Source organism: Myodes glareolus, chromosome 14, assembly GCF_982192425.1.
Source record: "Myodes glareolus chromosome 14, mMyoGla1.1, whole genome shotgun sequence".
Taxonomy (NCBI): Eukaryota; Metazoa; Chordata; class Mammalia; order Rodentia; family Cricetidae; genus Myodes; species Myodes glareolus.
Genome location: NC_142039.1, coordinates 23746247 through 23818335, shown reverse-complemented (window position 1 = coordinate 23818335; position 72089 = coordinate 23746247). Strand labels below are relative to the sequence as shown.

The 72089-nt window shown below is 38.9% G+C and overlaps 2 protein-coding genes across 3 annotated transcripts; both read right to left on the bottom strand.

Annotated features, from left to right (window-relative positions):
- Positions 1-13269: 13269 nt before the first annotated feature.
- On the bottom strand, positions 13270-27311 carry LOC125417279 (aldo-keto reductase family 1 member C18). Of its 2 annotated transcripts, XM_048460696.3 has the most exons (9): positions 27144-27310; positions 24358-24525; positions 23432-23548; positions 22304-22381; positions 21207-21329; positions 16312-16421; positions 15921-16086; positions 15105-15187; positions 13270-13515 (listed from the first exon to the last, which is right to left on the bottom strand). In XM_048460696.3, the coding sequence occupies exons 1-9, from the start codon at positions 27225-27227 to the stop codon at positions 13473-13475; spliced, it is 972 nt and encodes a 323-aa protein (XP_048316653.3). In that variant the 5' UTR covers positions 27228-27310; the 3' UTR covers positions 13270-13472. The 2 variants fall into 2 exon arrangements, with proteins under 2 accessions (XP_048316653.3, XP_085555287.2); XM_085699161.2 differs by lacking the exon at positions 21207-21329 and having other exon boundaries at positions 27144-27311.
- A 13786-nt stretch (positions 27312-41097) lies between these two features.
- LOC125417281 (aldo-keto reductase family 1 member C15-like) lies at positions 41098-56686 on the bottom strand. Its single transcript, XM_048460699.3, has 9 exons — positions 56530-56686; positions 54136-54303; positions 51196-51312; positions 50242-50319; positions 49117-49239; positions 47333-47442; positions 45443-45608; positions 43413-43495; positions 41098-41409 (listed from the first exon to the last, which is right to left on the bottom strand). The coding sequence occupies exons 1-9, from the start codon at positions 56614-56616 to the stop codon at positions 41367-41369; spliced, it is 975 nt and encodes a 324-aa protein (XP_048316656.3). The 5' UTR covers positions 56617-56686; the 3' UTR covers positions 41098-41366.
- Between the last annotated feature and the right edge of the window lie 15403 nt (positions 56687-72089).

The following is a 72089-nucleotide window of genomic DNA, read 5'->3' as shown; positions in this document are numbered from 1 at the left end:
ATTTTTGGGGTCCCCATAAATGAGAAGCATTTTATGCAATGAGTTATTACATGCTTAGTGGCTTCCCCAGTTTGTGCAGTGGCCATTAAGAATCCTGAATATATATCGATTGTCACATGCACAAATCTTAATTTGCCAAAGGTTGCAATATTAGTAACATCCATTTGCCATAAATTATTAGGAAGTAGTTCTTGGGGATTTATTCTTAGTTGGGGTAAAGGTAAATATTATGGGTGTACATCAGTCACATTGCTTAACTATTTGATGAGCAGCTTCTTTTGTTAATCTAAATTGTTTTCTTAAACTTATTCCATTAACAACATATACGGCTCTTCCATTGGAAGAACCATCTGTAAAAATTAACATAGCATCCTTTAAGGGATCTTTTGCTACAACTTGAGGAAATATAAAGGAATATAGTTGAGTGAAGTGCAACAATGAATCTGCTGGGAAAAGATTATTAATCTGGCCTTCAAATTGAGCTAACGCAATTGCCCAAGAATCACTATTTTGAAATAACCAATAAATCTGTTGCTTAGTACAAGGAACATTAATCATAGCCAGTTCTCTGCCAAAATATCTCTTAGATTCCATCCTGCTTTTCTGTGCTATGCAAGTTACTGCTTCAAAATAAGAGTTTAATACCTTAGCTGGTAAAATGGGAAGATACAGCCATAATAGTGGACAGTTTTGTCTTAATACTGTTGTAGAATTAAGTTTTGTAGGTCTTATACATGCTTGCCAAGGCTGATCGTAGATACTATAATGTACTTACTGTTTCTGTACAGCATACTCTACCTAGGTGAGTACCTATCTGGCAGCTTCTGTAAGCCATCTAGCGGAACTTGGATCACTGTTCCCTTTAAGAATTTCACTTAGTGGCTCAAGATCTCTCATAGGATATTTTAAATAAGGTTTTTACCATTGGATATTTTATTAAACGTTTGGAAGCTACCTTTTTGACCTAAGTTGCAAGTCTGTCTAGCTGACAGGCTTAACTACCATTTTGCGTCTTGACTGTCAGGTCAAGCTAGGCTCGGACCTGAAACTGGGCCACATGGTGGGGCACAAGCCATGCTCTTGACTTGGCAGTGTTCCGCTGGGGACTTGGAACAAGGAGGTGCCCGCCTCTCCTTGTCTGTTGCGCCTGGGCACAGGCCTTGCTTTCTATGTTAGCTGTCAGTTTAGCGGCTAATAAGTTTACAGGCTCTCGGGTGTCCGCCATTGTAGTGGCTCTGAGATTGCAGATTAGGGGTATAGCCACGTTGATTTTTACTATGCTTGCCTTTGTATTTTAAATATTGTAATCAAAAAATTAAGAGAATTCCTGAGTCCTCTCCTCATGGGCCAAATAACCTCCAGTCACTTCCATTGACCTGCACTGGGTGCTGACTGTGGGAGGTATAGCCCTTCAAATTTCCCTGTCTCCTGCCTTTTCTGGCTCCACGGCACAGCACAGTCAGACCCAGCTGGCCACTGTGTAAAGTGTGTGAGTAAGTTTCGAAGCTCTAAACCTTCATTTCAGATGACCTTTTTCCAAAGATGGAGACCGTGTCGTGAGTACTGGTCAAAGACTTAGAGTTGTTGAGGACATGGGCAATTATAACACAAAACTTCCAACTGTCCTTCTTGTGACCAGTTTTGTCACATCCCAGAGGCTTTCTGAAGCTGCAGCCTTCAGCAGACACACCCAAGATGTGCATCCAATATTATATCCACTTTTCTGAAGAGATTTCATTCTTAAATTAGAGGAGCCCTAACTTTCACTTGTCCTAGAAGAATTCTTGGATTGCCTTTTAAATTCACTTTCTCCCCTAGTGACCTTAGATGTATTTGTGAGTTTAAATGCCATTATAGACAGAGAAACCCCAAGGCAGTCTCTATAGTCCAGCTTTCCCTTAAACACTCCAGCTAGGGAGCCACGTAACACGCTCCACAGCTCTGTTTTCATCCAAAGGATACTTGAAATGCAGTGTTTTTCAAACCAAGCACCCGTGTGTCTCCCAATCTCTACTGAATTTTTCCAGTCATAGCATTTGTAGATTATATTCCTGTCATTCATTTTTGAGTTTTTAACTTTAATTTTCTCATACTTCAAGTATAAACTCTGAGAAAGTCCTGTTAGGTTCACCTTCAAAATGTGTTCAGAACTTGTACTTAGATTTTAAGACAGTCTTTGGGATTATTGAACTCTATCTCTATTCTGAGGTAAGAAGTTAAGCATCCAAAAGTTTCTTTGACGGAATTCAAGAAGTATTTGTTTGTATTCATGTTGTGTAACTATTCTTGGAGAGAACATTCCATTTATTCCAAATAGAAAGAGCAATAACAGAAGAAAGAATTCTGTCCAAGTTTTTGGTGTTTTGCCAAAAAATAGCCCTCCAAGGGAGTGCCACTATTAGGTGGTATGGCTTTGTTGAAGTAGAACTGGCCTTGTTAGAGGAATTGCCACTGTGGGGATGTACCTTAATGTCTCCTATGTTCAGGCTTCACTCGGTATGATGCTTAATTCACCGCCTGTTGCCTTTGGGTCAAAACATAGATTTCTCTAGCACCATGTCTGCTTGAATACTACCATCCACCAATCTCCCTGTCATGGTGATAATGGACTAAACCTCTGAAAGTTTAAGTCAGCACCTCAATTAAATGTTTTCCTTTAAATGAGTTGCCTCAGTCGTGTGTCTCTTCCCAGCAATAGAAACCCTAACTAAAACAAATTCTATTTTGTTGATCCAATGATGTAATGTTCAGGATCACTTACAGGAACATAGGTAAGGGATTATGTACAGGAGCTTGGCTGACTTGGGCAGCCACATCACTGCACTCTGGCCGTGTGACCTCTCATGAAAGCTGTGTCATTGGATTCCCCTGGGAAGCCTTAGGTAGCTACACCACTGTAGTCTCATCTCTCAGTGTTCCACTTTTCTGGCTACTTTACCCATGTTTTCTCCCATCTGGACATGTATCCTTTGCTGTATTCCAGAAGTTCTGGTACCATGCATTCTCATGTCTCAGGAATGTTTAATGTCCTCCCTGATTTCTCCAATGATATACTATTTGTTGTTGATGTTGTTTTGGAAACAGGATCTCTGCTAACCCCCAAATCACTGTGTACTTGAGGATTCTCTTGTACTCATGATCCTTCTGTTTCCACTCCCCTAGTGTAAGGATTATAGCTGTATAGAGCCACATCCATATTAGTTTTGGAAGAAAATTCAGAATTAACTAAGTTCAGTAAAATTGCCTTGAAGTCTAAAACAGTATAAAAGGAAATAACAAAATCTCAAGGAATCTAAGTAAAGAGCTAAGTTTTGAATTTGTCAGAGTTTTCTGTAGCTGACTAGATACAACACAAACACACACAGTTTGAACCAAAGCATCTACAGTTGGAATGGGGAAATAGCACTTTCATTTCGATAACAATTCAAAATACCTGAGAATAAATTTGACATTGGTTACAGACAGAGAGCTTCCACAGAGAAAAATGATGATATTGGAGCCATAAAATTAAATATGAACAAGTGGAAGAAAATGTATTCTACCTTTGTAATAAGGGAGATGATATATTGAAATATAAATTTATACAAAGTAATATATGCACTCATGCAATATACTTTATATTCTAGTAGTCTTGTCTTTTAGTGGATAAATTTTCATCAAATTTTATGAAACATTAATGATATGTAGTGATATTTTATTTATGTTTTAACACATAAAGCTTGCCTAAAAACCAGAAGGGCAAAGCTAAGCCCCTAGAGGTCAGGCAGTGGTGGCACACATCTTTAATCCCAGAATTTGGGAGCCAGAGGCAGATGGATCTCTGTGAGTTCAAGGCTACCCCTACAAGATCAATGCAGAAACAAATTTAGGGGATGGTGGCTCACATCTTTAATCCCAGTACTAGGGAACCACGCCTTTAATGCTAACACTAGGGGGAATATAAAATGGAAGAGGGGACAGACTCTGGATGTTTAGTCTTTGGTCACCCAGCCTTGGTAGAGGTAAAACTTCCCAAGTGGTTTAGCTGCTTTTCTTTTCTAGTTTTCAGATTGAACCCCAATCTGTCTCTGGGCTTTTATAATTCATGCTAAAATGGTGGACATAAAGTTTACAAAAACATAAGTGAAGCTTGTGTCACTAGAGTTTAGAATTTATTACAAAGCCAATATAATGTGCTGGTGATGAACATTCTCAGTTCAGGTGACTTCTCTGAGTTGAGCTGAATATCTGAAACTGGGGAGTTTGAATTGCCCTTTGAATGTATCTGTTATAACCACATCAAAGCATGTCTTCACTAGGTTAAAGGACCCAAAGTCTCCCTGCAAGTCAGAATGGCTGAAAACATTAGAAGATTTGTTATAAGCACACAGTTCCCTGAGAACAGCACCATTGTAGGAAGCAGGGGCAAGTCATTAGGTGGCGGTAGAAATCAACACTGTGGTTCCCTTCTGGAGGCCACAAGTAACTCAGTTCAGTGAACTTAAGACTGGCTAGCTGTGGGCAAATGTGGCGCACCTGGAAAATTCATGCTCACTCTGCTTCTTGTAGAGCATGCTCTGAAGATGTTTCCAGACATTTCTGGGCAAATCAGGGTTTATGTGAGAAATGTGAGGGACTTGTGAAAGTTAGAACTTTGCTACATAGAAATTAACATCATGGTTAATACAATCCACCCAATGGAGGTCAGTACCATTCTTGGCAGTTAACATGCTTGGAAAGAGAATACAAATCAAGAAGAGCTGACAGTCAAGACCTGTATGGGGAAGATATATGGAATATATAGAGTGAGATCAAATTCAACACATATCCTTCACACTTAAATGAAACATATTACAGGTATATTATAAAGATAGTAACAGTTATGCCTTGCATCAGAGAGCACAGCAAGGCACAACAGTTTGATGGACAGAATCCATGGAACAAGACCATCATCTATGAAAAAGGGTCCAGGTTCTGAATAATGTGACAGTGGAACTGTAGATTGAGGTACAGTGATGGAAAGGCTTTTTAAGTCTTTGGTTAGTTAGGGATGTTACTTGTGTCGTTAATATAGCAGTAGGGGGAGAGTCCTGCAATTTGAAATAATATAGGTGGGGGAGTCCTGCAATTTGAAAACTTTCATTCATTCAGTGGGAAATCAAAGCTAAGTATTTGCTGTGATGGTTTTATCTTGTGACTTCTGATCTTTGTCGTTCAGAAGTCAAGAGTTTGTTCTGGTTGTATCATTTGAGGAATGTAAAACCTTTGTGTTTACTGTCGGCCTTTTGGGGACAAAGAATGCCTTCCATATCAACATTTGGTGGATATGACATTTGACAAATATAAGAACATGCGACATACTTGTTTCTTTGTCAAATCTGTCTGTTTCTGTCATAAACTGGAAAACATTTTGTAAACAGAGGCTGCTCATTCGTTTCCCAGCTGCGCAGACCCAAATAAACACACAGAAACTATATTAATTATACCACTGTTTGGCCTATTAGATCAGACTTTTTATTAACTAACTCTTACATGTTAAATTAACCCATTTCTATTATTCTGTGTATCACCATGAGGCTGTGGCTTACCGGGTAAGGTTCTGGCATCTGTCTTCTTTGGCACCCATATGGTATCTCCTAGAGTCTGCCTACTCTGTCTATATATATCTCTGTTTGGATTTCACTCCTGGCTTTACTCAGCTAAGGCATTGGCCAAAGCAACTTCTTTATTAACCAATGATAATAAAACATATTCACAACATACAGAGTGGAATCCTACATCAGCTCCCCCTTTCTGTCTAAATAAAAAGGAAGGTTTTAACTTTAACATAGAAAAATTACATAGACAAAATAGTAATCAAGCAAGAATTATAGTTACAGTATTTAGTCCATTTACATCTGGCAAATTAAGGAAAATAATATGCTATATTTGTGAATCTAAAGTTTTATATCTAATTTATATTTATCATGAAAGGAAAAATATAACCATTTGTCTCCAACTCCATCAAAGACTACAGAAGGACATAATATTACTTAAGTAAATAGTAAGTGCATTGTAAGCAACTTCCAAAACTCTAGAATTGACAAAGACATTTCACTTCCTGGATAGTCACCCAAAGTTCTTCTGTAACACTGGGGCATCTATCTTCAGCCTACAGGCCCATAATATCTTGCAGACGTCCATGAAACAGGAAATTTGAAAGACTGTTTAGTCTACATTGACAGTTTGTCAGTCACTTTTATCTGTGTCCTGAAGAATGTCTGCAGACACTTTCATAAAGCAGGAATATAAAAGACTGTCTCACCTCTTTTGGCAAGTTCAACAGTGCTTTTACTGTGGGTCCTGCATGTCCAGTTCATATAGCATGCCATCAGGAAGTTCAGACAAGAACAGTTTCTTGCCCAAATGGCTAGTGAACTCCATAAGGTACCTCTTCAATGCCCATCATTCTCTTGAAATAGATTGATACTGCCAGGAGCAGATGTGTCTCATTGTCATGAAAAGTCCTAGGTTCTTAAAATATTAAATGCCATATTCTGTAGCCCTTTGAAAGATTTGAAGAATACCTATCTGTCTGAAATATATCTCTATATATCTAGAAAACATAACTAACATGGCAACAGGTTTGACTATTATAGATGACTATATAATAACCTGTATTTCTTAACTATACATTATATTTTTTGACCCAGACATTAGCATTTTATTACAAGATTGAATAGTTCTTCATAACCACCAAGTCTTTCTCAACTCCCTCTTGAAAAGAGCAGTTGTTCCAGCACCTGCAACTGCATATTTCAAGTTAATATAAGTACCATCTCATATATTGTTATGCTATTAATTTACCCATAGAATGCTGTTTCTGCTGTTGATAGTATATAGTTAAAAAAATCCAGTTCTATAAGTTTGTGAATATGTAAATTACATAGTGAAAATTTTTTCAAAGGTGTTAGAACATCAGATAAGATAATGTCATAAAATATCTTGGCATATACATTATATTTTTAAAATAGCTGCTCAAACACAATACCTTAAACAAGAGCAGAAATACATATATATTGTAACAAAATTGACTTTAAAATTGTATCAGAAGACCAAATTCCATATAAATAAAATATATTCATCTCTATTTCTTATCTAACTTTAAAATAAAATAAACATTTATAAACAATTATTTTGAGAATTTGGACATAACTTTATCCAAACTGCTTCTTGCTGTTCATTGGGCAAGCTATTTTTAAGGTTCATGAAGACCTTGCAGTGGGTCTTGTTCATCAAACCATATTAGCCTGGAAGAAATCTACAGGTTCACAAATTCTATGGAAACAAAATCTGAACCTCTTTTCCAAAGCAACATATCCTTAGACCCAAATTTTGAAGTCAAGATACCTTTATGTTTATTTAACTTAGCAGCCCCCAGAATCAAATGTCTCTCTGAAGTCAAAAAGATCAAGGAAAACATGCAACACTTTGCTGAGTAAGATAACCCAGAATCAAAAAGAGGAATATGGTATGTACTCACTCATTAGTGGATTCTAGCCATAAACAAAGGACATTGAGCCTATAGTTCATGATCCTAGAGAAGCTAAATAAGAAGGTGAACCCAAAGAAAAACATATAGTTATCCCCCTGGATATCGGAAGCAGACAAGATTGCCAGGCAAAAGTTGAGAGCACTGGGGTGGGAGTAAAGGGAGATGGGGAGAGAGAAGGGGAAGATTGGGGAGAGCTTGGGAGAATGGGATGGTTGAGATGGAGGAAGAGTGGATATGGGAATAGGGAAGTAGATATCTTAATTAAAGGAGCCATTTTAGTGTTGGCAAAAGACTTGACTCTAGAAGGGTTCCCAGGTGTTCAAGAAGATGTCCCCAGCTTGTTCCTTGGGCTGCTTAGGAGACGGTGCTTGAACTGGCCTTATCCCATAGCCACACTGATGAATATCTTGCATATCACCATAGAACCTTCATCTGGCGATGGATGGAGATAAAGACAGAGACCCACATTGGAGCACTGGACTGAACTCCCAAGGTCCAAATGAAGAGCAGAAGGAGGGAGAACATGAGCAAGAAAGTCAGGATCGCAAGGGGTGCATCCACCCACAAAAACAGTAGGACTGATCTAATGGGAGATCACCAAGGCCAGCTGGACTGGGACTGATGGAGCATGTGATCAAACCAGACTCTCTGAATGTAGCTGACAATCAGGGCTGACTGAGAAGCCAAGGACAATGGCACTGGGATTTGATTCTACTGCATGGACTGGCTTTGTGAGAGCCTAGTCTGTTTGAATGCTCACCTTCCTAGAGCTGGATGGAAAGGGAAGGACCTTGGACTTCCCACAGGGCAGGGAACCCTGACTGCTTTTAGGACTGGAGAGGGGGAGAGAGGGAAGTGGGGGGAGGGGAAGGGAAATGGGAGGAGGGGAGGAGGTAGAAAATTTTAATAAATAAAAAAATAAATAAATATCAAGGAAAACACAATAATACACATAATTCAGACTCTTTGTATATTCCATCTTTATGTGGCTTATTTTTCTTTACTCCTTTAATCTATGACTGTTTGTACTCTTTTATATTATTTTACTGTCTCTTTAAAGACTTTGCTTTATTTTTTAAAACCATTTGCTTCTTTTTATAACTGTCTATATTATTTTCCCTGTCTCTCCCAGCCTATATACATTTTTAAACACACTGTGACCCATTCAGAGGTTTATTTTTGCTGGAATCTGTCTTTATTGCATATGTGTAAACATTTTCTAAGCAGGACTAACTTTAAAAAAATACTAAGTAGGCATGGCTAGGACCAACTCTGCAGCCCTGCCTGTTGACTCCACCCAGTTCAATCAACGTGGCAATGGTAAGTTTACCACCTCTGCAAGCCACACTCACCATTCCAGCTTCACTATTAAGCAACTAGTAGCACACTGCTCACAAATCCCATTTAAGTGCAGGACCTCCTGTACAAGTCAGAATTCCTGCTGCCATCACAAACCAGAAAGCAGGCTCTTAAAGGAGTTGCACAGTTTTTGCTACTAACTCTGAGTCAGGAAGATTTCTCTTAAATGAACCATGCTGTGGCGCGCTGCTTGACCAGCAAGAAAGAATGACCACGAGTTGAGGATTCTTCTCTGATCACACTTTATTGGAGCCTCTTGGTTGAAGGGAGAGCAGGAAGCGAGAGAGAGGGAGAGCACAGGGAGCAAGAGAGAGGGAGAGCGCAGGGAGCGAGAGAGAACAAAAGTCTAGAACGAAAAGCAGTTGCTTTTCTAGGGTGGAGAGGCTCTGATACTGTCTTGATTGGTGAATACCATTCCGCTGAAGCCCGGGGCTTTGGGCTAGGGAACAAGGCTCAGTTATGCAAATGCAGGCCAAGAGGATTTGTTTACCTCCAAGCTGTAGAACCGCCAGCGCCATAGTGGCGATGTCCTGATGGCTCCTTACAGCTCCCCCTTTTTGTTTTTGTAGAGCAATAAGGCAAAACCTATTTCCCAATCAGGTCTTCACCTCATGATCTGTGGATCGATTGAGGGAAAAGAAATAAGCAAGATACACCCTTCCCATGCAATGGGATAAAATTTTCCCTGGGAGTGCAAGGACTGTATCTATACACACTTGCCTATGCATACTTTCCTCTGTGCAATGGGACTATCTGGTCCCAAGAGGGTGCAAAGGCTATGCATGGCATATTGCCTACAAGCTCTTAAAGGCTGAAAGCCAAATCTGGGGTGAGGATCCACATTCCAAGACAGCCAAGGCCGGTTCTATAATGACCTTGTCCCTCCTCATTTGGGTTTGCAGATGGCACACCAACCACAGACATACCGCACATCCACCTAGGCAGCATGCCAAAAATATCCCTACTCCCACCCATTCCTTAAGAAAGGAAAAGGCAGAATAAAGCCAGTCAGAAAATAGCTCAAAGGTAAGAGGCTGCACATGAGGGCTATTCAAGATGATCATCCACAGTAGGACATTCAGCATCCACTGGGTCATCTTCATCCTTTGTAGCATCCTTCACTTCTCTGGTTAGTCTTGCTGGTACCCAGATTGGATCCTCTCGATTCTGAGGGAAAACACAAATAGCTCCCCTGGATCTGGAAATCACCGCATCCGGTCCATACCATTTGTTAACCAATACATCTTTTCACATGACCAAATCTTGCTCCGCAGAGCTTTCATACAGGGCATGCCTGTTTGCTGCTGTCTTTCCAGCATTGTTTTGAATTAAAAAATTAAGTGTAAAGAGTGCAAGGGAGATTCTTTCCCTGGGGGACGCTGCGTCAGCTATTCCCCCTTTTTGTTTTAGCAGAGTCTCCTTTAGGGTTCTATTTGCTCTCTCTACAATCCCTTGACTTTGCGGGCTGTATGGTAGGCCAGTGGTGTGTACAACTTATAGTTGCTTGCTTCGGGCTAGGGAACAAGGCTCAGTTATGCAAATGCAGGTCAAGAGAATTGTTTACCTCCAACCTGCAGGACCACCAGCATCATAATGGCGATGTCCTGACGGCTCCTTACACCATGCCTCTGCTTGTCTATAGCAAACAGAACCTATCTGAAACATGTGGTTCCAGAGAAGCTGCATTTGGTTCCCATTTTTGTGAATCAAGAAGCCCTCTTTTTATTCTTTTTTTTTTTTAAAGCTTTTTTAGGTCTTATATGGATCCATGCCCCAGTCAGGGGATGGCATTTTGTAATCAGACTGCTTGCTTTTTTGCTGCCTGTCCATACCCAAACAATAACACAGAAACTATATTAATTACAACACTGTCTGACCAATGATTCAGGCATATTTCTAGCTAGCTCTTACATCTTGAATTAACCCATTTCTATTAACCTGTGTATCACCACGAGGCTATGACCTACTAGGAAGTTTCCAGGGGCATCTTTCTCCTTCAGCAACCACATGGCATCTCCTTGACTCCACCTACTCTCTCTACATATCTCTGTTCAGATTTCCCATCTGGATTTACTCAGTGTAGTTGGGGGTAGGCATCATAAAAAGTGTTAGAATTTCTTTCCTGATCATTCCTTGATTTGATTGGCATTTACTAGATGACATTAGAGAAATATTACTAGATGTTTTATCATCTGGTATTGTCTTAGATTCAATTATTTTAATTTCTTTCAATGATTCAAAAGAGGTGGAGTTTCAAGCTTATTAACTATGTCACCACTTGCAAAGATACTAGGACTAGCAAAATGGAGTTACATATTTGCAGGGGTCCCATAAAGATCTATTGGGGTTCCTTTTAAACAAGGTGTTAACGTTGGGACTTGGGATGTCATCTGTTCTCAGTTTAATAATCCATTCTGTAGAAGACAGAATGACTTTTCAAAATGGGAGTGGGAGTAAATGAGTGTATTACATAGAAGTAACATCTTTGTGAACATGGGACATTTAGCGAGCATTTCTTGAAAACTTATAAGGGAAGATGTGATGACTTGTAAATGTCCTTGAAACTTAGAAGTTTGTAGTACCAAAGCTATAGTTAGGAGGGTGATTCATTTATGGGATTATTTGCTTGATTATCATCTAGATATTTAGTATTTACTTAAAGAGATGGTGTGTCTTCAAATTAAACATGCTTCTTGAGAGTGATCAAGCAGGTTAAAATTCTATTGTATAACTTATTTGAAGACACAGACTTATAAAGCTCAGGGGGTGAAATGAGAGTTTATATTATCTACAGTACACAGTACCAATATAGATTTACCAAGCCCTTAATTATTGAGTCCTCATAGGTGTAAGTGAAGACTGCTCATTTGTTCCCACCTGCCCAGACCCAAATACTCACACAGAAGCTATATTAACTACAAGACTGTTTGGCCAATAGCTTATGCATATTTCTACCTAGCCATTATATCTTAAATTAATCCATTTCTATTAATCTGTATATTACCAGTGGGCTGTGACATGCTGGTACTGGCATGTTACTCTTTGCCAGCTACATGGCATCTCCTTGACTATATCTATCTCTCTATACATGTATCTCTTCCTGCCTTGCTATATTCTGCCCTGCCATAGGACAAAGAAGCTTCCTTACTAACCAATGATGATAAAACATATTCATAGCACACATCACATAGGCAAGCCATGTAGACTAGGCAAGAATCCTCTGGTGAGAGTCTGACCATATCATTGGCATCTGATGTGGGATACAGTGGGGAAAATATAGTTGGTTCATCATTTACAATGATGCATCTTGTCATGGAGAGTATCATTTCTCTGAGATGGCCACCAATGTTGAGTTTCATTACAAAAAAAAAACATGTGACTTTGAGTAGAGAATGGCACCAGAGGTGATCACTGTGTGGTTCATTTATCCAGAGCTTGGATGTGTTTATATTCCAGAGTGTCTTAGAAAACATTAACCAGTATAAGAGATCACAGTCATCACTGGATATTTTGACGAGGAGTAAAATCGGTTCAGATTACCAGCAAGGCATGGCAGACTTGTTTATATCTGTGGGACTCTGATTCAGAGAATATAAATTAAATTTCTGATAAAATGTATGCTATGACATTACATAATCCTTTGGTATTGTATGAGTAGAGACTATGTTATCCAAATAGAATGAGCAAATCCACTGGAACCTGCAGGTAGGACCTTTAATAAAGATATGTGTGTATGTATATGTATATATATACTTTATATATCTATATTTGGTATAACATGTTATACCAATAGATCATTAGCATTTATACATAAGAAATTTTAAAATACAGGTCTCCTAAAGTATCTTGGATAAAACAAGGGAATTGCTTGTTTCTACAGAAGGGAACTCTTGTATGCTGTCTTTGTATGAATTGGAATCAGGACACAGCAGAATTTAGTTGGAATTCCATCTCTCATGTACAAATTCCATCCTCTGATACAATGGATCTGTTTATAAACTACGGAACTCAAGACCCTTGAAGACCAACTCCCCTCTTGGCTCCCTCCAAAGCCTTCTACAAAGAATACATTCTCCAGCTTTTTGGAGTTCTAATCTTTGCGTTTCTGAGACTGTCAACTGTTCTTCTCATGTGTATCTTGCCTTCCAGACCACATGTGATGCATTTTCTTGTTGTTTGAAGGTCAGGATAAACACTTATTTATTAATATTTTCTAATTGCTACTTCCCAAAAGGATGAGCACTCTATCTATATCTACTCTAGATATGTCAATAAAAAAGCTGTTATCTCTTAAACACTGCTCATGAATATCCAGATAAAACAGTTTGAGGTCTTAACAAGGCAGGAAGAGGTAAAGCATTCAAGGTATATATATACAATATTCACACAGAAGTAGGTGAGGCTGAAGAAAACTATTTTTATTTATCTGCAGAAAAGAACTAAAATTTAGTACTTTTGCTACCTCACATATACTCATAGCTCAAACTGAGGGTGAGTTTCTAAGCAACATGATTGAAGGTTATATATTCAGCTTTCAGCATATCAGAGTCCAGTATCACACACAAGAGCTTCTAATAGACCCATGGCAACGACCTCCATGTTAATACTCATCACAGAATGGAAAGCTGGGATGAGCCTTGAACCTGCAATGAGAGAGAACAATGAAAGAGAGAACAACGAACAATGTGCCCGATGACAATTTCTAGTTTTCAATTTCTATGGAGATGGCCACTGAGGTGAAAGTTGAAAATTTTTTTTCTAATAATTCAAATGATATGTGTTCTTACTTTTACAAACAGTATTTCATAATAGAACTGAGGAAGAACAAATGAACTGTCCATACACATTTTCCTTGGAACTTAACACATAGAGAACCCAGAGTTAATCGTTCAAATATATACACCGTTTTATAAAGCAAAAAAAAAAAAAAACCAACCATTTCTTTATACTTCAGATTCTCAATGAAGCAGAAACTGATTTTGTCTTATTTTAAATTGGGCAAGTCAAGTTATGTATTTGATAACAATGAATATTTTGGGGGGACAGTGAGATGGCTAAGCAGCTCATCTAGCTTAGGTGACCTAAGTTAGATACTTGGGACCTGCATGGAAAGAGGTCAGGATCAATGGCTGCAAGTTGTCCTCTGACCTTCACATGCAGGGTTTGTGTGAGAACACATGCACACCAAGTTAAAAAGTAATAAACAGTTCAAAAGTACTCTGAAGTGATGAAGTAATTGATAGCAGCTTATTGTCAGTTTTATTCAACCATTAATTATTCACTAGCTGATAATTGTGCAGGTTATGCTTTGTTAGATTCAGAACTAGAAGGAATGTCATTTATAAGACTAAAGTTCCATGTCCAAGGCATTTACTCTAGCAGCATGAAAGTAATAAAATAATTTATCATTTTAATAGGAGCAAAAATCACTGATTGCTTGCCAGTATTTACATCTCTTTAAATAAGAGGTTATAGATTGTAATGATAATGTAAAATAATATAATTATAATAATATAATAAAAAGAGGTTCAGTAAAATATTACTTGATTAATCTCTTTATATTATACATTGTTTTGTAAATTATATAGAGTTATAGGTAGCATGAAAGAAAGTAATGATTGTCTGCTGAGTATACATAGTGTTTTATTTACCACAAGAATCCAGACTTTCTTGAGAAAATGTTTGTCTAAGTCCTGAACACACATACAATGCAGAGGAAATGAGAGGTTTGATATTATTAAAGCCAGTTCCATATGGAGAGGGGTAAGAGCTGCTGACCTGGGGCACAGAGATGATGGAATTGCCTTTGGTCTGATAAGAAATTAAATAGATTTTAGAGATGATACTGTGAAATTGATCATTACAATACCTGAACATGTGACATTGAAATACCCAGAATATCTATCTATAGGTTACACACAGAATCAAAAGACCTGCAGGGACAATATAGACTCAGCAATGATGTGGGCTCTTCCGGCTCATTCCATGACGTTGATACAAGAGGGGCAGGTGCATCAGATCAAGGTGACCCTGCATCTACTTTTCTTTTGCTGTGTCCAAGAGTAAAACTCTGACTGAGTCTAGAAAGATAATTCTAGAAATCTGTGCCTTATCTGACTCTGAGTGTTCTTTGACTTCCTCATGCTGAGGTAACTTCTGACAGACATGCTATTAATATATTCTCCTTAAGGAGAGAACCATCAAAATTACAAAGGCTATGAAAGTTACTTACATATCAGCAGGAAAATACCGTAAATTTCTGTCCAAACCATCTAGAATTTTCATATGATCTGAAGCCAACTGGAAATCAAAAACCTGTTATAGAAGAAGAAATGCTATTTTAAATATATATATTTACAGAGAACAATTGTCAATCTGAAGCAATAGACAATACTTAAAATACCTGAGGAGGTCCCTCCAGTTTTTAAAGTCATCAAGCAAAACTTTGAAATCCAGATTTAAAAATTAAATGGAAATTATATCACCACACATAATATATAAACCTACAGATGAAGATTTCAAAAGAAGCTGGAAAAGAAAGAGCTGACAGGATTCAAAAGAGATGTTATGTATGTGAAAGAGTTAGCAAAGTGCAGAGACAGTTTTGAAAATATACTTCAGTAATTATCATGGATACAGTTGCGTTTCTATATCTTAGCCACAAAAACTTAGGATGAGGGGGAAAGTCATTTTCAATATTACTTAAAGTAAGAATTGCCCAATTATTAATGAATCCTGGTCAAAGGACTCAGAAACTGACTGGAAGATGATTCATTAGATATAATTCCAACCAGTTTTATCATTAAAAAAAAAGATGATCGTTAACTGTTACAGTATTAATACATGGGTTCATAACTGATTGGTGTTACTCTAAAAGAGTGTTATAGAGAAATATACCAACAATTTAAATGCTGAAAAATTTAGGTAAGAGATTACTGCTTAATTTATTAAGCTTTTTGTACACTTGAAAATTCGAAAATTAGATCTGAAAGATGTGGGATGCATGAAGAAGACAGCTTTAGTGCCCAGGTTCTGGCGTCCTCGTCACCTGCATGTTCTCCCTGATATGCTCCTCATTGAAGCTCTTGGCCAGGACCACAATTCCACGCTGCAGCTGGTAGCGAAGGGCAATCAGGGCAGGAGTCCGCTTGTACTTCTTTGCCATGGCACAAAGAACTGGATCTTCCAAGAGAACTGGGGTATCCTCATTAGTACTAGAGGGAAAGACAGTTTCCAGAAATATGTTGCTAGGGTTGAACACAGATGAAAATGGCCACAGGGTCCAGGAATTCTCAAATGTAGTCAATGTACTAGTAGTTAATATTCTCTGGAGACTGTCTGAAATGTAACCCCACCTTGACGGAGAGTAAATTCCAGAAACCTGGCTATTGTAAAATGAAGAGTTGTGACTTAGAGATAACTTCTGCTGTTCTTATTACCAATTTTTATATCTCTGAGTTCCCAGAGCACCATAGGCAACCAGAACAATATCGTTCATCTTGCAGTAATCCAGCAGCTTGTTCTGGTTAAGGTAAGGATGACATTCGACCTGTAAACAGAATAGGAAGGTATAAAATTATATGAAACAACTTATTTATATCAAAGAAATAGTAAAGGGAAGGAAGCTGGATAAAATAATCAATATGAGCATTAAATTTGAATTGGGCGTATCAATGCCATATCATGATCTTTTCAAATAAATTTAATATCTCTCTTGGGAAATTAAAATACAATAATTTTCTTGAGATTCGGTAACCCCATTGTCCAGATCTTGGATGCTAAATACCAATGTTTACTGTGGGAGACATGAAAAACTCTATGAACTCATAGATAGGGTTTTGAATACTGACTCTTGACTAAAGCAAGGATTTGGTCAAAGATTCAGTTGAGATAAAGTCTGAAAGAAAACAGGAAGTTTTGTCAATGATACTGAGTGGATTTCTGCATTAGAAGAAGAATAAATAAATTACAAAGAAGGAAGGAGAGAGGGAGTCACACACAGAAAGAGACAGATAAGAGAGAGACAGAGACAGAAAGGGGGGAGGAGAGAGGACAAAAAAGTGTTGTCCTCTAATGATGGTGGTTATTATATTAACTCCTTTCTTACAGTAGCAACATTTAAAGGAAAGAAATCAAAGTATAGCTTATCTTACAATTTGTAAGGTTTTTTTGGACCATATAACCAAACTCTTTTTTACCATAATATGTCATGTGAGAAAAGTAAATAACAATATCAATATGTATGCTAACATCAAGGGGGTATATGTCACAGGACTCATCCCTAGACAAAGAATGATAGGCAAATAATACTGCTGGGAGGAGGAGAATTAGATTCCCTAGGATGAGTTCCCTTACTGGTTGTCCAGTGAGGAGTGGTCAGCCTTGAAACCATATACACACACAATTAGACACAATTAGCAAAGACAGTCTCAAAAATCTAGATATTAAGTAAGCAAATAATTTAAAAAAATGGGATACAGATCTAAACACTGTTCTCAGAAGAGGAAGCTTAAACAGCTGAGAAACACTTTTTAAAAAGTTCAATATTCTTAGTCATCAAGGAAATGCAAATTAAAACTACTTTGAGATATCACCTTACAACCAGTCAGAATCGCTAAGATCAGCAAACCTCATGCTGGCAAGGACGTACAGAAGAAGAACACTTATCCATTGCTGGTGGGAGTGAAAAAATTGTACAGCCACTATGGAAATGAAAGTGGTGGTTCCCCAGGAAGATGGGAATTGATCTATGTCAAGATCCAGCTCTACCAATCATGGACATAAACCCAAAGAATGCTTCACCCTATCACAGAGACACTTACTTGTTCAACCTTGTTCATTGCTATCCTATTCTATGCATAATAGCAGACATTGGAAAAAAAACATGTTCTTCAACAGAAAAAAAATGGATAAAGAAAATGTGGACCATTTTCTTGACTCAATATTACTCAGCTATCAAAAAAATTAAATCATGATATTTGGAGGCAACTGGAACTAGAAAAAAATCATCCCAAGTGAGGTAAACCAGACCCAGAAAGACAAATATGATATGTATTCATTTATATGTGGATAGTAAGCTGTTAAGTCAATGAAAACCAAATTACAATCCATAGAACCACAGAGGTTAGGTATAGAGTAGGGGAGTAGAGGGTACAGATAGATCTTGTTAGGAAAGGGAAATTGAATATATTGTTATGGAAGGATGGTGGGGGGAGGGACTGAAACAGGAGGAAAAAGTGGGGAGGTACCAGGGAGATAGTGATGAGGGAGTGAACACATGAGGAGCAGCTAAAACTAAGGGCCATTTGCAGGGCAGAAAAGAAACCCAATGTGGTCAAAACTTCCTAAAATGTATACATAAATGAAGTGATCTAAATGAAATCACCAAATAATGGGGAAGATAGAGTCCTAACTAGCCATCTTTTGATGCCAAATGAAGCACTCACTACTGGTATTGGGGTACATCTAATTGAGTTGTTGACCAGAGGGGTCCCACGGGAATTCCCAAAGAGCTCAGGCTGTTGCTAAGACTTTAGCTTGCTTCTGCAAACTGAGGGACAGACCCATTGCTGAAGACAGCACCTACACAACTCACTGAACATGGGGAAGTTGAGCTAGTGCCTACATAGAGCCTTCTGTCCCACATTCTAGAGTCTTTGGTACAGGAAGGTACTCTGCATGCTACCAAAGAAGAAATGTAAACACCAATCCAGGTGTAATCTTTTTGTTCTACAGTGGCATCCTGCCTGCAAGATATACTAGTGCAATGGTGGCACAAAGCTTGTGGTAGTAACAAAGTAAGATGTAATTTATCTTAAGGCCCACTCAGTGAGATCGAACCCTGACATTACTTGGTTGTTACATACCTAAGACAGTCCTGCGACCTAGGGTAAAGGCAGACGCTACTGTCCTACCTAAAGAATATAACAATAAAATGACTCCTAATGACATTCTGCTGTGTTTTTTGATCCGTGCCTTAATCAGCCATCATTAGAGTAACTTTCTTCTGCAGTACATGTGGGTCTCTGGACACTGAAAGACGTTGGGACATCTATCCCTAAAGCGGATGTTCCCATCATATCTCTGGCCCCAGAGTACATGTGGGTCTCTGGACACTGAAAGACGTTGGGACATCTACCCCTAAAGGGGATGTTCCCATCAAATCTCTGGCCCCAGAGTTCAGAGACCTTTATGGAAGAGGAAGTGGAAAGAGCATAAGAGTCAATTGGGATGGAAGACACTAAGAAAAAAATGACCACTAAATCAATAGAATCAATATTTATATGAATTTACAGAGTCTGAGGCGGACTGCACAGGGCCTGCTCAGGTATGAACCAGATGGTGTCCTAGACCAGAAAGAAGTGGATCAAAGTCTCCATCTCTAACACAGAATCAATCTCCAACTAATAACTGTTTGTAAATGAAAATTTAGTTTGCTCCAAAGTGTTCTCACTAGGGAAACAAATTACTCTTAAAGGTAGGCTGCATGCCCAGCAGTATATGGCCAAGAGAAACAAATTCAATCATCATCTTTGGATATTTCCTGTCTCATAATGTCACTTTTAAAAATTTATCTTATCTATCTAATCTAAAATCACATATTTATATGTTTAGATAAATATGTGCCCCCATAGAACCTTTGCATATATATTATGACTCCCAGTTTAATGGTTTGTATGAATTTCTGAGAGAACAAACCAGTGCGCTTCTGCTTCTTGTGCCTTTTCTTGTGCTGATTTTCTTCATTTAGTTTTGTCTGATGTATTAGTCTTTGTTCTATTTTATTTTATTATTATCCCTTAGAAGATTTTTGGTTTCCTAATGAGAGCTAGCATGAGGATGGATCCAAATGGGAGAGGAGGTGGGGAGAAATGCAGAAGGAGGGAAAACTGTAACCAATATATATTATGTGAGAAAAATGTATTTTCAACAAAAGGAAAAAAAATCTTACCTTTAAAAAGAAGAGATCTGACTATGTCTAGCTTTACTAAATGATCACATCTGGCATCACTAGTTGCTAGAACATTTAGGTCTGGCTTAATTGTTTTTAACTCTAGCTGCCTTCACTTAAAGTTGGAAACTCCACTAATTTTTAGCTTCCTTTGATCTAACGCTCTAACTACAATAATGGATGAGAGCACTTAATTTTTTTCAGTTGGTATGTTGCGTAGTACGTAGGAGTTATTTCTATAATTTATTTTCAATGGGTTCTTAAATATGTGTTCAGATATAGACACTTGCATTTGCCTGTATTATAGAATATGGTATAACTAAATCATTTTAGACCAGTGGTTCTCAACTGTGGGCCATGATCCCTTTGGGTTGAATGACCCCTTTACAGGGTCACATATCAGATATCTGGCATGTCAGATACATTACAATTTCTAACAGTAGAACAGTAGCAAATTACAGTTATGAAGTAGCAATGAAAATAATTTTATGGTTGAGAGTCAGCACAACTTAAGGAGTTGCATTAAAGGAATGCAACACTAGAAAGGTTGAGAACAATTGTTTAGACACACTGATATGTTGTATCATTCCAATTGTTCTAAAAGTTTGAATGTGATTTGTTATATAACTGGTGTATAAAACATTATTTCTGTGTTATTTCTTTGAAATTTATGACATTTATATTTGAAAATAATATGTTACTTGTAACCAACACATACATGTCACATTTTTCCAACTGAGAACACATGTCTTCCTTTTTTTTCTAAGACAGGTTTTTTTTTCCTGTGTAGTCCTGGCTGTCCTGAAACTCACTTTGTAGCTCAGGCCTCAACCTCACAGAGATCCATCCGCCCTTGCCTCCCAAGTACTGGAAATAAAAGCATGCATCACCACGGCCAAGCCCACATTTCTTATGTGTAAGTTATAAAAAGTATCTCAGATCACATCATCGGCACACAATTGATGTGGTTAGGCACTGGATCAACTCTTAAGTATTGATACAGTTTCCTCGGTGTGGATTTCAGCTACTACCAGTATTGCCTACTCTCCAATGTTCCTTTATTGACTCAGTCTCTGGCTGATCATTAGTATATCAGGTATAAGTGAATCTTCCTTCTGAAGTGTGCCTAATAACTTCATCTCCAGATGATAGCCTTGACTTCTCTAAACTGTTTTCACATTATGGTCTCCCGGCATCACTGTTTTATTTTCTAAGCAAAGACACAATTATGAGCCCTTCAAGAACCCTGGATGAAGGATCTGCTCTTAGTACCTTTTGTTCTACAAAAGAAAGATGAGCAAATAGGGGGGATACACAGACACCTGTCAACAGGACATGAAGGAAGCAGAGAAAGCCTGAAAGAAAATGGATAAAGGAGCTCACCTGATTGCACACAGGCTTATACTTGAGACCTGGTTTGTTCAAAATCATTTCCAGCAGCCTACGGTTAAAGTTTGACACCCCAATGGACTTGGCTAATCCTGCATCCTTACACTTCTCCATGGCCTGGGAAGAAAATATTGGTGGAGAATAATACACACAATTGAAATCTGATTGAAATATAAAGCAGTGTTGTTAGAAAGAACGGTGCCCAAAAAGGTAAGTGAAGCTGGCCAGTATTTATTGGTAAGAACTGATGATTAATAAAGAAAATGGCAGAAAAGGTGATGACAATAAGGTAAAGTCCTGTGCTCTCCTTAGGCAATCATGATTATCATATAAGGAGGAAAGCAGGTTACAGTTATCCTCCACATTCACTTTGGTTTTACTATGCATTTTCCTACTACTGAAGCAGAACATTCATGAGAAAGACCATAATGTCTACAGCAAAGAGAACTCATCCCTTTCCTACACATGCAGTTGTGTGAACTGGACCTTTTTTCAGCAACATTCACTGAATTGGTTCTTTGATGATGTCCTGTATGTATATAATGCCTTCAAAATGCTGTAATCCCCGTAACCTCTTAATCTCTCTCCCACATCTGTTACCTGTCTTTCCACCCTACAAGCCTCTTTCCAGCATTCATTTCCTTCTGTTTTGAGGCCTTCAGAATTTAACCAGGATTATTTATGTGATCATGGATTTGGAAATATCCGTTGGAACCTGGTGGGTTCCTGAATGGATACCCAACTGAAGACAACAACTGCCCCTTCCCCAGAATCCATCACCAGTAAATAGTTCACCAGGGAAGGATAGGGCTCCAAGAGTCCTTCCAGGGTTGATAACTGGCTGCTGGCAGACTCGATCTTGTTCCTGCCTATTGGGCTATTTGCGGGGAGGAAGCATCTGCTGAGAGATCATGTCTGCATTGCCTGTGTCGTGCCCAGAACACAGCATTCTTCTTTCTATCTTATGGCTCTTAACTTTTTTCTGTACTTTTTTCTGAGATGTTCACAGAGTCCTAGAGGGACTAATCACTCAGCCATCATATCTTCTTACTTTCTCTATTTCTTCTGTGGCATTTATTATAGTCACTCACCTCCCATGTAGCACAGAGATCCACTTTGTCAAGTATTAAATTTCCATGCTCATCTTGAGGTAAAAGATTGTCCCCTGGCTGAAATAGTTGCAGTCATTAGAGAGGGCTTACCATTTTAACATCTCTTCCTGTAGCTATACTCCCAGATAAATTTATGTCTGGGAATTAAACCCCTAACATAGGTGGAACAACTTTTTTTACATTAATAAAGTGCCTACATTAATAAAGTTTATGATCTTTCTATCAGCAACAGGACTTTACTTTTCATATGTGTAATAATAAACAATACATTTTCATAGCCTGTGTCATGTAGTAGTTGACACACTATTTTTAATACACCTATATATTTCCCTGTTGCAATGTCCATCTTTCTCTGGCAGTTTCACTAGTGTTGTGGCACTGATTTACAATTCAACAATTATGAGTTGTAAGCTTGACACAGGATAAATAATCAGGGCTTTAAATGATGCCTTTAGTACTCTGAGTGAATGAATGACAGAAAATAAGGAAAGTGAGAAAAAGTTCATTGATTTTCTGCAAGGTGGACTTTGATGTTGGAACATGCAGGAGGCCATCAGATATGAATGAGCTTGAGCTTTGAGCTAAAGGCCTTATTATCATCAGTATAAATGGCTGAAACAAAACTGACTAGACCTCTAATAGTACAGAGTCAGGGTATAACTAAGTGAAGCTAGTTCCAAAGACTATTTCGTCGTTTTGCTCATTTACATGATGTGGTAAACATTTTCATGTAAGTTAGCCTGAGGAGTGTGTTTAAATTTTCTTACTTCAATTTGTTTATTTATTTATTTTGATTTTTATTGAGCTCTACATTTTTCTCTGCTCCCTTCCCTGCCTTTATTTATTTCTGTTTTTTGGTGTGTGTGTGTGTGTGTGTGTGTGTGTGTGTGTCTGTGTGTCTGTGTGTACAACAAAGTGATGATCATAGAATAACTTGTAGGAATCAGTTCTTTCCTTTCACTATTTCTGCAGCCACACCTTGTTGTTTTATAACTTTTATTAAATAAATTGAGATTATATAAATTTTATATATTAAATCCATCTACTCACAAAATGAAGGTCATGTGACAGTTGAAGTTAGGTAGTTTGATATTGCAAACTGCCTACCTTCAGAGACACTGGGAAATGAATGAGATAGAGGTCAACATAGTCCAAATTAAGTTTCCTCAGTGAACTTTCCAAGCTGGGTCTGACCAACTCTGGACGATGGGAAGTTGACCAAAGCTACAAAATACAAAAAATGGGAGTTGTGCTGGATCAATAAATTGGCATAATCAGTTGCTTTCTGTCACCTAGTACTGAGAAACTTACAACTTAAAATTTCACCTTAAAATTGACCACAAGAAAAATATTTGCTTTCATCATGAATATTTTATGGTGGTATCCATCTACATAAATTTTTTATGTTAGTGGTTGTTATTAGTAAATATAAAAAATGGAAGGAAATTTCTTAATATATAAATACGTTATCAATTTTTACTGTAATTATGTCTTAGAGAGCAATTTAATATTTTAATTCTCCTATACACTGAACTCAATGGGAAAAATTCAGTATCGCTTTAATTTATATAACTAACAAAAAACTTTAAATATTTTAATATATTGTAGACACAGTACTAGACATTTTAGCTATTTCTTAATTTAACATCCAGAGGATTATTTTATAATGTTCTGTCTTATCTGTCAATGTGATATATATTCATAAATACAATTTTTGGAAATAATTCAGAACATAAGGGACTTGTAGTAACAGAAGAGCTTTCTCTGATAACATAGCTCATGCTAAGTCATAGCAATTTTAGAAGAGTCTTAAAAAGCAATGAGAATTTGCACGAAGCTTATAAACTGAAATGCAGCAATGCCGAGGCAGCCATCACCTACCATGTTTAATACTGAATCCAATAGGTGGGCATGAATAAATTAAAAGACTGACCTATAAATACAATTCACCAACAACAGGTTTAACCACACTATTTCATCTGAATACATCCCCCTTCCTTAATCTGCACAATCATGCACTGTGTATTTAATACCTTTGAAGTATAAAATATATCTTCCCTTTTCACAGTGCCATCTTCAATCTTGCTTCGAATGGCCTGTCCCACCTCTTCTTCATTTTGGTAGAAGTGAGAACAATCAATGTGGCGGAATCCAACATCTATAGCTATTTTGGTAGATTCCATAGACTTTTTCTTGAGATGCTAAAGAAATAGAAATAAACAGTATTTAAACATATCTGTGGTTATGTTAGTATAGGCAATAACTTTTATAAGAAACAATTTCCCTCGTGTTTCCATTTAGTTCTGCTTGGAGTGATGGATCCACCCACATTTTACTGGGTCTTTCCTACTTCAATGATAACATTCGTAAGAAATCTAAGTTTCCAGATATTAGCTGAGTCTCATCTGAAAATAGTGACTCTTGTAACTTAGAAGCTATGTTAAACTTCTAAGCAGTTAAATAATATACACATCACAAATAAATATGCACAATGAAGATGGATCCTCAAAAGACATAGATTTATACAAAGAATCTATCCAGATCAATCACAAAGGAAAATTTCAAGAAGTTGTCAGATTTTACAACAAAATTCATAATTTTAGGAAAATTATAAAGCAAAATTTAAATTATTATCTTGTCTACCAAGTGTGGTTAAAAAGTAAAAAATGGTGAACTAGACATGTTTATTTATTATTCACTAATTAAAATGCACCCTTTATTTCACACTTTAACTTTGATGATAAGAGGAATAGAGTAACTGTAAACATTCTTTTATGAAACAGTGTTAAAGGTTTTTCAGGCAAATAATAATCATAATGTTTCTTAAAAAGAAAAAGTTAAGCAGATGATGGCTGCCCTAAAGGAAAAGTCTCAGAGGGAAGTAGCAAGAGATCTTTTGAATGTGTGTTATGACTTTGGGAGCTCCTACAGACACCTGTGTGACGATGGCTGTCCTGGATGGGAGAGAGGGAAACCATGAAACTAGTATGAAAATACTTCCATGTTTTATCAAGCACTTCAGAAACCAAACATGGGAACTCATCAATTGGATATATATGACTCTTCTTAGCCTTGTAACCTCATAGAAATCTAAAGGTAAGTATTTTAATTATTAAATCAAGAATTAAACACCACTACTGAAAGAGAAAAGTAATCATCATTTTATATATATGCAAACCCTGCAAACTTCAGTAACGACTTCGGAAGATACGCACACTGCTACATAGTGTCATAATATCATGAGACTAACTAGCTGCTTTTTTACTTTAAGCCCTAGCCCACAAGACACATCCCAAACCTGGCATCCTTACTGGGGTCATGAACTTGTGATTGGACTAGTTATAGGCCGCTTAAGAAAAAATTAAACAGATGTAGAATTAAACTGGCTACTAATGACTTATCCTTATATCTATAGATTAGATTAATCTCTCTATTGTCATCAGAGAAGGTAATCAAGATATATTGTATGAGGGACTGAACGAGGACGCAATCCAACCAGATTCTCTGAATGGGGCCGGATTCTCTGAATGTGGCTGGCCCGGAGTCTTTCTGAAAAGCCATTGACTATGACACTGGGACTTGTTTCCTCTGCATATACTGGATTTTGCGGATCCAGTCTGTTTGGACTCTCACCTTCCTGGACCTGGAGGGAGGGGGGAGGAACTTGAACTTCCCACAGGGCGGGAGACCCTGACTGCTCTTAGGGATGGAGAGGGAGGAGGAGGAGAGGGAGTGGGGGGAGTGAGAAGGTGGTGGGAGGAGGGGCAGAAATGGAAACTTTTATAATTTAATAAAATTACTTTTAAAAAAAAAGATATATTGTATGAGATAAGAATCTATTCTTAACAAAAGGGAAAAAAAAGTTAAAAAGGCCATAGATCTGAAAGAGAACAATGATTCATGTATATCCAGAAAAGTGAGAGCTACTTTTAGGAGTTTTGTAGGAGACTAAAACAAACTGTGGGGCTAACATAAAAATTAGCATATAGATAAATTGGATGGACTAAACTCATAGACGTGAATTCATTCTCCAAATGATTCTCAACCAAGGTCCTAAATAAGAATAAGAAAAAGCACAGGGTTTTCAATCAGTGACACTGGGAACACTGAATATCCCCACACAGAGGCTAGAAATGTGACTGAAATCTGCTACCTAGTAGTAACATTAATCAAAACAAACAAAGACATTAATATCAGAACTGAGATGATAAGACTACTATCAAGGACATGAAGGAATCTCTTCAAAACATCACATAAGCAATTTTAGACTTTGTCCTCCAAAGCACAGAACAAAATAGCAAAAGTACACAAGTGACAAAATACCAAGTTAAAAATTGTTTGCATAATAGTGGAAACAGTCAACAGTGTAAAGAAAGCAATCGACAGAAGAGGAAAAAATGCCAATCAATTATTTCATAAAAACTAATATCCAGAATTTATATCAAACTCAGTAAGAACAAAAATCAAGCAATTGCACATAAAAATGCATTAATGGATTGAATAAACATATTTCAATAGTTAGCAAATATAATGGCTACGTTATATATATTATTAGATAGGGTTAATAACTAAGTTTTAATTTTTCTTCTTTTCTGGGAAGCAGATCAAACAGAAGGAAAATCTTTGGTATTCAGACCAGAATAGTGAATGATCACATGATCAAACCTGGACACACAGTCTGCCTTTCTCTTCTTACAAGGCATAGCTCTAACCTGGTGAAGCAGTAGAACCCTCCAGAATTGCACAGGAATTGGTAACTTTCATTCTTTTAAGTTTGTATTCATTCCAGTCCTCACCAGCCCAACACCAGCCCTGTTACCTCTTCAGTCACATAGGTGCCAAAGCCCAGTACAGGAATGGAGTGACCATCATTTAATTCCATTTTCTGAGCTTTGGAACTCATCCTCACTCACTCCTCTGACTTAGAAGACTCTCTTTTTGTGCTTTCAGAAGGCAGTGAACAGTGCAAAAAGTATAGTTCCAAATGTGTGTGACTAATCAGTAACCAGTGGTACGGAGGCGGAGCAGGTTACAGCAGTATCCTCCTTATAAGGAAAGAATTGACACCAGTCCACTTATTTTTATACAAAAGAGAGCTTGTTAGAAACTCCTACACAGTGACCACCAAATGCTTTTATTTAATAAATTTTGTCATTGGAATACTCCATTCATTATTTAAATCACTGCAGGAGACTGTTCATTGACCAATTCTAGAATAGAAAACTTGAGGTGTCTACTTTCTTAGTTTTTCTTGTTACGAAGGAGACTCTCATTGTTCGGACACCATGCGACAATCCAGAGTATTTCAAAGCCTACAATGGTCATCTTTGCTTCTCTTCCATTTTTATTTAGCTCATTTTTTTTAGAAATAATGTCTACAATACTTGAAATACTTTTCTACATAGAATGATCCCCAGTTCCCTGTGAAGGTGATCAGGATACCTTGTTCTTTTGTCCACTTTCTCTTTCTGTTATCTCCTTTCTGTATTTTGTAGTTTTAATGTAGCTTTCTGTTTTTGTGCTTTATGCTTCTTGGAAAAATGAAAAATTGAAGACATATCATTATATTTTATTTCATAGAATATTTTGGAGATTAAGGTGAAATTTAAGATTGATTTAAATAATGGAAAGTAACATAAAATAGGGATAAAACAGGGATAGAATTAAACAAACATATTTATTAATCCACATGGAAACTGCCACACTCATAAAAGCTAAACTAAGAAGAGAGTTTATGTGTCTAAAATACTGGTATTGATCCAATCTATGTTTTTACTGAGAACAATTTGCCATAACCATCAACAAATTGCTAGGTAATTAGTTCTGAGAGACAAATGACTCATCTCTATATTGTGTAAAAAAATTCCTTTCACAAAGTCACATGGGGGAAATATAAAGATAGATCTTTATTTTCTTGCATTCAGCACTATGCAAAATATCTTCATTCTTTGTACATTGTTAGGAGAACATTCTGCTATTTATCCCAGCACTCAGGAGGCAGAAACAGGCAAATCCCTGAGTTTGAGGCCAGTCTGGTCTACAGAGCAAGGTCCAGTGCAGCTATGGTTGCACGGGTAAACCTTGTCTCAAAAAAAAAAAAAGTAAGTAAATAAATAAATAAGATTTTGAATAGTCACTCTGGTCTGGTAATCATGAGAAGACACTGCCTTATTTAAATCATTTTTGTGGAGAAAATTCCTTACCTTTTTTTTTAAAAAAAAAAAAAGACAAACTATCTTTTTTCATTGTACATACCAACCCAAGTTCCCACTGCCTTCCCACCTCCCATTTCCTCCACAAATCCCACCCTGCCCCCCATCCACTCCTCAGAAAGGGTAAGGCACATTGCTTTGGGGAAGGTCCAGGGCCCTCCCTACTTTATCTAGGCTGAGCAAGGTATCCATCCAAAGAGAATAGTTTCCCAAAAAGCCAGCCCAAGCAGGAGGGATAAATCCTGGTGCCACTGACAATGGCCTCTCAGTCTTGTTTCGGACCCAAGTCTCATGCTGCTCTCCCATTCATGGTGATTCAGAAACCAAATGCCCTATTTGTCTGTAGCAAGTTTCCCGTGGACATACTTAATACAACATTTGTTTCTGAGTTTTTGAAAACATGGATGTGTCATCACAAAACATAGAGAAGGTTCTGAAAGTCATGTTCTTAGATTAAGAAAAGAACCTTCAGAGAAAAGCACTATTGCATAGAAGAACTAATAGCAACTCAAAGATTTTTAGTATTTATCTGCATAAAAGTGGTACATGCAGAGCGTCTTAGAATCAGTAGTCCGCGCCGAGCTTGGCGCGGTTTGAGGCAGGCGAGAAACTCCTCTCCGGGCCTAAGAGTGAACTGTTACTTCCAGATCCAAGAAGACCCAGTAAGGAATCTTAGTGATGATGTCCTGCGACTTACGTAATTAGCTCCCAGTATGTCCTTTTCAGTGGCTATGTCTCCTAGATCAGACTTTCTGGGCAACTCTCACGTGCTGTGGTCAAGGAGAGTGATGGGACCGAAGGACTCACAGAACCACAAGCTGCATCAAAAGTGCCAAATTCCTAACAGAGAGCTCTCCCTAAGTTAAACCTTAACAAGTCCCGAACTACCAAGAAAGTTCACTGCAGTTTTCTTGAGCAGATTGTGGATTATATCCACCCCCAACCACCATCACCACCACCACCACCCCTGCATGCCACTTTCTCCACCTCTGCTGAAACAGCTAAGGGAGACTCTAGATGGGGCAAAGCTGCTAGGAACCTGACATCAGAGCCCCCTAGTCACCTCTCCATTGCGAGGCTGGGATGCATCATGATCGCCCCCTCGTGGCGTGGCCAGAACAAACAGCCACCAGGGAAAAGTTGCTGGGCCAACAGTACCTATGTAGTTCTGAAACTGAAGTCTTTAAGATCAAGCAACAAAATTCACATATTCTAAATATTAATCCTCTTAGAGTATCAGAAATACTTATTGAGATATTTTCCCAATGTCTATGTTCATTTTTACAAGACATATTTTTATGAACAAATGCTTCCACCGTGTGTGTGTGTGTGTGTGTGTGTGTGTGTGTGTGTTACTCTGGTTTGGTTTTTGAAGCAGGTTCCTATGTAACTCAGCTAGCGAGTTATGAAGTCCAGACTAGCACGAAATTTCAGTTCATCCTGCCCTAGTCTCCTGACTACTGGGATTCTCGGCGTGTGTCACCGCACCCAGCTGATTTCTTGTTTTGTTTTTAAGTTTTGTGTGTGTTGAGGCAGGCTCTTGTGTAGCTCACAGACGGGCCTTGAACATGCCACGTAGCTGAGGATGACTTTTAACTTCCAAACTTCCTTTCTCTGCCTTCCAAGTGCTAGAAATACGGGTGAGTGCCGCCAAGCCTGGATCTGCTGTTATTGTAATGGAAATTCTTCATGACTGTTCTCTATACTTTGTTATTGCCTACAGAATTGCTAACTACGTCTGTGTGGGCATATAAACAGGAAACCTTGTGGGATTGAGGGAAGTATCAAAAGGGAACAGCAAGGGATAGTGAGGAACATCAAAAGAGAAACATTGAGACAGATCTTTAGGAAAACACCAAGAGAGCACTGGGAAGAGCATAGGAAGAATAAATCGAACATGTTATAAAAATTTATGTGGGCTATTTTATTTCATTTATCCTCAGAGCTTTTTTAGTCAGTTTTTACCTGCTTTAGCATTCCTTCTGAATCCTGAGAGGCTTAAGGGGGCTGGCACCCCAACATAAACATTAATAGATAAATTCAAGGAACTCTGGAGAGTCAATTGGCTAACACTCTCTCCATTTTTTTGATCCACCAGCCCCAGAAATTCCCTTTTCTGTCTTCTTGCCCCTCTCTATAAGGCTACCTCTGAAGCAGAATTAATAAAAACTCAGAGAAAGAAATTGGGGTTCAATCTGAAGGTCATAAAAGCAAAACAGTCAGCCACTGGCTCTTCTCTCTTCCTCAGTCTGAAGTGACAATCATACCTCCAAGAATCTCAGAATGAGGCTGAGTCTGAGAACTGTCTCCTCCTATTTTATAATTTTTTCTAGTTCTGGAATTAAAGGCATGCACCACTGCGACTAAAGTCACGAACTGCCCTGTTTCTCTAATAACTAGTGTAGCTACTGGGATTAAAAGTGTGTGTTATCATTGCCTGGTCTATGAGACTGAGCAGTGGGGCTGTTTTACCTGAAGATAAGACTTCAGGTAAGCTTTATTTATGAAATGCCACTACATTTAAGGTCAACATAAGAGCCAGTGGCTGGTTGTTTTGCTTTTCTGATCTTCAGATTGAACCCCAATTTGTATCTCTGAGGTTTTTTGTTTGTTTGTTTGTTTGTTTTGTTTTGTTTTGTTTTCGGGTTTTTTTTTTTTGCATGCTTCACTCTTCAGTCCTCCAATGACTCCATGACTAATCCCAGTCAGTCAATTGTCAACTTTGTCCTTTGGTTCAAGTGGTTTTATTGGCCATTGGAATAGCCAAGCAAACAATTCTCCTGCAACATACACCTGCCATTTTCAATTGGATATCATTCTTAGACACAAAAGTATGCTTCTGGTGTTGTAGGGTAGCCTCCAGAGAAGATCACTTAGACAGTCTATAGCCATTTGAAAGTCTCTATCCAAGCCAGGTGGAACTACATTCAGGTAATTGGGGCCCAAGTGTAATGCTAAACATTTAGAGTAAATGAGCAAAACAAAACCTATATCCTGTTCAAATCTTGGAGATTTATAAGAAGACAGTTTAACAAAAGCCAAGATAAGTTAGCTGAGACATTGAACTTGAGTTCCTAGAATGGAGCTGCGTAGTTTTCCATTAGGCTTCTCATCAAGGAAGTCAAATTCTAGTTAAACCTCAAATGACCTCAGCAAGCACACAAGATGAAGGACTCTCTGCCCTGTTTCCCTGGCACACTGAACTCTCTTGTTTTGACTTGCATGTTAATTTTGTTATACACATGTCTGCACATGGCCATATTGACATTGAGTCTGTGATCATGATATAAAGGTCTAGGTTTTTGTTGTTGTTGTTGTTGTTGTATAATTATTCCTTTTTAAGAGATGTAAATTAAATAATAATGAAGCAATAATATGAGAAGTATGGGAAAATTCCAGAAGACTGACAACACCTAATGCTGGAAGACTCTCTACAAAAGATGTCCTCATTCATTGGTGGTGGAGGTGCATAATGATTCAGCCACCTTAGAAGATAATTTGATTATATATTTTTAACATAATCCTTTATTGATTCTTTGGGAATTGAACATCATGCACCACAATCCTGCTCACCTACTGGTCCCTCCATGTCCACCCCTCACTCCCCACCAATGGAGCCCCCAAAATTAACTTAAAACAAAACCAAAACAAAAAAATACCTTGCTCCCCCATATTTCCAGTTCCTCTTCTTTCATCCTAGTGACATCAGGAACTGTTGTGTGTCACAAAGTCACCCTTTTGTCTAGTCAGCCCCACCTGCAAAATGTTCATTACAATAAGTCATTAGTCTGATTCAAGGCCTCTGGCACACTATTAATCTATTGATCAATCTATTGATCTTTAAAACTACTCTCACATATCATATTAGATCCTGCAGTTATTGTTCCTCGGGAAGGATGAAGCCCTTCATGAACTTAAGCAGGTCATAGATGGGATGTTAGGATGGGACAACCCAAGGCCCAGAATGTGGGTCTTGGTGGTAACTGAGCTGGTTGGTTCAGACCACTGAGACAGACCCCTCAGGTGAGGGCCAGAGCCAGATGTGCCAGCTCTCCCATACTCCTAGTGAGGGATGGGGTCATTTCTCCCCAGTGCAGGGGTCAGATCTCCCATGGAGAGTAGGATCACTCTTGTTGCTGTATCTAACTAGGGACACAGTCAGTTATCCAAGGGCCAGTGAGAGGTGGGGCAGCTCAGCACAGCCATCGGAATTCCTGAGTGCAGAGGCCAGCTTTGTAGTCCAAAGCTGATCTTTAGGTGGCATTTTTCAGCTTAGTGATGTTATCATAGTACTGGAGGAATCATAATTGTGGGGACCCATCCTCTTTTGGAGACTTCAAAGGTCACTGTTAGGCATGCTTATAGCTCACTACAGAAAACTGATAGAGACTCAAACCCAAAAACATTTACAAGAAAGTAGATGAAATATTTTTCTAGCATTAGTACTCTATATGACCATTAATATCATGACAAAAAGTTGAAAAAATATATATGTATGTATTTTATTTATAAGGTATATATATGTAAATATAAATTTTGAGATGTAGTTATACTGTAAGAAAAACTGTTCAAGAGTCAAAATAAAGCCAAAAAATTATGACATTAGTGGCAATAAAATAGTCCTTAAATATTTGGTTTTCTTCTGTCCCATATCAGGTGGCTCTTCTGGCATAAGACAGAGATTTTGAATTTTATTTTCATAAGCATGTTTGGGTTTAGAGAAAGAGAGAGTCACACTCTAACCCTAAAGACAGCTTTAGTCTCTAAGTGAATGGGGACTACAAAGAGACCTTTTGCATTAAATGTCTGTAGAAAATAACAGAAACAAATATTTGAGAAGATTTATAAAATTTTATCCTGTTTGAAATGTGAAATACCAATAGGCCAATTTACTCAAATTGGGAATTTTTTTCCTGAATGATTTGTCCTTTTTCTTCAGATTCCTTATTTGTCTGGTGTCTTTGGAATCCTTAGCTGGATATCTTTATTCTCCGGAAAAGACAAAAACAAAACTCTTCCCTGACCCTAATTTTGTGGAAGTTCCATTATAGCAAATTATATCTGATCAAATGAAAAACATTTGTTAGTTTTATAATTAGTTTAGATTGGACTGATTGAATGAAGTTTGTTTAAATATTATCTCTTCTAATCAGGGAATGTTTCTTGTTCAAATCTATTCTTTATCAATTTTGATGGTATCTGTAGCTTTTCTTCTGTGGAAAACAAAAGCAAAAACCTTTCCCTAGTGTAACACATATCCTAGTTTCCATTCTAAGGTCAGTACATCTTTAAAGTATAAGGGCTGATATAATTTCATAGTTTTTTCTACTATCAAATGTCTCTCCACTGCTGTCATTCCTTTCTCATTAGCATTTAGAAAATTCAAAGTTAATAAAGCATAATACAATTACTTCTTGAAATCTTTATCATCCCTTTATGTTTATTTAACATCCTTTAGAGCTTGATTTGATCTTACTAATACTGACTGCCTTGTGGGATTGTTTGGTATACCTGTAATGTGCTTTATATCGTAATAAGCAAAAAACTGTTTCATTTTCTTAGAGACATATGCTGGAGGATTGTATGTCTTAATTTGTACAGGTATACCTATGGTGGTCATAACTTTCAGCAGATGTGTAATTACTGAATCAACCTTTTCCATACTCAAAGCAGATGACCACTGAAAACCTGAATAGGTATCAATGGTGTGGTGTACATATTTTAGTTTTCCAAATTCTGCAAAATGGAACACATTCGCCTGCCAGATTTCACTCCATATAATACCCCATGGGTTATTTTCTGCATGTGGTGGTATTTGGTTGTATAAATAACAAGTTGGACATTTCTTTATAATCTCCTTGGCTTGTTGCCATGTAATGGAAAAGGTTTTTTTAAGCCTTTGATATTGACATGATGTTTTTTATGAAATTCTGAGGCATCCAATACATTTCCAATCAATTATTGATCAGTTTCTTCATTACCTTTTACTAGAGGACCTGGCAGACTCCTATGGGAGTGTATGTGTAATGTATATAGGGTGGTTCCTATTCCTGATTGTATTTTGTAACTGAAAAATAATAAAGTCAATTCTGTATCATCTGGTATAAATTCAGTGGTTTCAATAGACAAAAAACTCTTTCTGCAAATTGTGAATAGATAACTATGTTTAGAGGTTCCTTAAAATCCCAGAGTCCCATGAGGATAGCACACATTCTGACTTTTAGACAGAATCATAGGGGGTTTGATTCACTTTACTTAAATTTTCTGATTTGTAACCTGCCTTTCCTGATTTATTTGCATCAGTATAGAATATAGGAGCTCCAGTTATTGGTGCTTCCCATACAATGTGAGGAAGGATCCGGTTATTTCTCTTTATAAATTGAATTTTCTTGATAATCTCTTTTAAAAAGCTAATGCAGACTCCTTCCAGTATTCACTTTATGCCCATGATTTTTCAATTTTATCTTTACTGAATGATACTACAATTTTTGTTGGGTCTTTTCTTGCATTCAATTTTCCTTTTAAAATGAACTTAGAGACCTTTTCCATATAAGATCTATTATTTTTACTCAGTTTATGTGGTAAAAAGATCAATTCAAAGAAAATATCTTTTTTGCATTAAAATTCTTGAAGGTGCATGTTTGGAGAGTAATATGACAAGAATGCAGTTAAGATTCAGATCTACATGATGCACATGTGCCTTAGTAATTTCTCTTAGACAAAAACCAATTCTTTTGCAGCTTCAGCTCATAATTTCCTGGGACTATTAAAATCCTTGAAACCATCTAAGGTTTTGTTTAAATTAATCAATTCATCAGGTTTTATCCCAATAGTGGGCCAAAAATGGAAATATCTTTTAGCAATCTTAAAAGTCTTTAGTAGTCTATAATTTATCTCTTCTAATCTGCATCTTTTGATGTTTACTTTTTTGTAGAAATTATTTCATAGCCTAAATAACTAATAAAATCTCCTCTTTGTAATTTTTCAGAAGCAATTTGTAATCCTCAAGAAGGCAAAATTTTCTTTACTTTTCAAACATTGTTTCTAAAGTATCTACATTTGAATAAGATAGTAAAATGGCATCCATGTAATGATGAACTATAGATTCAGGAAATTGTTTATATATCATTCCCAGTGGCTTCTCTACAAAACAGATGCACAGGGTGGGCTATTTTACATTCCTTGTGGAAGAATCTTCCATTAATATTTCTCAGTAGGCTGAGAATTATTTTACATTGGCACTGTGAAGGCAAATTATTGTCTCTCATTGTCTTGTAAAGGTATAGTGAAGAAGCAATATTTTAAATCAATAAGTATAAGAGGCCATCCTTTAGGCAATAGAGAAGGAAAAGGAATTCCAGACTATAGAGAACCCATTGCCTAAATCACTTTGTTCAATTCTTAGATCTGTTACAATTCTCCATTTTCCAGATTTCTTTTTAACCACTACCCGGTTTCTCTGGCTAACAAGAATGGTTATTGGGATTAAAGGTGTGCATCACCACTCCCTGGCTGGTTTGGTTGACTATTGTGACTAGCTTTGCACTCTGATCTTTAGGCAAGCTTTATTTATTAAAACACAAATAATATGCCACAGTGTAGACAGATCTACCAGGCCAACTCAATCTGATTGCACAGTTCCAGGCCAGTGACTGACTCTGCCTCAAAAAATATCATTATGTATAGCATCAGGAGAGCAACATTCAAGGTTGATCTCTGACCTCATGCATGTATCCATGTGCATGTGTTTACACTCATAAACATGATCAAGTGCATGCATACACATGTGCACACACACACACAGGGGTATTGTTAAAAAAATAATTTAAAAATTGTTAAAAACAATTTTATATAATAATTTCAAAGTATTTTCAATGAAATTACAAAGGCTATATAATGTCATATTGTTTTCTCTCTCTCCTCTCTCTCTCTTCTTCTATTTTCAAGACAATTATTTTAATTAATATAACCTACTAAAGTTACTCTGCAATGATACCTACATAAACAAGTACGAGTGGCCAGTGACATTGGATGGTAATGTATTCCATTCCAGCCCAAGACTCTTTCATGTAGAATGAATTGTAAAAGGAGAATGAAATAGCCATAGCTAAACAAGTACAAAAGAGACAAGTGTTCATAAAGTCAACACACATAGAAGTCAACTTGATAACAATGTTTAATGAAATGTCCCTTTACTCAGAAAGTCCAAACCTTTGAGTCATGGTCAAAGTTCTCTGTCTGTTGATTCAGAGTTGAAAAAAAAATTCAAGGAGAGATACCAGCATTCTTTCAAAGTTTTGCTTTCACAGTCTGTTGAAAACTAATCTCATGAAAGACTTTCATAAGCAGAACCTTAAAAAAATCTTCTTTGGCTAAAAGATTCATCAAGGTACATTTTCATCTAAGGTTTCATGATGAAGTGGGGTTAGCAGTCATTTCCAATTTGTTTTTTGAACTAAATCATTAATGGAATCTAAAAAGGGAGATATGTTAGAACTTGACCACTATTTTTTTACTTATTGAATTTGCACAGCTTAGCAAGACAGGAATGTCTAGATACAGACTGATACTATACCATTTATTAATTTTATCTGGACATGCATTTGTAAAATTTTCAGGAATAAGACTATATCTCATTAATATTAAGTCTGATTACCCTTCACCCATGTCAGGTAACTCACAACTGTCTACAACTGCAGTTCCATGGAATACCGCACCTTGTTCTAGCCTTGAGGCCTCATACCTGTACCCCCACACAGACATACATACATATATACATATTTAACATGCATACATACATACAAACATAGAAATTAAAACAAATCTTTCAAAAATATAAGCAATGAAGACATTAATTTAAATCTACATGAAACTCAGTGTTTTATTTAATACAAATGAAAGGAAATAATAATGTTCTGAATCAGAAAAACAGTTACATGAACACACTAATGTCACATAGAAATATTTATTGGCATAGTATTTTTTGGTAGTATTTTTATTGTGAAGAAAACATTCTTAAAAATAAAACACACATCATCTCTACTATTTAAATTTGTTTATAGTACCCTTGTGTTCAATGTGGCAGCTGGTGCCTTTAATATCACCATTTTTTTTTTCATTTAAAAGTGAGGTAAGAAAAAATCAGCATTTTAGATATTACTCTTTATGCATAACTTATGTATATGTTCTATAATTTTAAGAAAACTGACTTATGAAGAGGAATATAATCAAGATGAGTTTGCATTTAATGATACATAGATTTGGTTCATATTACCAAAGTTAATAAAAATGAAAATAAGTTATAAAATATTTCTTATTTTTTAATTTTAATTTGTGAATGTGCATGTGAATGTCTCTCTCTCTCTCTCTCTCTCTGTGTGTGTGTGTGTGTGTGTGTGTGTGTGTGTGTGTGTGTGTGTGTTATACATCTGGTGGTCTGAGGAAGACCTGTGAGAGTTGTTATCTCCTTCCACCATGTGGATTCTAGGTCTCAATCAAACTCAAATCATCAAAGTCCCCACACCAATTTCTGGGAATTGTTTTCTCTAATGTAGTCAATCTTCCTAAAATATTTTGTTTTTATGTTCGTCTTTGACAGTTTTCCATTTCAAAATATTTTTTAGCTTATGTGTGAATGTTTTGTCTATATGTATGTCCATGCATCACTTCTCTGGTGCCAGCAGATGCAAAAAGAGGATGTTGGATGCCCCAGAACTGGAGTAATAGGCAGTTCAAAGCACAATGTAGGTGCTGGGACTTGAACCCAACTCTGCTGCAAGAATAACCAGTGCTCTTAACCAATGACGAATCACTCCAGCTCCATGAGGTGTTCCTTTGTTTTACCTGTATATGATGACACATGTAACTGAGTGGAGCACCCTCAGAGGTGATACTGGCACAGCCACCCCTCTCTTGGTGGTGAGGAAAGGCAGGACTTCTTGCTACACTAGCAGTTGCATTGTCCTTGAAATAGATAACAAGATGCACACAACCAAGACTGCTTCATCTAAAGGTAACATGTCTGTGACGATAAATTGAAGCATTACCATTTTTCAGTATGTGCATAGACTGGCATATCTTCTTGATGAATGGGCTGTGCTACATGATTATAGAGGTTCCTCCAAAGCAACTGAGAACCTAGATAACATACTATAACCCCTGAAAGCAACACATTTCGATTGGATTGTTAGCAAGCTATGATGTCAGTTGTGTGGTCCTTGGTCTGGGCAATAAGACAAGTAACTGAGCAGGCAGTCCAGGAAAAAATAAATTTGTATGAATAAGAGAGGATGTCCAATGAGGAAAAGACATGTGGATGAATGGGTTATCTGTACAAACAATGAAAGTGCTGACGCAATATCCTGAGTACACATCTAAGCTGTGATAATGAAAGGAGTGACCCAAGTAGTGGGTAGCATAAGACAGGATTACAGCAGCCTTTAAAACATATCACAAGGTGGTTTCCAACTTGATACATGAGACAAAAGCTTAAGGATTCACTAGTGTCGGGAGAATATAATCACTGCTACTGGTCATGCTTCAATAGCATCATTGTTTGTCAAGGTATTGAAAGTTGCACCCACCCTTAGCTGAGGTGCTATTGATAGCTGACAACTGGTTGGGGAGGGAGAGTCAGTTTTCATTACGTGTGTGGCACCTGGTAAGTGAGTCATGCAGAGTATTTGGGAAGCACAAACTGAACTCCTTTTTAAAATTAAAAATACAAAAGAATACATGAAGTTTGGAAGGGTTGTGGGTGAGTATAGGAAGAGTTAGGGGAAGTGGAGAAGTTAAATATGTTCACAATATATAATATTAATTGTGGGACTCCCAATGAAGAAAATAAAAAGGTATCTTGATTGAGGGAGTTATTATGGGGCTAGCAAAGAAAGACCTGGCACTAGGGAAATTCCCAGGAAGCCACAAAGATGACCTTAGCTGAGACCCTAAGCAATAGAGGAGAGAATACCTGAACTGTCCTTCCCTTGTAATCAGATTGATGACTACCTTATTTGTCATCATAGAATCTTCATCCAGCAGCTGATGAAAACAGATGCAGAGATCCACAACGAAGGAAGGAGTAAAATAGCACCTAATATTCCAACACCACCACAACTATCAATTCTTCCCAATATGGAAGATCTGAGATTTTAATCTTAGTTGCAAATTAATAAAATCGCTTAATATGTTTTGTACATGGCAGTAGAAACTGTGAAACTTCTGGATTAGAGACAAGTGAGAATTTGTTACTCGTGGCAACATCTGTAACCAAATTAAGGTCACTTTTGAGTCAGTTCCTGCTTTTTTAGTTTCCAGAACATGAAATGAAGCAATTCAATAGCACATGAACATTCAGTAAGATGAGTAAAAAGAGGAAAACCTTTGAGTATTGGGAACCCATATTATTTGCAAAAGACAGTAAGCAAGGCTGCCTCTTTGACAAAAAGTTTAGCTGTTTTCTTCATTAGACATGCTTCATATTTCCTTGGAGGAAGCTACTGTATCTATACACTAAGACTGTTCAATATACATACTTCTTGAATAAATGTAGAATGAAGGACAGTCAATCCCTTCACATGTAAAAATAATGTAAGAAATCCTAGGAGGTAGATACTTATATGGTCCTACGCCTCAGCATAGAACACATGTCAATTGTTAGTGCTAGAAGATGTTATGGCAGTTACTTCTAAGTGTGTATCCCCTTAGAAGCTGACCACACCAGTGGAAGTCCACACCTCCAGATATTTTTGGTAGCACAAATTGATCTTGAGAAGTTTTTTGTTTTTGTTTGTTGTTTGTTTGGTTGGTTGGTTGGTTATCTTTTTAAAACACAAAGTTGGATGGGTAGGAAAGGGGAATGTCTCTGGGAAGAGTTGGGTAAATTTGAGCACAATGCATATGAAATTCTCAAAGAACTGACTTTTTAAAAAAAGAAATGCAAAGATCAAAATAAGTAAATAGAAAAACAGAGAAACAGAAAAAGAAGAAAAACAAAAAATAAAACTTCAAAAAGTAAAATTTAAAAGCCTACCGTTTTTTTTTAAGTATTACTTTTTAATTATGTGTATGTCTTGGGGAAAGAGGTAAGTGCACATAAATACATGTGCTCAAATAGACCAAAAGAGGGATTCAGATGTCCTGGAGCTGGAGTTACAGGCAGCTGGGAGGTGCCATGGGTGCTGGGAATCACATTGCTAGAGCAGTTCACACTCTTCCCCTCTGAGCCTTTTCAGTACACCCCCTCCCCATTTCTCACTGAAAGCTTCAAGTCTAATTTTGTTAGCAGCCTACTTCTTCCAGTAGACTTTTATACTCAGAACACTGATATGTAAACTTAGCCTAATTTTTCCTGTTTTTTATAAAACAATGGCTTGGGGGGGGGGATATTCAACAAACTTTTACTATGGAGAAGAAATAGCGCATGCCACTGCCAAACCTGCTTTGATAACTAAGAAATGTGCTAGTAAGACCCTTTACTTCATGTTCCAAAAAGGGCTCTAAAATTCTTGGGTAATGTTCAACAACCTGAACAAAACACATCTTAAAAATTTATGAACCATGTGTAGAAAATGATTTTATTTTTGTAAACAATAATGCAGACCTGAGATTGCGTAAAATCAAGAAAGATAGATCAAATATTTTCTTTTGTTCTCTGCAATTTGTGTATTTTTAATCATCAGGAAAAATAAATGTAATCACTTGAGGTTCATAGTTTTCTGACATTAGACAAGCACCTGGAGGCAGGAATCCTGCTTCTCAACCACTCCACCAAATATAGATACACATTGTCTGGAGGAAGGAGAGTTTCTGTAATGTTTAACAGCTCGTGCTCAATACTCTTCTGAATATGGATAGTAAGGGTGATCCACTGCACTGAAAGAGAAGAAGAAACATGTGTTTGTTCACAAGTCACACTTCTGATAGACAAAATGAGGATAGGCATGATTTGAGAAACTAAAAATACTTCGGTGGACCCTGTCTTGCTAAATGAAATGGAACACACCATTGACTGAGGTTGTGGATTAACTGATTTCATTATTTTTCTAGGAATTTATTATTATTATTATTATTGTGTTGTGTGTCTGTGTGTGTGTGTGCGCGCGCATGCACGCACCAAGACATGCCTGTGGAGATCAAAGGATAGCTTTGTAGAGTCAGTTGTCTTCTTCCACCTTCCAGGGGTTAAACTTGGTAAATGAAAGTCAGGAATGGATATGTTTTAGAACAATAGATGTAGCTTGGAAAAGGACTGGCATAGGAAATACGCCAATGGACACAGAGAAGAGGAAACTGAAAGAGAATTATGTTTTCCCTAGGACTTATTCATATCACCTTTGAGAGTCCATCTTCCACAAAGATTATTCAAAGTACACGTTATACTGCTTTAGTACGAACAAAGTTAGAATAGGCTTGATGCATTGCTATAAGCTCATTTTTATTGAATTCTCTTTTATTTCTTTTGATTTTAATATACATTAATAAGAAAACATTTTCATGTGTCTATTAGTATATCACGAGGCATGGGTAGTCTGCTCTCTGTGTCTAGTGGGCAGGTGAACCCTGAAGACATTTCAGTTTCCTGAAAAGCTGGCACTGGAAACAGAGTACCCACTTCCTTTATTTAAGACCCAAAGTATTTTTGTCTCAAGGTATCCTCCAAGACCCCTTGTCTAGGGTTGGGATGCTCCTCCCTCCCCCGCAAGAAAAAAACTCTGATTTGGAAGGAAGTAAGAAATAAAAAGGCTTAAGAGTGAAAACATTGTGCTTTTGAAAACAGGAAAGTTTCCATAATAAAAAAAACTGCCTGCTATGAGAAAAAAAAATAGCTAGAAGTTGATCCATAGGATCTGCCTCATCTTCCCCCGTGACCTGCATATAATAGAATTTCATATACTGTCCTGTTCTGTGAACTCTGTTCCCACAGCACTTTGTTTGCTCACAAGAAGAGAATGTTTTCCACCAGCCAAAAACTGTCAAGGATAAGATGCATTTCCTCTTCTCAGCTGTACAGCTTAGTGTGCTCAAAGACATTATTGAACAGCCTCCCTGTTTTCCCATTCCCATGGAGCCAAGAGATCTTCTGTGTCCTGAGTACATCGAGTGATAAGAATAGTCTGATTTTTTTAAGAATTTCTCTCTCCCTCCTTTGAACACTGAGCTATCCAGAATAAGGAAAACTACCCAGAAGATTAGTAAGAGCACTTTCGAGCAGCAGAGTCTAGTGTCCTTGATTCTGTTGATTCTTAAATTTGACTTCAATTCCTCACCACCAGTCACTGGTAGATCTCCATTTTCCCAGGTCTCTGCTGGATGCTGTAAGCACCCATTTTGATAATGTTGTCTCTGTCTTCTGGGCTTTGCTCTGCTTGGAAACCTCGCCCTAGGGACTCACTCTTCTCTGCTCAAGACTGTCTAGTAGGAACTATAGCTGATTCTTTCAACTTCTCCAGTTGAATTTTGCTGGATGTTTGTAAGCATCCAGTTTAGTAACACAACCTTTCTGCTGTCATTTGCCCTTTTACCTAGAAGTCTCACTGAGTAAATCCTGTGCTCTGCTCAGGGCCCTCTCTATTGAGAACTCAGGCTGGTTGTTTTAAAGATGCTCTCTCAGTCAGCTTCTGGATATTTTGAGTACACAATTTAATCATGTTTGCTATCTATCTATCTATTTGTTGCTACTTATAATTTTACTATGATTGTTTTATATATATATATATATATATATATGTACATATATATGCAATAATGTCACTCATGCAAAAAGCAAAAGCTTTCCTACATTGGTCATTGCCTGAACTCTATAGAACATCTTCATGGTTCACCTCCATGTTACAAAAAGCAAACTACCTATAATGCAGTCTAAAGGAGTTACTTACAATGACAGTTTCATAAATGGTAAATTTCTGTTGAGGCTATCAATCTCTTTCATGTCCTCTGAGGTCAATTCAAAGTCAAATACCTAGAAAGACATAGTCATAGAAAATAAAAATAATAAATAAATAAATAAGCCATTGAAGTGTCCCTCTACCTGGAAATATAAGGGTGATAGCAACAATGGTGACTTTAAGAGCAGAATTTTATTCACCATTGGCCTCCAGATGGCACAGGTCTCAAAACGTTTGGCTAAATATGGCAGGACCTTCCTTTCCCATTTCTTTCCTACTTTGATCCACTTCACAAAAGAAAGACTCATCAACCCCTAATCTTAAGAAAGGCAGGAAAAAGGAACTCCCAAATTAATTTTCAAATTTAGGCAAAATACTAGAATTAGTCTCACCAAAATTTGTTGAACTTTTTTTCATTTGCCATCCTGGAGTTTGATCCAGCTTTGAATATAACCCCCGCCCCAAGTCACAGAGCATAGTCTAACTCCTCTCAAAGACTTCATTGAGTTGAAGAAAAATCCTCCCCAGATCAATTGTTCAACCATATCACTTAATCATCTCATGTTCTCAAACATTATCTATGTCTATTCTTCTTAGTCAAAAGAACCTTTCTGATCTTATATAAATAATTTATATTTATTCATAATTACGTAAATTTAATATATCAATCTAAAAATTTATCTATTAAAGGTATCTGTGATGGTTAAAGTTAATAGTCAACTTGACAGAATCTAGAACCATCAGTGAGAAGAGTTGTAGGGCATGCCTGTGTAGGATCACCTTGGTTATGCTAATTGATATGAGAAGACCCATCCTGATTGTGGTTAGGATCATTCCCTGAGCAGGGGATCTTGGACTGCACACAGCAGAGACGTGCTGAGCATGCATTCAATCTTCTCTACATTTGACTGTGTAGGCAATGTGACCAGCTCCCTCAGGTTCCTGCCACTATAATTTCCCTGCGATGGTAGACTGTACCCTTGAAGTGTGATTCAGAATATACTCTTTCTTCTTAGAGTTGCTTTTGTCGGGATATTTTATCACAACAATAGGAAAAGAAAACAAGACACTGTCCATCCATCTGTTCACCAGGACCACATCTTAAGAACACATTCTTTAAGTAATATGGCTGCTATGTGGCACGTAATGCTGCTTGCTGAAACTTTGTTCCACCCCTGAGGTCCAGTGGTAGAAGGAGAGAAACAATTCCCACAAGTTATCCTTTGGTCACCCACTGTATGCTGATGAGTGTGCCCTCAAACACAAATACATATGGAAACTAAATAAAAGGGTAAATTTTTAACTTTATGAGATTCTAAACAACAAATGAAAAACCACTGACTGGTGGGAAAGACTAGATAGTGCACGTATGAGAAAGCAGTTAGGGAATAACTTTAATCATTGATTTCTTCATATGGTCAATCTATAAATTTATCTACCTCCTTTTCTGAACAGAAAACACCAATGATTAAAGGGGAAATGGCCATGTATGACATCCCATACCTCAGAAAGCACACCAGTGTATAACTATATAATTGAAAGTTAATGGAGAAACTCAGCAAGAGCCATGTCCAGAACTATGGAAGTGAATGGGGAAAAAAGCAAAAATGTACTAGTATAATCCAGTGGTTCAATCAACCAGCAATCCTATTTGGATTTAACCTCAATCCAACTATTGTCCTTAATACAAACAGGGATTTTTTTTAAAGCAAAGAATATAAAGAGCAAAAATGAAGTATTTAAAGCTCTCTACCATCTGAAAGGACTCCCACAACCAACTGAAGTAATGGCACTGAAATACACCTTGTTAAAAACTTGTGAAAGGCAAAGGCTTGAGTGGAGGAAACCCAGCATTTTACCAAATGCTTTCTCTGCAGCCCTTTTGAGCTGCTGTCTGTAGCACACAAGTGCAGGGTCGGGGGGGCGGGCAATGTATGAGAGCAAATAAATAGCAAGTGTTCCCATGTGAGGGAAATCGCCCCCCAGGTCTCATTCTGGAAAAATGTCTCTGGGCCCTTTACCTCGAAGTTCTCTTTGATTCTCTTCTCATTGAAGCTCTTGGCCAAAACCACCACACCCCTCTGTAGCTGGTAGCGCAGGGCAACCTGGCCTGGACTTCTGTTGTGTTTTTTTGCAATGGTCTTTAAGATAGGTTCCTCCAGAAGGTATGGGCTATTAGCATCGATCCTGAAAAATTACACACACATACTATCACGGAGATGACAAACCTGGAATGTACAGCCCCCTTAACCTATATTCCCAGACCATTAAAAGAAGTAAGTACAATATAGTGTAATTAAAACAGAATTTTGTGAGTATTCATAGAGATTTATTTTTATTGTAGCAATTGCACACAGCTATGTTGCCCATCGGTAGATCAGAAGACAAACACTATGTGGGACAGGTATCCATGCAATAGAATATAACAGAAATATATATACTCCCTTTTATCCTCGAGAGTCTTGCACATAGCTCTTATCTTAATTTAAAATTAAGAATTTCATATTTCTAGAATTTTTCCTTTGATAATTTCAAGCTACGATTAATTAATAATTAAAAGTTTAGAAAGGAAAGGAGAGGAAGGAAGGAAGGAAGGAAGGGAGGAAGGAAGGAAGGAAGGAAGGAAAAAAGTTAGGGGAATTGCTATAAAATTTAATGAACTATAGGTAATTGTGCTGACACAGGCCACAAAAGCATAGACATGTGAATTCCAGATAGGCATGGGAGCATAAGTCTGCAATCCTGCACTTGGGAGAATGAAGCAGGAGGTCCCCACCCATGAGTTTGAAGACAGCCTGCTCTACATAGCAAGATTCTAATTCAATCCATTCCCCTCACCCATAAACACAGAATTTCTATAGAACAGGCAAAACTTCTCTAGAACAAATGAATAGTATAAAATCTAATAGTCTGAGAAGTTGTGAAAAAATGTCTTGGAAGTAATAAGAAGTTAAACAACATATAAAAACTATTTATTATTATTATTGATTAACTTCTGTTTTATTTTGTTTCACTTAAGAAAATCAAGTTTTTACATTAAAGGCTACACTCTATTAAAAGCTCAGGACCAGAGATAATGTCGTTGACAGTCATCAAAATGTCTTCTTTCTCATGCTCTGTCTTAGTTACGGTTTCTAGTGCTATGATAAAGCCTCATGACAAACACAGCCTGGGAAGAAAAGGGCTCATCTCATCTTACACTTCCACATCACAGTCCATCCTCAAAGGAGTTCACAGCAGGAACTGAAGCAGAGGCCATGGGGGAAGGTGGCCTACTGCCTTGTTCAAATCGCCACAGTGGTGGCCCCACCCACAGTGGTCTGGACTCCCACACATTAATTATTAATAAAGGCAATACCTCACAGATTTGCAAATAGGCCAAACTTATTGAGCATTTTTTTAGTTATAATTTTCTCTTACCAGATAAGTCTAGGCTTGTGTCAAGTTGACAAAAGGAAAAAAAGTCAACCATTCCAGGCATATACATATCTGCTGTTTCTGTATCTACAGGTAGAAATTAGAATTTACTGATAAACATATGAGAAGTACTATTGTCTTAAGCAAATGGAATTTTTACCATATCAATGTACATACAACTATATGTTCATGACTTCAAATGCATATATTCATTGGAAAATCTCTTATGACATGTTAGGTACGTTGGCTAGGACACATGCAATCTAATTTCTATAAACTGTGTCTTAAAATCCTTTTTACAACTATGCCTATCAGTGCAGCAACAGCAAAGAATAAAAGACTACTAATGAGCTTCACGTTCAACCATAGTGGATAGAAACTGGGGCATTGTTGTACTTGTTTCTTTGTGGTTGAACTTTTCCACAGAGTTAAAAGTTAATGTTGTCAACATGGAATTATTGACATAAGGAAATAAAGTCCAAAAGTCACTTTACCAGTTTGGATCTCTGTGGGATCCTAGGGCACTGTAAGCAACAAGAACAATGTCTTTGGACTTGCAGAACTCCAGGAGTTTGCTCTGGTTGAGATATGGGTGACATTCTACCTGTAAATTTCCAAAACAAAACGGTGTTAGAGTGTATAAGCCAACAAAGTCATGTAGATTTTAAAAGTGCCTTAAGGGCACATCTACTTCTATCCTGACTTAAGTACAATGTGTTTCAAATTTTCCCAGAAATACTTTCTTCTGTCCTTTAATTAGCACTTTAAGATTAAAATCTCCCATTTCCAACTTGCAGTCTCTGTCAGTTTCTATAGAATGAAGCTATAGCCTGTTAGAGCAATGACTGAGCATACCTATGTGTGAGAAGACTACAAACTGAAGATAAAATCCTTTGCCCCCTAGAGAGGGAAGAAGGGGCAGCCTTGTAGAAGGACCAGCAGACGTTCAGGGGAACAAAGGAGGGGAGAAAGATGGATGGGGAAATGTCTTGCCTTTTAACCTTCAGGGACTCACATGACCTTGGTCTTCTGTTATCAAGCCTTTTGCTCTGATCCTCAATGTATAAGAAACTCAAAAGTAACCTACCAAACTATCACAGTGATCAGTGAGTGACTAGTTTCCCCTAAAGTGGGGAACTTTAACAGGATAAATGGTTTGATTTCTGTCATAAACAGATCAAAGGAGAAAGAGAGTGAGAGTGAGAACAGAGAACAGGGAGAAGGGAAGTGGAGGAGGAAGGATGGAAAGGGGATATGAATGCAAGAGAGCGAACCCCTGATTTCAAGAAAAACTTATAGACATACCACCCAGTAGCAATGTATAGACTGTAGCCCTCCCTACTTTGAACTAATTTGCTCTTAAAAAAGAAAAGCACTATGTAACTGCTAGGCGTAGTGACAAACACTTAGCTATTGGGGGGGCTAAGGCAGGAAGACTAAGATTTCAAGGCCAACCTGAGCATTCAGAGATTCTACCTCAAAAGAATTTGTTAAAGACCACAAGCTAAAACTCAGTATAGGAGCATTTGCCTACTGTGTGTGAGGCCTTTGCTTCAATCCCAAGTACCAAGGAAATGAACAGGCATGATCATACTTTAACACTCAAGATATTTAGTGATACCAATCATTGCTAAATATATGTGTTTTTTAACAGTATTCTAGAGTTGTTAATTTTTTAACCATATATTTTTAAAATATGGTCTAAAAATTGCATAATGCCTGCCTCAAAATACTTCAAGTAGTATGTATATGACAAATTTGTAGAGAAGAGAAATTATTGCTGGAGCGTGTTGATGGGCGTACGTGAAGGAAGTTGTTCTCACACAATTCTCAGTGCATTTGTAGCTCTAAATTCTGCAAAGGTTAAAAGACTTTGAAAATTATTAAAAAGCATTTTCCATCTAAATTTAGGAAAGAAACCACCACAAATTATCTAGGGTGCCACAAGAACAATACAGCAGCAAGATACTTAGCTGTGCTTCATTTCAATCACGTTTTTGTTTTTAAGGTTTTATATGATTTCCAGCACAGCACACATTGTGAGTGTTACTGAGCAGTGATATTCCTTCTAAGAGTTGTGATTTTAGTCAAACTGCCTTCCCCTGCCTTCTTCTTCCCCAGTCTAGTCAACCTGGGCCATAACTGAAATTTCCTGTCTCAGTGAAAATAGCTATAACCTAAATAGTTGTGTCAAACCAGAGATTTGGGGAGTATCGAGTAAGGAAGAAGTTTGTGAAGAACAGAAGGTAAGGCACGGCCCAGGTGAACTAGAGCTCACCTGATTGCAAACGGGCTTGTACTTTAGCCCTGGTTTGTTCAGAATCAATTCCAGCACTTTGCGGTTAAAATTGGACACCCCGATGGACTTGGTTAAACCTAAGTCTTTACACTTCTCCAGTGCCTGGGGAGGAAGAAAGTATGTAGTTAGTCCTGTTTGTACTCTGCCCTTTGGAGATTCTCCTTGAGGTTATTTGAATACCTAGATAATAATTTCAGTCACTCACATAATTTCAATAACTTATAGAGTTTTGATTACACTTTCAAATCAATTTTGACACTTGAATACAGCCTTGCCTAAGGCACTCACCTGCAATGAACACATATTTGTCTGCTCATTCATTTACATGCACATTGAGAACAGCAAGTACATATAAGTCTCCCCTTAACTGCCCCACCCTCTTCAGTGGCATCTGTTGTGATGCCAGGCTTACAATGTTTCTTCAATAAATGCCATCACAGTCAAAGACAAAAAATTCTAGGATCTTATGCTAGTTAAAAGTGTATTGTTACTTTTTTCCTATAATGTTGAAAAACTACATACGACATAGGGTATATAGTGGCAGGTTTCATTCTCTGGTACAGCTTGCTCTGTGCTAAGGCAGATTATGCTTCTCCAAAGGCGTGTTTATCTGTCCTGGAATAGTGTTGTAACCTCTCTTGACTCCCTTTCAGTTGATCCCCTTTATATGGCTTATATTCTTAAGCGGGATCTATGACACAAAGAAATGCCTACCTCAAATCATTTAGTAAAAATTAAATTTCATCGCTCTCAACTCATACTCTAGAGATGTTATTACAGAAAGACAGACAAGGGACAGTGGTGGTTCTTGTTGTGGTAGTTTATTCTTCCCTCATATATTATATCCCAACCATAGTTCTCCCTTTCGCTACTTCTTCCACTTCCTCTTCCTCATCTCCTCTCTCCCCCACATAAAATCCTCCTTCTGCAGACGTAAGCAGGCCTCCCAGAGATATTAACTGAACATGGCATAGTAAGCTACAATAAGATTAGTCATTATGATATGCTTTGAGTTTGTTAATTATTGAAGCAAAATCCATTTCTTCTAATTCTTTATTAATTGGTTCCTCTTGTCACACAGTGCTTACTGTCTGCAGTGCATACCTCCCATGTGTCACGGATGTCCACATTGTCTAACATAATTTTTCCACTGGCATCCTTCGGCATAAGATCCCCTCCGGGCTAGAATAAAGAGAGAAAAGAAAAGTTAGCAAAGCTTTCTCTAATAGTCAATTTCAAGTGGTTAATGAGCTTACTCGTCCAACACTCAGGAGACTAAGTTAGTCACTCTATGTGTGTGTGTGTGTGTGTGTGTGTGTGTGTGTGAGAGAGAGAGAGAGAGAGAGAGAGAGAGAGAGAGAGAGAGAGAGAGAATGCACAATTCATATTTTCTTTAAACAGAGACTTTGGAGAAGAAAAGCTGAAATTATCTAAAAGACTATACAAGAATATCTCCCCCCCTTGATTGCCATCACCTTTCTCATGGGGACCCCAATGAAGCTCTAAATCTCACCAACTATGATGGCTCTTCCTGTTGGAATTTCCATGTCCCAGTGACAGAATAATGTAAAGGATGGGACTTTCACTATTAATCATGAGCTTTTGCTCCACTTTATGATGACTCAATTCTGAGTTAAAGAGTCTTTCTGATGTGATCAGCAAACATATACCATGATAACAAAATGAAACCAAGAGGCCCAAAGGAGCCCAAGCCCAACTGCCCATTACCCAAATTCAGATCTCTGTGTCCTAGAGTGAGAGACAGATATAGGCGAGAACATGCCCTGAGGAGATGGAGACTGCCCCTGGAGTCTCAGAAGTCTCCACAACCTGGGGCACTCTGATGGATAGAAGACAGTGAAGTCCTTGAACTTGAACCCTCCTGAAGACTGAGGATGAGCATTTTAAGAAGTCTTACCTGTTGGCTCTCTCACCTGTCTTAATCATTTCACCGTTCTGTTCATCTCAGATCGATGTATCTCTCAAAGCAAGAGCCCAGAAAAATCTCATTGGCCTGACATAATACAATAGCCTAGGGCATAAAAATCCAAAACTGACCTTCATAGCAATCGGTGAATGAATAATGCAGAGATCTACATAATCCAGCCCAAGTTTCTTCAGCGATCCTTCCAGGCACTGACGAACCAACTCTGGTCTATGGAAAGTATTCCAGATCTACAGTTTCCAAACAAAAGTACACATTGCTTACACATTGCAGTGAAATGATTGAGACTTGCTATGGTAGTCTCAGCTAAGCTAAGAACATCGGGGGCTAAGTTTATATATATATATATATATATATATATATATATATATATATATATACATATATATATATACACATATGTATGTATATATATATATATGTATGTATATATTGATCATGATTTCCCCACACCCAACTTTTCCCAGATCCTCTGCAGGACCTTACCCAATTTTGTGCTGTTCATCATAGATCACATCCTTAATAGAATAGTCTGATTTACTTGAGTGTTGACAATGTGAGGAGAATGAGCAGAATTTAGAAAATGACCAACTTAAATGTTTCAGACCTAGACGTTTTGGTCTCAAAAGAGCACAGAAATGGTAAGCTGAGAGTGGGTCAAACAGAAAGAAGCAGCAGATGAATAGCAAAGCACTAAATCTGAGGGCTGACAAACACTTAATAGAAATTAACTGGGGAGTCCCATTGAGGTAGCCAGATGAAACTTCCCAGTTAAAAGTCCATTCTGGGACGGAAATAAAAAACACTATCCTGAGTGAGATAACCCAGACCCAAAAAGATGAATATGGTATGTATTCACTCATTTGTGGACTCCAGTTATAAACCAAGGACATTAAGCCTATAGTTCACAAGCCCAGAGAAGCCAAATAACAAGGTGAACCCAAAGAAAAACATATATAGATCCTCCTGGAAATTGGAAGCAAACAAGATTGCCAGGCAAAAGTTGTGAGCATGGGGGTGGGGGTAGGGGTGGGGTTGGGGTTGGGGGAAGGTGAGAGGGGGAGAGAGAAGGGAAAGACTGGGGAGAGTTTGGGGAAGTGGGAGGGTGGAGATGGAGGAAGGGTAGATATAAGAGCAGGGAAGAAGATACCTACAGTAAGGGATCCATTTTAGGGTTGGCAAGAGACTTAGCTCTAGAGGGCATCCCAGGTGTCCACGGGGATGTCCCCAGCTAGGTCCTTGGACAGCAGAGGAGAGGGTGCCTGAACTGTCCTTGCCCCACTATCACACTGATGATTTTCTCGAATATCACCATAGAATCTTCGTCTGGTGATGGTTGGAGATAGAGACAGAGACCTTCATCAGAGCAACGAACTGAGTTCCCAAGGTACAGTTGAAAGGCAGAAGGAGGAAGAAGACGAGCAAGGAAGTTAGGACCCCGAGGGGTTGGCCCACCAACTGAGTGTGCCTGTTCTAGTGGGAGCTCACCAAATCCAGCTGGACTGGGACTGAATGAGCATGTGATCAAACCGGACTCTCTGACTGTGGCTGACAATGGGGGTTGACTGAGAAGCCATTGATAAAGGCACTGGGACTTGTTTTTATGGCATGTTCTGGCTTTTTGGGACCCTAGTCTATATGGATGCACAACTCCCTAGGCCTGGATGTAGGGAGGAGGGCCTTGAACTTCCCACAGGGCAGGGTTCCCTACCCTCTCTCAAGCAGGGAGGGAGAGGGAGGAGAGCATGTAGGGGAGTGGGAGGGGATTGGGAGGAGGGAAGAAAGTGTAAATCTTTGAATGGAAAAATTAAAAAAAAGAAAAAAGAAAGAAAAGACAAAATCCACATCTTCTGCCCTAACCCATGTAGCAGGAGGCAGAGTTTAAATCATTTCTCTAGGCTGTTTTGGGATTGGGCATCAGTGCATTTATCTGAAACCAGAAGAAAGCACAGAGGCTGGAGAGCCATCACAAGAGATCTCCTCTGTTTGCTAAGAGAACATCTATATCATGAAGTTTCTGTCTTTGGAAGACATATCAGTAACTGGGGATCAGAAACAACAGTTTAAAGGTCACTTTGAGGTAACTTTGTGATAGTTGTGCAGTTTGTGTTTCTGAACACATATAATCAGAGGTAACTGAGTAACATTGGTCAAGATCACATTTTCCTTGCTAAGTTTTCTGTGGTCTTTGATTAAAAGTTGACTATTTCTGAAAAAAAAAGTCCATCCTGGGTAGAGCGATGTATCCCCTTGGGTAAGGTTTTCAAGTAACTGAAAAAACAGCAGTAAAATAGACAAAGGATTTACTGTTCTTAGCAAATCCAGAACCAATTCTAGGAGATCCCATCTAAAAACAAGCTGTCACCGGTGTAAACATGAGTAGGAGACATCTGTAGAGACCTCAGCTCAGATGGAATCACACCGGAAGGCTGCCTTTCCCCCTGAGGAAACGTTACAAATATCAGTCCATTCAGTGAAGTTTTCAGAAGAGGATTTTCCCTTTTGTAAACAATATTCTCAACCTCACTTGGGAATCCACTGAAGAATTAGTTACTCGGGGCCCAGAGAGCTCAGATTATCCAACAGAACTGCTTCTTTACTTTGTATCTAGACAATGTCTGATATTCAGAGATACTGAGTATCTGTATCCCAAATTTATGATACTTTGGGAACAAAACAAGACTTTATTTTTTAATTTTTTATTCATAGTTTGTGTGTGTGTGTGTGTGTGTGTGTGTGTGAGAGAGAGAGAGAGAGAGAGAGAGAGAGAGAGACCATCAGTGCATATATATGGGTACCACACATGTAGAAACAGGATATCAGGAATCATTTCTCTTCTACCATGTACTTACCAGGAATAGAAGGTTATCAGGCATGGCAGCCTGCATCTTTTTCTACTGAGTCATTCTGTTGGCCCTGTTCTCTATTTGTCTATAATGTGTCTTTGCAATAAAGCCATGATTCAATCTGAGACCCAGGGGGTGGTGTCTCCTTCCCCAGTAACGTATCTGTGCTGGCAGTGGCTTCCAGCCATTCTGGCCACAAGTGCTCACCTTGGTGGTGTAGAATATATCCTCTCTCTTCACAGTTCCATCAGCGATCTTGTCTCTGATGGCCTGCCCAACTTCTTCTTCATTTTGGTAGTAGTATGCAGCATCTATGTGACGGAAACCTATATCAATGGCTATTTTGGTGGCCTCAGTAGCCTTGCTCTTGGGAACCTATGAAACAAGAGTAGGAAAAGTCAGAGATGTGACCAACTCAGGAAAAAACGATTTATTTCTCCATAGCATTTTCCAGAGTTGCTGTCAGCCCCATGGTTGATCTTGTTTGATGATGCAAACATTGATAAAAGTTTTGCAATATATCTGGAAACAAAGACTAAGAAATAAAACTAAATCTCAACAAAATGAAATTAGTGATGTGGGACCATATGAAGCATACAGATGCAAGTTTCATTCAATAAAAATCAGTTGGAAGGAACTAGCTAGCAGGAAAGCTGCATACTGGGAGAAAAATTCTAAGGTACTCAGTAGATAGGACAGGTGTACAAACACATAGGTATGTTTTAGGTGTGGTAACACCTAAAAAGTAGTTCCTATTACCCATAATTCTTGGTTTCTACTCAAAAAGTTTCTTTGCTCAAAATTCTTTTATTCCCTTTATTTTTCAGGTCCTTGCTTTTAGCATTTACTGACTGCTGCCTTCTAGCCCAACACTATGTTAGACTCTAGAATACTAGGTATTTTTTCCCATGAACAAAAGGACTGGTTTCCCTTCTTTCATGAGGTTTCCAGAAAAGTGTGAAAGACAGTCATAGCACAAGAAAGTATGAGAAGTAGATAGGGTAGCCCACACCTACAATCCTAGCACTTGGGAGATGGAGAAGCAAGATCAGAAGCTCAAGGTTATTCTTATCTACAAAGTGAATTCAACACCAGCCTGGAATTCATGAGATTTAGTTTTAAAAATAATTCCTATCATCATCTTAACAGCTTTTTATCTTTGCTTCAAATATTTCCATTTTGTTGTGAAAGCCACACAGTCACCAAAGCCTCCATTACCTATAACTAGAGTTAGACACTTTCAGTTCACAAAAATGATCTGTTGGATGGCTACATAATGTATTTAGTAAGAAGTGTGATCCCATCCCCATTGCTACTTTATATCTTGCAAGTCTTCAGTACTAACTTATAAATGGAATGATTGTGAATTCTCAGAGATATTTTTAAAAAGTTTGACTTGCATTCTAAATGTTTATCTTTATGCCCATAGATTAGTGCATCTTTTGGTCTTCATCAACAAAGCTTCTTTTTGCCATAAGCAATAACTAATACTAGGACCCACAACTATTTGTGTCCAGAAAACAGTTGTTCATGGAGAGCTCACCCATAATTGGGACTTCCATAGCTCACCCTTTCTTCAAGAGGCTCAGGGAACATCATGAAAGAGGAGGAAAAAGAATGTAAGAATCAGAGATCATGAAACTGGAAACTGCTATATAACAGTGTCTTCTGGATGGGATAGAACTGCTTGCATTCATGAGTTGACAGCAGCTGTTATCAATCCAGTCTACACTGCAGCACAGACAGAGGGTGGAGTCTACACTGCAGCACGGACAGAGGGTGGGTTGACAAGGACTCACCATCCAGCTAAACTCCTACTGACAGTTAATGGCTTCTGGGAAATTGAAAACCCGTTTACTTCAGGCGTGTGGCTGCAAGCAGAGCAGCCATGTTCTAGTGAATGGCCTCGTAATCAAGTGCATATAGTCAGTATTATTTTACTTATTTGGTTATTTAAAAGAGAGAGAGAGAAGAAGAAGAAATGAAGTGGGGAAAGAGAAGTGAGAGTCTGAAAGGAGTTGGAGGTTTGGAATAAGTGGTGCATGTGAACAAAATACATTGCATACCTGTATCAAATTTTAAAACCTGTTCAAATAGTTGAAAATCTCTAACAAATACATCTTCTTCCAAAAAAAAAACCTCAAAGAAAACTGTAGTCCAGTGTTCCCACTGCTAGCCATTTTCTCCCGTATGCACTGCCCATAGGAATTTCTAACCAAGAGTAGAATACAGGAGAAGCCTGAGCTTTGGGTGATAAGAATTTAAAAATTACTAAGAACACTTCCATCAAGGATTCATTATACTTATATATGCAAGTACTTAAAATATATAGCAAGCACTGGGATTTGTCAGGAAACAATGTTAATAACAATAATGACAGATAATCCGCCTACAAAATCCTTAACCTCCAAATCTACAGACCTAACATTTTGGCACCCCACCACATACCAATACGCATCCCCAAGCACAGACAGAAGTAAATTGTAAATATGGAAAGGGAAGCCCAGGTGAACCATCCACCAGGTGCAGGTCTCCTGCCCTCTGAACACACTTCCAGGATAGCTGATATATAATGCTTTAGTTCCCGAGAGGCCCACTTACTCCATCCGAAGCAAACGTGCCAAGTCCAAGCACTGGCATCAAGTTTCCATCATTCAGCTTCACTGAACGACTATGTTTGAGATCCATGATGTCCACAGCCCAACAAGTCTGAGCCTTGTCTTTTGTTCCTTACTAACCTCAGCTGAAGCGAAAGCAAAGCTCCAGCACTATTTATTTCTGTCGAGATGGGTGGGGCCAAGATTGCAAAGGCTCTAAAAGAAAGCTCATGTTGAAACACTACAACTGGTATTCCAGTAGCGCTATAATTTATCTTGTTAAATAATAATCCATTCCCACCACTTGGCAGGATCAAAATTTGGCCTGTTTTTATTAATCCTTTTATTGTGTCTTCTCCCTGCATTTTATCAGATATAAATTTAATGAGTATATACTTTGTCTTTTCTTTGGTTTAACTATTAAACAGAAATAAGGTTAACAATCTATGAAAATGCTTGGCACTAATATAAGGCAGACCATAGACTAGTAGTGGCCAAGGAAGGAAAGACTCATCCCAGACACAAAGCAAAACTGAGCAGTCAAGTTACATCCATTCTGACTATTGATAGAATGGTATTTGCATCCTTTCTTATGGTGATTTATAATGTTCTTTTTATGTGAACAAGAAGCCATCACATAAGATGGATGTAGAGTTGATGCCTAGATAGCTTCTATTTTTCTCTTTTCAACTTGGAGGTTAGAAAAAAATTAACCAGATGAAGCAAAGAACCAGAGACACTCTATGTCCTATGAGAAATTCCTGATAAATGGCTAAACGGTGGAAAGGAGTGGATCCCAGTGAAATCGCACCAATAACCAGGAGACACATGCCATGCTGAAGCGTTGTCCTATGTCATAGCCGTATAGGAAGGGATCAGGTGAGCAGAGGCTCCTGCCACAGTCAGTCCCTGGAAAATGCAGAGTCAGGGGCTGTCAGCAACATTCGGAATTTTACTTAGTCATATAGCTGTACAGAAGTTGAAAACCCGCTGAATGCTGATAAGTCTCTCGTCATTTTCAACTACATTCTAGGTGCCCCTTCTTGTCACTGCTTCCTTGTGGTGCTTATTACTGAATGAAATATTCTTGTTTTAGCTAATTTTAATTCATTAGATGAATTTAAACCATACTTAATAGATATTAAAACTCAAAAAAAAAACCATTGGGCTAAGAGTCTCAGAAAGACAAGTATTATGTGTTTTCTGTCACTGCAGTTCTTAGAGTTTTTTAATGCAGGTATATAATGCTGTGTGTATATGTTTCTACATGTTTATTCTAAACATACAATAAATACACATACAAAAACTTAGCTAAAACAAAGATTTTAAAAACCCAGACTAAGAGTTACAACTTTCCCTTGAGTAATGACATAGGTCTAGATGTTTCTTTAGAGAAAAGTGAATTTCTTCCATTCCTTGAGCTTCCTTGAGCTTTCGTGGCCAGGCATGCCATTCCTGTGAAGGAAAGCTTGTGGTCCAGGCAAGCATTGGCCACCATTAGCCACCACAGCAAGTACAGCAGCCCACCAGCCTATCGAATGATAATGCCGATAATGCCGGTGCTGAATAGGACAACTAAGCTACTCTAAGCCGGAAAGAGAGCTATAGAGAGGCATGCTAAGCACTTTTCACCAAGTCAGAGTGAATCAGCAGTAGTCAGGACTTTATTGACTCAGGGAGCTTTGCTCAGGTGCTAAGAAACTGTTGGATACTAGGAAGATTAAATTTTGATAATGTTGTTGGTTTGAGCACAATAAAAGGCTATGAGTCACCAATAGTGCATTAGTTCCTCATAAAGGAAAGGAATCAAACCACTCCTCCTTGGTGTCATTTAACCAAGAGCAGGCCCAAACTGGAACTCTCTGCTTTCCATTTCCTGTGTCTTTCAACCTCCTGTCCATCTGTTGTCTGAGTCTAACTCAGTGCCTGTCTGAAGGCCATCTTGTGACTCTGTCCCTGTCACGTTATCTTTGTCTGTGCCTGTGTCTCTGTCTGTGTCTATTCATCATGTGGGGAAGGAATGAAGGACACTAGCTGAGATTTTTAATAAAGTTTTATATTTTTGGTTGTGAGCCTAACCTTTAACAGCTGAGCCATCTCTCCAGCCCTAACGAAGTTTTAAAAAGAATGAAGTCACTGACTCCAGCTGCCCACAAGTGATCCAGATGACAAACAGTACTCAAACATCATTGGTTACCAAACAAAATCTATGTGCTGTGTTCAACATTTATGCTTGATATTTAATTTGGAAGATTGCTTTCAACCTCTAGTTTTGCTGTTTTCAGCAAATAATTTTCAGGACACATATTAATTAGTCTGTATTAATTAGGCATGAGAAACTACTAAATTTAAGATTACAGCTAAACATTAGTTTAGGTTGTAAAATTAAAGCTGATTATCTGAGAAGTACCTGAAAAAAAAAAAGGTAAGAACACAGGGGCAACAATCATAATTCTTAAGTGACCTTAACTTTCACTATATTAACTATAGTTAATTAACTATAGTTAATTAACTATATTAATATAGTTATTAATTATTAACTATAGTTACTAACTATACTTAATAACAAGTTAACCAAATGAGGACAATCAAAAGTTGAGGCTCTTAGATTGTAAGAAAGAGTTTCATAATATTGCAAATCCACAGTTAATAATCTCAGAGACAAATAGTATAAGTTTTCTTTCACTTATGACTCCTAGATTTTACATACCTATATTAAACCATTACATGTGTATGTATATATTTCTGTGGCATGAAAAGAGAAGTAAAACCTTCAGGGAGTCAAAGAAGACTTATGAGAGAGAGAGGAATGAAAAAAGGGAAGAAGGAGTTTGAGAAAATATTCTCAATATAAAATATATACATGTTGAAGAATGTAAAGTAGTTAAATAGTATTAAAAGAAAACAGGCTAAGAGAAACAGCTTTCCTTTCGGTTAGCAAAACCCTGTGTATTCAGTTCTCTGCTCAATATGTCAACCTTTTCCTAGAAGGCATGTCTTTTACATATCCGCTCTATTAACAGTGTGACTTGCTATCCACCTGCTCCTCCTCTGCCCTTCTCCCTTCTCCTAACAAATGCTGAGTTCTCCAGTCCACTTACCCTGTTGTTTAATCTAACCCCAATAAAACCATCTTTAGATTTCCCCCTTGGAACCTCGTAATAAGATCAAGGACCTATAAACCTGCAGCCTGTTTTCACGGTGACAACGATAACAGTGAAAGAGGCCTGTACCGTCAGTTCTTAAAAATCTCCTCTTCAGTCTCCCCAAACCATATGAAAGTCTCTGGTCACTATCCAAAACCTGTAGTCACGTTGATTTCCAGGAGTCACACGTCTGACCTGCAAACACCTTTATGACAAAGGGCTAAACTCCATACCAAGAGTGGCAAATCTCACTGGATTAGCGACCTCCAGATGAGGGCACTAACCTGTGACAATATCTCACTGTAGATCACAGGATTATAGGAATAACTATAAAGAATATAGTGGTAAATAACTATAAGGAATATAGTGGTGATAATGATAATTCCTTCAAAGGCCTTGCTGAAGCAGAATTAATATAATAATTAACTAAGCACACTTTGATTAAGACTGCTAATACATCTACTTCTCACCAAATGTCTCAGCGCTCTTTATTTAAACCTAAACCTCACATCAGTACCCAGAATCCACATTTGGCGTTGGTCACTAGACCCCTTTATCTGCTGTTCTTCCCAATGAGACAAAGGTTGGTAAATCTGCATCCTTTGTTGTGTGCTATGAATCATCTTTCACTGATGCATTGCAGTAGTCTTCTGGGTATCCCTCAGCAGGAGTTTGCCTTTGCCTGGGTAATAATACTGATATAAGTAAACTATAATCCTAAAGGATGGGAGAGAGTAACGATGGGTGGTGGGAATCAAAGCGGGATAATCAGTTAACAAGCTAGAGGTAAGAACAGAACAAAATCCCATACACATTCCTGGATGTGTTAAAACCTTCTCTCAAATCCTATCAGGACTCATAAGTGCCAGGAAGACCCTCTCAGAAATCAAGAACCCACAAGTACTTAATCTTGAAAATTATCTTCATATTCTAAGTCTATTCATTTTGTCCTCCTTTCTATAATTGCCCTGCTTCTAGTTGTAGGCTGCTGCCTCTGTGGTGGTCCCAGCCCAAGAGGCTGGATTTGTTTTCTCACTCAAACATGAGTTAAGGAATTTCTTGCTCTTCATTTATCTCCACCTTTTTTTTTTCTGCCAAATTTCCAGGCCCACAGCAAATTTAAGATGCACAGAAGAAAATATTTTTACTTCCTCTGTGACTCCGAGAAGGTTCATGTCCTTCCTGGATCTGGACCCTAGAACTGATCTCTGAACAGGTCCCCAGATGCTGTTGAATAGGACATCCTGATGATCACAAATGCTGGAGGAGCCAATCATTACACAGTTGTTGCTGAAAGGGAGTTTTGATTATTTTGTGTTAGAATTATTTTCATTTTCTATGTATGGGTGTTTTGTCTACATTGAATATCTGTGTGCCATGTGCATGTCTGGTACTTGAGAAGCCCAGAAGAGGATAGCAGACACATTGGGCTTGAGTTACAGATGTACATAAGGGAATTGACCTGGGATCCTAGGTAAGAGAAGCTGCCAGGGCCCACATATATGAGTCTGTTTCACCTTGACTAAAGATCAGAGACTTTGAGCTTATTCTTGCTCTCTCAAAGTTGCTGAAAACAGGTGTGGTAAATTAATATTTTGAGTATTGTAGTGGATCTGCTCCACCTTAACCAAAGGTCAGAGAATTCAATCTATACCTGCTCCTTCAAGGAGATTGGCAGTTTCCAGGGAGTGGCTACCTGCAGGATACTTGCTCAAGTCCTTATAGCATGTTAATTAAGTCTGTTTTGTCCACACCCCCCCCCCCCGCCCCCTTACCTTTTGGAGTGGAGTATATAAGCATGTGGAAAATAAAGATAGGCAATTCGGTATTCACTGAGTTTCCCTCCCAGTGTTGTTCTATATTTCTGCCTTCTATTTCTCTAACATCTCTATTCCTTTGCTTAATAATTCTATTCCTTACCCTCCTACCCTGTAACGTGAGAATCCCGTCGAGGCTGGACCCCGACAGATGTCGCCGTCAGATGTCGGTCGTCAGATTGTATGGCCGCAACGGATGACCCCCAAAGTGGCACCTATGACAAGAAGGGAGGTCTCTAAACTTCTGAGCCGTCTCTCAAGCACCAAGAGTGTTTGCACAGGCGCTTTGTTCTCATTTTGTTTGGTTGTATACAGAGTCCTGACACGGCAGCAGTCTGTTCCTGAATTCATGATCCTCCAGTCTCGGAGGTCTGAGGGATGGAATCGTAGTTATAACAATAACATAACCATTATAGCAATGTATTTTCTATTTACTCTGTTTTATTCTTTCATTCTAGAGAATCTTCAGAAAGAGGACGGCTTCCTACAGTGATGAGGGGTATTTTTAACCTCCTATGCTGTCTATTAAGCAAAGGTGCCATGCTCAAATTACCAGGAGGCTGTGAATATGCTAACTAGAAAGCAGTGAGAAAATTGCTGTAATTGGATAGAAACCAAACTCACAAACAAGTACTGCACTAACAATGCTCCCTGTGTTTAAATTCTGAGCTTTTAGTAATCGGGCTTTAGCAGAGACAGAATTGCTAGAGCTCACTGTCTTTCACCTTAGAAACGAAAACATGAGTCCCAAATCCAGATTGAGACCCAGGCTCAAAGGTCAGGATGAGAAGAATGCCCCGTACCTTCTTTTAACCTCCCTAGACATATACATTCCTATAAATTGTGTGTACACATGAATCAGGCAAGAATCAGGGAGAAAGAGGTGAGAGTGAGAAAGGGCTGGGGAGAAAGAAAGAAAGAGTGAAGAGAAAAAGAGAAGAGAGAAAGAGAATTGTTTGAGCAACAAGTGATTAACATTTTCCTTGAAGTTTAGTGAAAAGAAAAAACCTTATTTCAGAGGGAAAGAGTGAAGCAAATCAATCAATCATCTCTCTCTCTCTTTCTCTCTCTCTCTCTCTCTCTCTCTCTCTCTGTGTGTGTGTGTGTGTGTGTGTGTGTGTGTGTGTGTGTGTGTGTGTGTGTTGCCACTGAACTAGGAAAGTGATTCTAGATTTATAAAAATATTTGAAAGTTAGCAAAATTTAACTGACTTGAATCCCTGGTAAAGCACGGAACTGCAGGACAGGAGTCTCACAAGAAATTATAGTTTTATGAAAACAAAATTATAAGATTTATCTGACTAGACTTTTTGCTGTTGTTGATAAAGAAACCTTTTTATCAAATAGTTCTGAAACTGGGTGCCTCCCCTGGGGACTTATCATTAGCACAGTTAATGTCAGGCAACCCATTACCCTGTGATAAGGATTATGTACTCTGATTTCCTCTTTTTGGCCCACCATTCTAAATTCACATAGAAGTTGCACACAATGTGGTTAAGAGATTAATGACGCAATAATCTTTCCTTCCATTTTAAAAGCTTAAAACACCTGATGAATTTTTTTTAACATTTCAGTAATGGTTAGTTCTATGTATTCACTAACATAAGGTATAAAAGTTGCTGTAGGATTAAACTTTCAAAAAAAAGTGTGGTTTTGTTTTGTCTTGTTTTGAGACAAGGTCTCAATAGCTCCTGCTGGTCTCAAATTCGTTATATAAATAAAGATGACCTTGAGTTTCTGATCCAGGCTTCACTTCCAGGATACTAGGGTCACAGGCATGTTCTACAGTATTGGTTTATACTGACCTGGACTGTATCCCCAGTATATGTTAGTTTAATAAAATACAATAAATAGCTCAGGGTGGTTGTGTTCTATTATAATGTTCTGCTTGGAGCTGAGAGAGAAGGCAGTGGAAGGAGACTCACTTCTGGTTGCCTCAGTCTACACGTCCTTGCCATTTCTCACTTTGCCTTTGTTCTCCGTTCTAACTCTTTGTGACAATAATTCCATAAGATCTGAAATTGGTATCCCCTCACTTATCAAAATTCTAGTCCTTGGACAAATAGGATTCTTCGTCCTAACTCTAGAATCACAAATTTTGGCTTTCAAACAGCAGTCAAGACCTCAGTCTGGTAACAATTCTGGGCACAACCCTTTGAATCGTGGATCTGCAACAAAACCAATGCTGTAGCAGTGAAGAAGGGGGAAGAGTGGTCCACATGCTCAGATCAGTGGGCTTGACTGAACTTCCCATTGAGACCTGGAGGAAGAGGTGGGTAGTCTCATAATGACACTAAAAGTTATTATACGTGGATGGTAGTACTCTATTGAAATTTTCTTTTGCCTAATGTAGCTTTCAGTTTCCTTCTTCTTAATACTGGATAAAATTTAAGATAAACTCTCCTGCCAACCCATAAAACTACCATTTACAGAGGTAGAAAATCAATAGACTAAGTGGCGGGTGTAGCTCAGTTGTAGAGTGACAGCACAAAGATCAATGGTTGATTGCCAGCATTGCATAAAACTGGTGTGGTGACATCTGCCAACCATCTTAGCATTCCTGAAGTAGAGATAATGACTATCATGTGTTCAAGGCCATTGTGAGCTTTGTAGTGAGTTTGAAGCCATCCTTGATTACCTGAGACCCTGTCCTAAAAGGGGGGAGGGGGTGAAAAGAGAAAGAAGGGAAGAAAGGATGGAGAGAGGGAGAAAGAGAGTGGAAAAAAAGGAATAGAGAAAGACAAAGGAAAAAAATAAGGAATGAATAAAACAGAAAGGTTTGTACTGGGCATAATGGATCACCTCTGTGATCCAACTTCTCAAAAAGCTAAGGCAAGAGAATCACTGGGAATTTGAGGTTCTAGACCATGCTAATCTACTAAGTGAAATCCTATCTCAAAAAGAAAAAAAAAGGAAAAGTAGAAAGAAAAAAATTAAACCATTTCTTTCTTTTCTCATCAAATGAAATCTATTTTTATTTATTTATTTATTAAAAATTTCCACAACCTCCACGCCTCCCTTTTCCCTCCCTATCTCCCCCTCCTTCTCTAATTCTAAGAGCAGTCAGGGTTCCCTGCCCTGTGGGAAGTCCAAGGTCCTCCCCTCTCCATCCAAGTCTATAAAGGTGAGCATCCAAACAAACCAGGCTCCCACAAAGTCAGTCCATGCAGTAGAATCAAAACCCAGTGCCTTTGTCCTTGGCTTCTCAGTCAGCCTTCGTTGCCAGCCACATTCAGAGTGCCCAGTTTGATCCCATGCTCTATCATTTCCAGTCCAGCTGGCCTTGGTGAGCTGCCATTAGATCAGTCCCACCGTCTCAGTGGGTGGACACACCCCTTGTGGTCCTGATTTCCTTGCTCATGTTCTCCCTCCTTCTGCTCCTCATTTGGACCTTGGGAGCTCAGTCCAGTGTTCCAATGTGGGTCTCTGTCTCTATCTCCACCCATCGCCAGATGAAGGTTCTATGGTGATATGCAAGATATACATCAGTGTGGCTATGGAACAAGGCCAGTTCAGGCACCCTCTCCTCTGCTGCCCAAGGAACAATCTGGGGACCTCTCCTTGGACCTGGGAACCCCTCTAGAGTCAAGTTTCTTGCAAACCCTAAAATGGCTCCCTTAATTAAGATATTTATTTCCCTGCTCCCATATCCACCCTTCCTCCATCCCACCCATCCCATTCCCCCAAGCTCTCCCAAATCCTCCCCTTCTCCCTTCTCTCTACCCATCTCTCCTTACATCCACCCCCCCACACCCCCGTGCACCCAAGTTTTGCCTGGTAATCTTGTCTACTTCCAATATCCAGGAGGATAACTATATGATTTTCTTTGGGTTTGCCTTTTTATTTAGCTTCTCTAGGATCACTAATTATAGGCTCAATGTCCTTTAATTATGGCTAGAATCCACTTATGAGTGAGTACATACCATATTCCTCTTTTTGGGTCTGGGTTACCTCACTCAATAAAGCGTTTTCTATTTCCATCCATTTGCAAGAAACTGGACACTAAAACTCTAATTAACCCAATTAGAAAATGGGGTACTGAACTGAACAGAGAATTCTCAACAGAAGAAATTCAAATGGCCAAAAGACACTTAAGGTCATGCTCAACCTCCTTAGCGATCAGGGAAATGCAAATCAAAACAACTCTGAGATATCATCTTACACCTGTCAGAATAGCTAAAATCAAAAACACCGATGATAGCCTATGCTGGAGAGGATGTGGAGTAAGGGGAACACTCATCCATTGTTGGTAGGAATGCAAACTTGTGCAACCACTTTGGAAATCAGTGTGGCGGCTTCTCAGGAAACTGGGAGTCGACCTACCTCAGGACCCAGCAATTCTACTTTTGAGAATATACCCAAGAGATGCCCTATCATTCTACAAAAGCACTTGTTCAACTATGTTCATAGCTGCACTATTTGTAATAGCCAGAACCTGGAAACAACCTAGGTGCCCCTCAATAGAAGAATGGTTAAAGAAGGTGTGGAACATATACACATTAGAGTTTTACTCAGCGGTAAAAAGCAATGACATCTTGAATTTTACATCAAATGAAATCTAAATCAGCTACAAGCTGCACAGAACAGAGCAGGTACTAAAAGACCTGGATAAATCCAGACCCTCCCCCCTCAAGCAGGAAAAAAATGGAGCCAAAAATCTAAGCAGGGAGAGAAGAATCAGAAATCTAGGATTAGCCGGTTCAGTGACTGTTTCAGGAACTAGCTGAAGATAAAGTTAGACTGTAATCTTGAGAATAATCTTGAAAAACAGGGAGTTGCCTCCTTGTGATCATCACTGGATTTTTGGGATTTTCTATGACACCCTCCCTACCCCTTTCGGATTACTGGGCTGTAGTTTCTTCTCTTAAAAACCTCTTCTTCCAGTGGCTCGGGGTCGAACTCCTTCCCTGTGTGGGTTATGAGTCTTGGCCACAGAGCACTGGCTCCTGTCAATAAACCTTGTGTGAATGCAGCAAGGATGGTCTCTCGTGAGTTACTGGGGGGAGGGGGGTCGTGTTATCCCGAGACTTGAGTGACAGTCTCCCCAAACCGGGGGTCTTTCATTTGGGGGCTCGTCCTGGGATTGGCGACCACCCTCGTCTCCAAAGATCCACTTGGAGATGAGACATTGTCTGTGTGTCTGTGTCTTTATGTGCCAGTAAAAAAAGAGTCACGGAGGCTATATGGGCTAGTGTTCTTAGCATCCAACAGTCCTCTGCAGGCTACCAAGAGAGAAATGTCAGCAACAACCCAGCTATGAACTCTCCAACTTACAATGGTACTGCCTGCAAAATAACACAAGTTACATGGTGACAGTAAACAAACAAACCTGTGGTGGTAACTAACCAATATCTGATTTGATTTAATGCCCACTCCATAAGATGCAAGCCTTACCCAGTGCTGCCTGGGTAACTAAGAACCTGAGACTGATTAGCACAGGGGTGTAGGGTAAAACCAAATACTACTGCTCTTCTGAGCGTACACAGCAATAAAATGACTCTTAATGACATCCTGCCATACTGATAGATCAGTGTCTTGCTCAGCCATTAATAGAGAAGCCTCCTCCTGCAATGGTCGGGAACAAATGCAAAGACCCACAGCCAGATATTATGCAGAGAGTGAGCAACCTCAAGACACACAACCCTTCACAGGATATGGCCATCAAATCCCTCCCTCTGTGAACCCTGCAGAAAAGGAGGCAGAAAGAAAATAATAGGCATTGAGGACACCAAAGAAACAAGGCCTTTTAAACACAGCATAACCTATGCACACGAACTCGCAGAGACTGTGGCAGCGTTCCCAGGGCCTGTATGTGTCTGTGCCAGATGGAGTGCTAAAGCTGAAAGAAGTAGACAGGAGCCCTCATCTGTAGACAGAACTTTCTGTCCTGCAAGCCGCTCTCAAGTAACCACATACGGGCTTAAAATTAAATATAAATGCTCAGTCAACAGCCCAGGCTTATTACTAGCTAACTTTTACATTTTCAATTAACCCATATTTTTCGACTTTGACACATGGCTTGGTATTTTTTTCTCAGTACAGCATGCCCATCTTGCTTCTCTCTGCCTCTGCTCATGACTTCTGTTTCTGCCTTTCTTCTTCCCAGCATCCTCTTTGTGACCCCCCCCATCCTGTCCAGCTATTGGCCAGTCAGACTTTTTGTTAAACAAAAATTACAATGTCATAAATTCATACAGAGAAAATGAATACTACACACCCATTCCTAACCCTGAACCTATCTCTAATTGATAATCATTTGCAAATAAAAATTTAGTGTCCTCCATGGTAGTCTCACTGGAGAAATACACCTTTTTTTTTTTTCCTTTTTGCTTTTGGTTTTTCAGGACAGGATTTTTCTGTGTCGCTCTGGCTGTCCTGGACTCTACTCTAGATCAAGCTGGCCTCAAACTCAGAGATCTGGCTACCTCTGCCAGGGTTGGGCTTAAATGTGTTATAATTTTAAAAACAGTAGGGTACACCAGAGAGACGACAAATGTTATCATGTGATAGAGTCAAATAGAGAGTTTGTGGGGGGAAGGGAATGAGAAGGGGGAAGAGATTAAGAGAAATGGAAGGACACAAAGGCCTGTCGACCTCTTTGGAGGAGAGGTGGGAAAGAGGTGGGGAACAGGTGTAGCAGCCATAGGACCCTGGGCTGGCCAGGGTACTGCCTGAATACTGTAAAGCATGTGCGCATATCCTACCAGGTCCACAGGGGTAGGCCAGTACCCGTGCCTGAATGCTAACATTCTTCCCTTTTGTTTTATTCTTAAAAGGTGGTTTAGGAATAACAAGTAGGGTGAGAAATAATGGTGCCAGGTTTTCAGGACTACTTCGTGCTGACTTGGCATGAAGTAGGTTGGGGAAGTTGGGCGTCCAGGTCAAAAGCAGCAGAAGGTGTGAGTGAAGAACCTGTCGCTCTGGAGACCTCAGGCAACTCCTTGAGGGAAATGAGAAGGCAGGTATCTAGGAGAAAAAAAAAATAGACTGTTATTGTTGTCCCCGTGAGTGGGGCTAGCCGTGGGAAGAGTGATAACTGCCAGAAAACACGGAAAAGAGAAGTGCCTTGGTAGTGTAGACAAGGCAAGGGTGAACGCGTGAGATATGAAAGTAGATACGTCCTGCGTTGGGACATCTTGGAAAACTAAGTTTCAGTTGCTGGGTAAGTGCCTGCTTGAGCCTGGAGAGGTGGTCCCAGCAGTGAAGTCCCAGGAACTTGAGGGGATGGCGTACCAAATTGAGGGATGAAATGTTAGAGGAGTACAGGAGCCATCATAACTACTGCTTCTCTGGATGTGGGAACCGTCTCTGTCTATCTTGTAAAAGTGACAACAAGTTAGGAGATAGCACTTTTTATGAGTGGGCGTGAGGGTGAAGTTAACCTGCCAGCATTCGCCTGTCTGGCACACTCAGGCTGGCTCATGTGGAGGACCGCCTGGGGGTTGGCCTTGGCACAAGTCTGGCAGGACGGAAGGACACGTGCAGGAACCAGCAGGTATCTGAACACAACAGGAACAGATTTATATCTTGCTGTCAAGTCAGTTTATCAAAACGGCATTTATCAGTGCTAAAACTTTGAGCCTCCGAAGTTATACCTGAAACCAGTTCATTCTGTACCATGACGTCTGTGAATAAGGCAACCCTGTCTGTGCTTTTAACAGGAAACTTTCTAGAGCTACCAGGGTGCTTGTAACCCTGGGGTTGGCGGGAGAGCTGTAAAACTGGCAATTCTATTAAGTTCCTGTTCAACAAACACCGTGAGATTTGAGAAGGATGAGTAAGGAGAAGAGGTGAGACAGGTTTCCAGGCACCTAGGTAGTTCCAAGCCACTCTGTGGCTCCTTAGGGGACAGGTCCCAGAGGCAGAACCTGTTCACCTGCCAAGCCAGAAGATCGGACAGATTTTTGTGGTGTAGATATTTGGGGAGATGGGTCTACGTTTCTTAGCAGAGTGGGACAATCGATCCTCCATGGCTCCACATAGTATTAGTCTGGACAGGATCTCAGCAGCAGTTAAATGTGTAAAACAGGTTTTCATTGAAGTCTCACAAAAAAAGGTACAGTGGCCTATGGGTTTATTTTCATTAAAAATTTCCACATCCTCCCCTCCTCCCACTTCCCTACCCTCTCCTCCCCCCTATTCCCCTCCCCCTCCTTCTCCAGGCCAAAGAGCAGTCAGGGTTCCCTACCCTATGGGAAGTCCAAGGTCCTCCCTGCTCTCCCCAGGTTCAGGAAGGTGAGCATCCAAACAGACAAGGCTCCAACAAAGCCCGTCCATGCAGTAGAATCAAAGCCCAGCGCCATTGTCTTTGGCTTCTCAGTCAGCCTCCACCATCAGCCACATTTAGAGAGTCCGGTTTGATCAACATGCTCCATCAGTCCCATTCCAACTCCTTAGCTATCAGGGAAATGCAAATCAAAATAATTCTGAGATACCATCTTACACCTGTCAGAATGGCTAAAATCAAAAACACCAATGATAGTCTATGCTGGAGAGGATGTGAAGTAAGGGGAACACTCATCCATTGTTGGTAGGAATGCAAACTTGTGCAACCACTTTGGAAATCAGTGTGGCAGTTTCTCAGGAAACTGGGAGTCAACCTACCTCAGGACCCAGCAATTCCATTCTTGGGAATATACCCAAGAGATGCCCAATCATACTACAAAAGCATTTGTTCAACTATATTCATATCAGCACTATTTGTAATAGCCAGAACCTGGAAACCACCTAGGTGTCCCTCAATAGAAGAATGGATAAGGAAGGTGTGGCACATATACACTTTAGAGTACTACTCGGCGGTAAAAAACAATGACATCTTGAATTTTGCATGCAAATGGATGGAAATAGAAAATACTTTCCTGAGTGAGGTAACCCAGACCCAAAAAGAAAAATATGGTATTTACTCACTCATAAGTGGATTCTGGCCATAAATAAAGAACATTGAGCCTATAATTCATGATCCTAGGGAAGCTAAATAAGAAGGTGACCCTAAAGAAAAACATATAGTTATCCTCCTGGATATTGGAAGTTGACAAAATTGCCGGGCAGGGGTTGGGAGCACAGGGGTAGGGTGAGGTGGGGATAAGGGAAGATGAGGGGAGAGAAGGGAGAAGGGGAGGATGGGGAGAGGTTGAGGGAATGGGATGGTTGAGATGAAGGAGGGGTGGATGTGGGAGCAGGGAAGTATATATCTTAATTAAGGGAGCCATTTTAGGGTTAGCAAGAGACTTGACTCTAGAGGGGTTCCCATGTGTCCAAGGAGATGTCCCCAGCTTGTTCCTTGAGCAGCAGAGGAAAGGGTGCCTGAACTGGCCTTGTCCTATAGCCACACTGATGAATATCTTGCATATTACCATAGAACCTTCATCTGGCGGTGGATGGAGATAGAGACAGAGACCCACATTGGAGTACTGGACTGAGCCCCCAAGGTCCTAATGAGGAGCAGACGGAGGGAGAACATGAGCAAGGAAGTCAGGACCGCGAGAAGTGCGTTCATCCACTGAGACGGTGGTACAGATATAATGGGAGATCACCAAGGCCTATGGGTTATGTCCATAAAAGCACCAACAACACATGTCTCAAAGCTATGCAACTGGAGACTTTCCAAATTCCATCTTGGTCAGTGTTTAAATTTTCAAACTAATTTTTTAACTTTACTTCCTCATAGATACGCCCCTGCCAGGGTTTTGCACTGCTGTTGAGATTATCCCATGGGTCTATCTACATGAGGAGTAAGAAGCAGAGGTACTCCTTCCTTTACTGGTAGGAACAGGACTCGTCTGTCATCTCCCTTGGCTCTGCTGGGGCTACAACAACTGCCATCGATTAAGACACATCATCAGACTGGGGACACCACGGACAGACTCATCAGGCAATGACGTCCACAACACCAGCCTTGAGTCCCTCCAGGGACAGATGAGCTCTCTTTCTGGGCTTGTGCTCCAAAACAGAAGAGCACCAGACCTAATAACTGCTGACATGGGGGGGGACTTGCTTGGTATTGGAGGAGAATGTTGCTTCTGTGTAGATGAAACAAATGTGTTTGGAACTTAAGTCAATACCAACCAAAACTCCACAAACACTTGCTCTCAAAATTCCAGCCTAGGGAGCAACTTAGCTGGCTCCATACCCATTGTTTTCCTAGCTCTTATCCTTTATCAGTGCTCTGATTATGCTGTTTAATTTTACCCCCTGCTTTATTCAGCTCCTCTGGTGACAGATCACCACCATTGCTAAAATTACCACCACTCAGATCATGGTCCACTACCAGGCCCTGAACCTTCCAACATAGATGACAGGTTCCTCGAAGCTTCTGATGACACCTCTCCCTTATAGAATAAAACAGGGGGAGATGTTGGGAGGCCATGCTGGTCAGAGGTTACAGTCTACCATAACCAGGCAGCTTTTTCCAAGCTGGGCAACAGGAAGGATGCACTCCCCAGCCAGACTTCCTACTCTCTACCTGCCCTTATTTGGAGGATGTCTCTAGGCTCCATGGCTGATTTATCTCAAGGATGACCCTTGATGTAGTTTCCTGCAAACGCTCTTTCCCTGCAAACCACACGGTAATTAAGAAACATGCTCTAACTCTTTTCATAGGAC

Bases quoted from the DNA above. Each gene is read 5' to 3' on its own strand.
- LOC125417281 (XM_048460699.3), bottom strand. From the start codon at position 56,616: ATGGATCTCAAACATAGTCGTTCAGTGAAGCTGAATGATGGAAACTTG. The intron at 51,313-54,135 runs GTGAGCACTTGT...TGGAAACTGTAG, and splicing joins ATATATTCTACACCACCAAG to ATCTGGAATACTTTCCATAG. The intron at 47,443-49,116 runs GTGAGCTCTAGT...GGAAATTTACAG, and splicing joins ACAAGCCCGTTTGCAATCAG to GTAGAATGTCACCCATATCT.
- LOC125417279 (XM_048460696.3), bottom strand. From the start codon at position 27,227: ATGAGTTCCAAAGCTCAGAAAATGGAATTAAATGATGGTCACTCCATT. The intron at 23,549-24,357 runs GTATTAAATACA...TGTATTTTGTAG, and splicing joins ATATATTTTATACTTCAAAG to CTTTGGTCAACTTCCCATCG. The intron at 16,422-21,206 runs GTGAGCTCCTTT...TTCTGTTTACAG, and splicing joins ATAAGCCTGTGTGCAATCAG to GTCGAATGTCATCCTTACCT.